The sequence below is a fragment of the Camellia sinensis genome, chromosome 2 (genome assembly GCF_055761805.1).
Source record: "Camellia sinensis isolate YWXY chromosome 2, ASM5576180v1, whole genome shotgun sequence".
NCBI lineage: Eukaryota > Viridiplantae > Streptophyta > Magnoliopsida > Ericales > Theaceae > Camellia > Camellia sinensis.
Window position 1 is genome coordinate 144049189 of NC_138962.1, and position 72089 is coordinate 144121277.

Consider the following 72089-nt stretch of genomic DNA (forward strand, 5'->3'; position numbering starts at 1 on the left):
ATCTCAAAATATTGGTTTTATCTATTTGTGGAGTCCAAATAAATTAAACATGTAGAAAATATGTAGACTATTGGGCCACACTAGAAAAATAAATCCAACACTTGTTTGTTTCCATTTATTGTATGTTTCCATTCATTGTAGTCTGATATATTTTCCTTTTACTTGAGCTTGGGTTTAATGGTTTGATTTGTATGTTTATGAATTTGCTACTTGATAACGAAATTTTGGTTGTTTGATCTGTTTGTCTATGAATTTTCACTTCCTGTTCTTCTTCATCTTTTCCTCTTCTATCTCTAGTTCTCGATATGTCTGCCATTTTCAATTTTTTTTAACAGATAAGAAAAATTCAACAGATAAATTTTTTTTTTAACAGATAAGAAAATATTTGAACAGATAATAAAAAAATTAAATAAATAAAATATTTAAACATATAGTCAAAAAAATTAAGCAGATAAAAAAATTTAAACAAATAGTCAAACAAATTAAACAGATAAAAAAATTTAACATATAGATTAAGGGATAAAATTAAAACTAAAATGTCCTCTAAAATAATAACATATGCTTCTCACTATAATATTTCTCACTAAGAAAAAAAAATTATCATGTAACTAATGCCTTATACTCTCTTTTAGATTGAATTTGTCAAAAAATTTTTTCTAAATAATATAAACAACAATAATAATAAATTATTGAACCGAGTCAAGCTTCAACCTAGTTAGTTATTAAGTTGAGTTTAAACTCAATAGACAAGCTCGAACCTAGCAAAATTTGACTTAATTTAGTTCCTTTGCAGCCCTAGCTGCAATGAATTAGGCCAGACAAGCTAACTGAGTTGAGACCTGGACTAAGGCCAACTGGTCATGGTTCGGACTTAGTTTTTTGTTTTTTTGGTTTTTCACTTCTCTTTTTTTTTGTTTTTTCTATTTCTGTTAGTTTTGCATGCTTGGGCATGGCGTTGGCCGACAGGCTGCCTTTCACAGATTGAATTTTAATACTTAAATTTAGATCCAATCGAAATCTTGAAAAATGGCTATTTGAATTATTTTTTTTGACTTTTTAATAAAAACATATAAAAAAATAAATTTTTTGACTTTTTAATAAAAACATATAAAAAAATAAAAAATAATTTAATTGAATATTTTAACTTTTTACTATTTTAACAAATTAGTCAAAAGACTTTAAACAAGGCCTTGTTCATGGCTGCATCAATCATCAACATTTGGGTACATGCTTAAGTCGGGTCAGTCGGGTAAAAATTCAACGAGTTTTTTAAAATTATTTAATATTCTAAAAAAAAAACAATTTAAAGAATTGATTCATTTTTCAAATTATTTGAGAAATTAACTTAATTCTTGAAATCGCATTTTAAAAATGCGATTTTGAAATTGAAATTGCATTTTTAACATGTAATTTCACATTGAAATCGCATGTTAAAAATGTAATTTCAAAAAGTGAAGTCCATGCCATCATAAATTGTATTTTTAATATGCGATTTCAAGTAAAATTGTTGAAAATGCAATTTCAATTTTAAAATCGCATTTTCAAAATATAATTTCAAAAATTAAGTTAATTTTTTAAATAATTTAAAAAGTGAGTCAATTCTCTAATTATTTTTTTTTTTGTAGAATACTTAAAAAAAAAAAAACTCAAAATTCAACAGGCTGGGTCAAACTTGGACATTAGGGCCGAACTTTAATTAGAAGGATGATTATTGAGAATTCTAGGTTCATATTCATATTTATTCGTCTCCAAGAGGTACCGTTGTAGACCACAACCAACAAAACACGGAGTCGGGTTCTGTTGTGCCTTAAAGTAGGCTATTGTGTGGCTTATTGGAGGGTGTCTCGAGTCTTTTTTTGATAATTTGAATCGTTGATATTGTAAAATTTATTGAATAGATCATTCATACAAAAAATCAAGTAAATTGGAGAGTTGTAGCCTCACAATAAGAGTACATTTGTTTTTCAAAAAATAAACAATTAACATGATTTTAATAGTTTTTTTAAAATAATTAAGACTTGATCATGGGGTTACAAGTGTCCGATTAACTTGACTTTTAATATGAACGATATACTCGATAAACCTTACAATATCAACGGTTTAAATGATCAAAATACAATAAAAAAATACCTTTACTGAACCTCACAGTAAGACTACTATGCCATAAGACACAATAATCACCCTTAGGCCAAGTTTGGAAAGACTAAAAAAATGTACTTTTTGTCTTTTTAGACTAAAAATTGAGGTTGAAAATATGGATGTTTGGGTTAACTTTTTGACTTTTTATTGAAAAATGTGTAATAAAAAATTGTAAAAATTGATTTGTAGGGAAAAATTTGAATTGGGAGTTGTGCAGCCGTAATTGTTGACTTTGATGAATAGTGCTAACTTTTTAACTTTTTGAGTAACTTTTTGATTTTTTGACTTTTTTGAAAGTACCCAAACTTGACCTTAGTCTACAAAACACACGCACACGCTTCATTATGGGTGTTTTAATAGATTAAATTTTTTATATTTAAGCAGATGATTAAATATTTTTGTAGTTATATGTGATATTTATTAAAAAAAAATAAAATAATTAATGAAATATTTTATTTTATTAATTATTTTAATTTATTTTATCTTTTAATAAATTTTAGAGAAAGAGAAAGAGAGGGAGAAGGAAAAAAAAAAAAACACGAAGCAGCCCAAACCCAACTTGCCAAACAGCCCCCATCACTCTCCTAAAACCAAAATCCAAACAGAAACACCCGAATTCACCCTCACCAACCACAAACTGCTACGCACAAACGCCAACAGAGAGAGAGAGAGGGGGCCGCCGCCATCGCCGCCAGCAAATCAAACATGTACAGAGACGTGTCGGCATGCAACACATACAATTACGGCGACGCCCTCTACTGGGACGCTCGTTACATTCAGGAAGGCGGTTCCTTCGACTGGTACCAGCGTTACTCTGCCCTAGGCCCCTTCGTCCGCAAGTACTTCCCCACCTCTTCTCGCGTCCTCATGGTCGGTTGTGGCAATGCCGGTAATCTCAATCCCCCCCTCTCTCTCTCTTGTGCTTTGAAATTTCGATCTAATTCTTCCCTTGAATCTGCAAATTTAGGGGTTTTTCTATGTAGTTTGTGTAGACCTTGTTTTCTGTAAAGGCTGTTTAATTAAGTTTTGTAAGAGAGAAAATAAAATTGAAGTTTTTTGGCAGCTGTGCTATTTAATTTCTATGAACTTGGATGCTTGATCATGCCAGATAACTGAATACCACTGTTTGAGTGGATTGTTTTCTGGAAATTAGAATGTCAATTTCCCAATTTTCTGTCCCGGTTGTCGTCCCTCGTTCCCGTTTTCTTAGTAACCAAACGGATTTTCCCTTGTCCTTTTTAATTGTATTGAGGAAGACTGTATTTTTAATGGTTTCATTCAATAAGCAATGAATTTCAAAATTGTAAGTTAGCATATTAAGCATTGACGAGTCATGCCGGAACATAAAAATTTATTTGCTTTTATTTTTTAAGACAATCAGTAGCCATCCTCTTGAGAATAAAGAGTAAGCCTTGTACAGTGGCTGCACCAGACATATTTGACTATTGATTTCAAACAATTCTATGCCAATTTGATTTTGGGGCTGATTGAGAAAGCTCTAAAAATGCTATGATGCATCTGTGGTGTTACCAAAACTATACAAGAACCTTTACACTTTGGAGCTCGTGTCATGAATTTTGAGGGAAAAAAAGGATTCTTATATCCATGAACAAGGACTTTGCTGACATGTATATGTATATATACATGTGTGTGTATGTATATATATACTAAAATACATGTACAACCCAAATACCAAGGGGGGCTGGGCACTTAAATGGATGATGCCTTGCTCGGTTTTTATGTCCACAGATTCTGACAGAAGAATTGAAGCCTTTAATTTTTTTTTTTGGTATGTAAAATATTTAAGCCTGCAATTCTTATTTGTCTTGAATATTGTGGGTGTTTGAGAAGTTGCTATTTTAGTAGTCTATTTTAAGTGGTGTTTTGGAAGTCTTGAACTTGTGTTTTTTTTGATTTTTTTTAACAAAAAGACAAACTTTTTGCAAAATTAAAAAAAACACATCCAAACAAAATATCACATCCAACTCCATAATCATTTCACTTTTTTTCTCACAAACACCACCTCCAACCACAAAAAACCCAACTATCTTCCCAAACGCAAAATTTTTTTTCTCCAATAATATCCTACAATTAAAAAAACCTACATAAAAACTCACTTCCCAAAAACCCACTTAGTAGGCTAAAATTTTTGTGTTTGGGAAGATGATTGGATTTTTTTTTGTAGTTGGATGTGATGTTTGTGAGAAAAAAAGTAAAATGATTATGGGTTTGATGTTACATTTGATCGTATTAGCTATTTTAGCCTATTTTGTTTTTTTTTATAGATTTTAGCCTAAAAAAGGCTAAAAACTTTCTTGCCAAACACCCCCATCATGTCATTAGAGAAGGTAAGTAAATATTGAAGCCTCTAATTCATTTTTGGGACATTCTAACATACACACCCTTGTAAAGGGTGTACGGTATGCACCCTTAGTTATGCCATTTTCTTGTTTAGCTATGACTAATTTTCTTCTTTAGTTATGAATCAAAAGTTCTTTAGTTATGCCTCATGCTGTGTTTAGTTGTGACTTTTTTTTTAGTTATGACTTAGAAAATATGAAGTTATGCCATTTTCTTATTTAGTTATTGAGAGGGTGATTTTTTGGGAAAAATTGGGCCGAGCTGGGAGTTGGGCTATGCGGCCCAAAGTATGAAAGAATTGGTAAGAAGTCGTAGTGTTATTTCGACCCCAGTAGAGGTATAGATACTCCGGCCCAGGAGAAGTGAAGTTATTCCGGCCCAGGAAAGGTGCGGTTACTTCGGTTCAAGAATATGCAAAGCTACTCCGGTCTGGAGTTAACTAGAGTTGGACCGGTCTTGGAGTTATACCGGTCTTACAATTATACCGGTTGCATACCGGTAGTTCGGTCCAGACATACCACGGGCTGAACAGGGACAGCCGAGATAGGGAGTTCTAGGAGAGGACCGAACTAAGGATAGTTCGGTCTTCTGTGGCTCTACATAGGCAAGCTTATTTCGGCCATGTGGTAGTTCGGCCGTGGTAAAAACCATCCCACTTGGTTTAAGCAGTGGGGGAGGGTGTAAAAGGATAAACATTATCCTTAGGAGTATGAATCCTAGGAGGACTCTGCATGGAGAAGTAAGAGTCCCACTAGGATTGTGCCACTCGAAATCTATAAAAGCTCACGAACATCACCTTGGAGGAGGTAATTGAACACAATCTTTCTAAGAATTTAGAGTTTTGTCTATTTGTCAAGTTTTCTGACTTAGGCATCGGAGAGGTTTCCGGCACACACCCGCCGGCTAGCTCACGTTTGTGTTTTCAGGTGACAAAGCGACGTCGTACGGAGGAGCGTGGACTTGGTCAACAGGATTATACGAGGAGAATTATTTCCTCCCCGTACAATTGGCGCCGTTTGTGGGAAGAACAGACAAGAACGAAACCTCTTGACTAAGCTTCTCCTTTTCTCATCCAATGGCACACATTGAAGACTTGCCGCAGTCCGCCGTCGACGGACTAACTCCTGAAGGGGGTGCAAGGCGTGAAGGATTACCTTCTGTCCCTCCCATGGCGGACTTGGAACCCCAAAGACATACCTCCAGGAGGGATACTAGGGGAAGACGGACTCACAGCCCCCGTCAGTCCCATTCTCAAAGTCCCGACAGACAAAGACGGAGGATTGACTCTCAAGCTCTGGAAGAACGCGTGAAAGAACAAGATGAATTAATAAAGAGGATGGCGGCGGACATGGAAGCATTAAAACGCCAGATGAAGACTAAAGATGTGGCGACAGGAGAGGGGCGCAAGCACAAGACGCCCCCTCGCCACTCAGAGAATCGTAGTAGGAATACTACACCCTCCCAAGGAGAGAGCAGAAGCCTCAGGACAGGCGACACTCATTCCTTATCTTCCAGGACTCGTCACTCCAGGTCTGAGAGGACGAGATCCGAAAGATCATATACTGAAGGAAGCACGTATTGGCCTTCACATTCACACCGAACCAGATCTAGACAAACAGAATTGCCCAGGTCATCCGACTTACGAACCGTGCTTGAAGAAAAAGCACGATGCAAGGAGGATGCCAGGGCAAGGGATCCACACCGAGTCTCGGCCTTACAACGGTTGGCTCCTCGGACGCATGGAAGCGTCGAGGTTGGAATGCCAATACCGCAATCGGCCTACGAACCAATGGACAAAGCATTGGCAAGACTACAGACTTCGCCGTTTGTTCCGGCAATCGAAAACGCGCCCCTACCATCAGGCTTCCTTCAGCCGAAATTCACTACCTATGAGGGGAAGACGGACCCGTATTCACACTTAAGCCACTTTCGCCAAGTCATGGCTGTGTACAGGCGAAACGAGGCCTTAATGTGTATACTCTTCCCGTCAAGCCTTGGCGACCTTGGCTTGACTTGGTTCGAAAAGCTCCCAGAGGGCAGCATAGCCTCCTGGGCCCAATTGGCAGAAGCGTTCGTAACAAGGTTTCGAACAAACACAAAAACCCCGGTGGAGATCGACCAGCTACTCTCCATCGACATGGGTGAAAAAGAGACCCTCAGATCTTACAACAGTCGCTACTGGGAGACATTCAACCAGATTGGAGACTGCCCCACCAATCTAGCCATTGCACAATATAAAAAAGGCCTTCCAGTCGGGAATAGACTGAGGGACTCGATCACCATGACACCACCCCTTACCATGGAAGCCCTGATGGAGAGAGTGCATCAGCACATCAGGGTAGAAGAGGAAGGCGCACGTGCCAAAGCAAAATCTAGTGCAGCCACAATACCAGAAAAGAAGACCTCAGCAAAGGTCAATACAGTAGATCGACAGAATAAAAACGGGCGTGGCAAACGAGATAACGGGGAAGACCCAGATAAAAGATGGTTAAGAATCCGCACTGCCATAACAACGGTGTTCAAGAAACCAATATATCGGATTCTGAGCGAGATAAAAGACGAGCCTTTCGTCAAGTGGCCAGCCAAGCTAGGGGAAGCTCAGAAAGATTACGACGACAGATCACGGTGCACCTTCCACAAAGAAAAGGGGCACCGAACTGAGAATTGCACACCGTTAAGACAACACTTGGAAGAGTTGGTGGCAGCAGGCCACTTGGACAAATATATTGAAGGAGGGACGCAACCAGCCCTCTAAGACCATAATAACCATCCCAATGGAACGCCGCTCGACGCACCACCTCAAGGCATTATTAATGTAATTCATGGAGTTTTTGAACCTGAGCGCGTATGCGAGCTCAGAGGTTCAATCAAGAAGGCTGAGCACTTTAGGGAAGTGTTAAGTGCCCAACCTGCCATCAAGAAGGGGAAGAAGGAGGCAACAAATGTTATGTCCTTTTCGGATAAGGACTTGGATCGAATATACTGTCCTCATAACGATGCCCTGGTCGTCACTCTCCGAGTCAAAGATTTTGACGTCAAGCGGATTCTGATTGACCAAGGTAGTTCATGTGAGATCATGTACTACGAAACATTCAAGCAACTGAAGCTGCAAGACAAAGACTTGGCGCCTGCAGTTTCTCCCCTAATTGGATTCAACTCCATGCCAGAGTGGCCTGTCGGCAAAATAATCCTTCCAGTCAGAGCAGGAAGTGTAACAAAACAAGTAGAGTTCTGGGTGTTAAAAGTCCCCTCCACCTACAACATCATCCTAGGCAGAACATGGTTGCATGCCATGCGATCGGTGGCATCATCTTACCACCAAGTAATGAGATTCCCCAACGACGCTAGTATAATTGAAGAAGTCTATGGGGACCAGATCATGTCAAAACAATGCTTTGCCACGGTGAATGGCAGCCGTGCTGCCAAAGGATACGTTCATTCGGTGAAGGAGCCAGAAAGTAATGAGCTATTCGCCGAAGTTGGCAAAACGGCAGATCAGAAAGCAGTGGAGGACTTGGTGGAGGTAAAAATAGATGAGAAGAACCCGGATAAGTTCTTCTTGCTTGGCTCATCGTTGTCCAGCACTGAGAGAGTAGAGGTCTTGGAATTCTTGACTTCTAATATCGAAGTGTTTGCCTGGACGCCTTACGACATGCCAGGTATTGATCCAAACTTCATCAGTCACCAACTCAATGTCCACCCATCCGCTAGACCAGTCATACAACGCACACGCAGATCGGCACTCCACCACGCCGAAATAGTGGCGGAAGAGGTAGGCAACCTACTGGAGGCAGGAGCAATTAGAGAAGTGCACTACCCAAGATGGATCTCCAACACAGTTGTAGTGCCAAAAAAGAATGGTAAATGGCGTGTCTGCGTCGACTACAAAACGGTCAACAAGGCCTGCCCAAAAGATAGCTTTCTTCTACCAAGGATAGATCAACTGGTGGACCTAACAGCAGGACATAACCGACTTAGCTTTCTGGATGCATACAGAGGCTACCACCAGATCGCCATGCATGAACCAGACCAAGAGGTCACGTCCTTCACAACACCAAGGGGGTTATATTGTTACAAGGTCATGCCCTTTGGCCTAAAGAACGCAGGGGCGACATTCCAACGGATGGTCACCAAGATGTTTGAACCATTGTTAGGCAGAACAATGGAGGCTTACATCGACAACATGGTGGTCAAAAGCAAGGATGAGAATGACCATCTTAAAGATCTAGGCGAGATGTTCCAGATCCTAAAGAAACACAAGTTGCGCCTCAATGCGTCCAAATGCGCATTCGGAGTTGGATCTGGCAAATTCTTGGGCTTCCTGGTGACCAACCGAGGTATTGAAGCAGACCCCTCTCAAATCAAAGCAATCCAGGAGTTGGAGAGACCAAACTCAGTCAAAGAAGTGCAGCATCTCACTGGTATGGCAGCTGCGCTTAACCGGTTCATAAGCAGGTCATCAGACAGACTACGACCGTTCTTCCAAGCTTTAAAGGCCAAGTTTGAGTGGGATGAAGAATGCGACCAAGCTCTGGAAAGCTTGAAGGAATACATGTCTTCCCCACCACTACTTGTTACTCCAGTACCTGGTGAAGAACTCTTTTTGTACCTAGCAGTCTCTCAGCACGCAGTTAGCGCAGTGTTGGTTCGTGCAGAAGGAATACAACACTTGCCCATCTTTTATGTCAGCAAGACATTGTTAGGAGCCGAAACAAGGTACTTACCCTTGGAGAAACTAGCATTGGCATTAATGATGGCCTCCAGAAAATTGGCACACTACTTTCATGCCCACACCATAGTCGTCCTCACAGCTTTTCCACTAAAAGCTTTGTTTGAGAGGGCAAACTTTTCTGGGCGCGTCTTGAAGTGGGCAGTAGAATTGGGACAATACGATATCAAGTTCCAACCCAGAACCGCAATAAAGGCCCAGTCATTGGCGGACTTCGTCGCAGAGTTTACTCCTGGTAGTCATCACATCTGCCCAGTCGACCTAACTGATACAACCGAACTAGGGACGGAAGTTGACGCCGGAATAGCGCAACCCCTAGCAGTTAGCACTCAGTCAGACTCCAAGGCAGACCAAACTAAAGAGAGCAAGGAAGAAATAAACAGAGGCTCACCAACAGTTCAAACAGAGGACGAAGGACAGACAGCCAACATGGACCTTGAAGAAAACACCATCCTTGACCCCACGACATCATCTGACCCCTCCACTTGCTGGAAGTTATTTGTTGGAGAGATGTGGAAACTCTTTGTGGATGGAGCATCCAACCGACATGGTGCAGGACTGGGCATAGTCCTCATCTCTCCAGACGGCCTGGTGATAGAACAAGCAATCAACCTTGGCTTTCCAGCATCCAACAATGAAGCGGAGTATGAGGCGCTTCTCGCAGGACTCAAATCAGCATACCACATGAAGGCCACCGAACTAATGGTGTACAGTGACTCTCTACTGGTAGTAAACCAAATCTCTGGCGAATACGAAGCAAAGGATGACAGAATGTCCAAGTACCAAAAGTTAGTCAGAACAGAGATTAAGAAGTTTGATGTAGTAAGGATAGAACAAATTGGCAGGGAGGAAAACAGCCGAGCGGACGAACTAGCAGGCCTTGCCTCAATGGCAGATACATCAATCCCTCTTCCATTACTCATCGACTTTTTACCAAGACCAAGCATAGAAGACCCCGAAGCGGAAGAAGTATGTTGCACAGAATTAGGCCCTTCATGGATGGATCCCATCATCCTATTCCTAAAAGACGGCATCCTACCAGAAGAGAAAAAAGAAGCCAACAGAATAAGGGCGAAGTCACAGCGGTTTTGGCTATCTCCATCTTTGGCATTATACAAGAAGTCATTCTCTGGACCTTACCTCAAGTGCGTTCATCCCAGCAAAGTAGAAGCATTCTTGTTCGAAATACACGAAGGGGTGTGTGGAAGTCATCAAGGGGGAAGGTCGCTCGCTTACAGGGCTATTTCGCAAGGATATTGGTGGCCATATATGCAAGCAGACTCAGAAAAATATGTGAAGAAGTGTGAGAAATGCCAAAAATTCGCACACCAAATACATCAACCAGCCAGAGAACTCCTACCATTGACTAGCCCATGGCCTTTCGCAATGTGGGGGTTGGACATTGTAGGACCGCTTCCAACAGCGCCCGGCGGTAGGAAGTTCTTTCTCGCGGCAACAGACTACTTCACAAAGTGGGTTGAAGCAGAAGCATTGGCGTCAATCAAGGAAAAAGATGTGAAGAAGTTCGTCTGGCAAAACATCATCACTCGATTCGGCATACCAAAGGCCCTAATCTCAGACAATGGCACCCAATTCGACGGCAGAATTTTCAGAAGCTTTTGTGAAGAGTACAAGATAGAGTTCTACAATTCTACACCAGCATATCCTCAAGCAAATGGGCAAGCAGAAGCATCAAATAAAGTCGTCTTGGATGGACTAAAGAAAAGGCTAGAAAGGGCAAAAGGCAAGTGGGCGGATGAACTACCTCATGTTTTATGGGCTTACCGCACCACACCTCGGCGATCAACAGGAGAAACACCATTCTCCTTAGCCTACGGAATGGAAGCAGTAATCCCATTAGAAGTTGGCCTCCCCACAATTCGAAGCGAGAACTTTGATCTTGACTTAAATGGAGAAGCCATAACATTAGAACTAGACCTTACAGAAGAAAGAAGAGAAAGAGCACTGGTTCACATTGCCGGCTACCAACAAGAGTTAATCAGAAAATACAACAAAAAGGTGCATCCAAGACAATTCAAGCTAGGCGATTGGGTACTGCGCAAAGTAATGGGAAACACCTCAAACCCAGGAGATGGCAAGTTAGGCCCAAATTGGGAAGGTCCTTACAAGGTGGTTGGGTTAGCAGGCAAAGGGGCATACCACCTAGAAGACAAGGATGGCAAGGCAATCCCTAGGCCATGGAATACGGCCAATCTCAAGTTATTTTACTTTTAGCCTTTCTTTTTCAAACATATGTAATTTTTTCTTCATTCAATAAAACAAACAATTCTTTTCAGAGCAAGTTGTTATGTGTAAGAGTTAGCCTTAGTATAGATTAGGTGTACGGCAAGCATTCTATTCTAAGTTAGCCGGAAAAACTAACTTAGAGGTTGGCTGGAATAAACCAACACTCTTCCTAAGCCCTGGATGAGGACCCAGGTTGCAGGACGTTTGGTCGGAATAACCAAAAATTATTCTAAGTTAGCTGGAAAAACTAACTTAGAGGTTGGCTGGAATAAACCAACACTTGTTACTCTTCAGCCGAAGTAAGTGCATGGCTGAAGAGTGGTTGGCTGGAATAAACCAACACTTGTTACTCTTCAGCCGAAGTAAGTGCAAGGCTGAAGAGTGGTTGGCTGGAATAAACCAACACTTGTTACTCTTCAGCCGAAGTAAGTGCAAGGCTGAAGAGTGGTTGGCTGGAATAAACCAACACTTGTTGCTCTCCAGCCGAAGTAAGTGCATGGCTGCAACTGGATTGGCTGGATTAAACACTTCCTACTCCTCAGCCGAAGTGATTATATCGGCCAAGGAGTGGTTGGCTAGTAAACATATTTTAACCAGCCAAAACCGTAATAACAGTAAAGGCATTACAAACTGTAAGCATACACATCAAAACCGGAATAAGAGCAGATAGAAGGCATCACAAAGTCTGAGCATACATTTCAAAACCGGAGTAAGAGCTAAGCAAATTCCCAATTCATTAAAAGTTCAAAGTAAATACTAAGAAGGGGCGTAGCCCGGTTACAACGGCAAAGAACAACAAAGAAAAATCAAGAAAAAAGATCTTCGATTTCGGCGTCGAAGACAGCATCGGCGTCGACCTGAAGACCGGTTCCAGGCGCAAGGACGCTTTCAGTAGGAAGAGTGGTTTCGGCTGGAGCCACGGTTTCACTTGGTTGATCAATAGCTAAATCTTCCACCATGGGCTCCGACCGAACTACTTGATCCGCATTAACAACCGGAGTATCCTCAGGGGCAGAGTCTTCGTCAGAGTCTTCATCGACTGAGCCCTCAAGAAACTGCTGTTGCATGGCATGGGCGTATTCCATCAGTGAGTTCGGTATAAAGTAGGCTGGAGGGTCGAAAACCTCGGTCTGAGGATCATGACCGAGCTTCTCAACGGCTCCCCTCCAGTCGCACTTAAAGAAAAGCGACTTGGCAGCATTGCATTGTTGGGCATAAGCATCCTCTGCTCTCTTGAAGCCTTGTTTGTCAGCTTCCTTTGCCTTCGCTTTTATTTCGGCATCTTTCTTTCTTTTGAGCTTCACCAGCTCGCGCAGGTATTTGTCCTTCAGAGCTATGGCAGTCTTCTGCCTCTCTGCCTCAGCCGAACTAACCAGTCCGGTCAGTCTGCTGTTCTCAGCCTGAAGCTCGGCCATCTGCTTCTTGATTTCTTCTACTTCGGCTGACTTCACTTCGGCTTCTGCAACAGCATCCCTTGCCGTCCTTCTGAGTTCCAGCACCTTCTTGTGAGCATTGTAGTTTTTTTGAATTGCCTGGCAAAAAAACGAGGACTCACCATGAGCCGAAATAAAAGATAACAAAATTAGACAGAAAAATAGACAGAACGGCGTACCAGGATCATGGACTTCGTTGCAGACCGAATAGACTTTAATTCGGTGTTTAGCTGCTTTTTGTGGTGCTCCATATCCTTGGGGAGGCACACACTCTTGGCCAAACTAAAGGCCAACTCGTGATCTTTTTCGGCGACAACCGAATCAGCATCCACGACATCTCGGTTTTTAAAAGTCAATTTTGGTACCCAACTGGTGGAAGTTCGGTCGGTGGGTTCCGGTTGGGGGCTCGGTGGCAAGATTGGTGGAATAGAAGTCTCATCTTCATCAACCAAGCTTGGTTCAGACTCACTGGTTCGGACGCGCTTAGTTCGGCGCGATGAAGACGGTTGTTGAGAGGGAAGGGCCACAACGGCAGGCTGCGTTTGACTGGGTGCCGGTACTTCGGGCCTGCTTGTTTCGGTCAGAAGCGCCCTTAGCCTGTTCTTTTTGGCCATTTCCTCTTCAGCGGTTAGAGGAATTAATCTTATTTGGGGCAAGTTTGGGTCCGGTGCTGGTGCTTCCTCAAGAAGGAAATCGGTTACTTTTGCTTTTCGGCGACCGCTATACCGGTAGGTCGGCTCAAAGTTTAGAAGCTTTGCCCAACTCCTTTCCTTCACCCGTAGTGCGGCTCGCAAAATCGCAAGGTTGGGGTAGCTATATAAAGAACGGAGGTGGGCGAAATCTGCAAGAGAAGAACTGTTAGTTCGGTTAATGGAAAAAAAACCGAAATAAAATACAAGGAAGAAGACCGAAGTCAAATTACCGGGCTCTCCCTTTTTCCAATTTATAGGCCGGCCAGGAATTTGGGCTTGGAAATCCTCAAAGTTCCCAGAGACCCAGAAAAAGTCATCGTCATTAAGGTCTTTGTCCGGTGTATGTTTAACTATCTTCTCTCGGCGGCGGCGAATCCTAAGGTAATAGACCCACCCAGCATCTTTTGAACCGATGGAGTATTGATGCAAAATTTCAGCCAGACCGAGGTTTAGTCCGGTTTGGTGGTTCAGTGCGGCTACTCCCATTATAATGCGGTATGTATTGGTGGACAGTTGGGTGGGGCATAGTCTAGTCTGCTTAAGGAATTCACAGATCAACGGTTGGACAGGGAACCGTAGTCCGGTTTCTATTATGGATTGAAGGGTAAAGGGGACGAAGCCTTCGTTTTCCCAAGGAATGACATCTTTTTTGGCTAACTCCAGATGGACGTCTTCAGGAATATGGTAATCTTTCCTAAATTCGGCCATGCCACCAGGGGTCTTAACTAGATACCTATACTTACCCAGCTGGTGTATAATTTACTAATAACTTATACCGGTGCAAAAATCGTGCTCAGAAGCTCGGTTGAGCGCACGCAGGAGTGCCTGGGTAACCTAAGTCTGCAAAGTAGAAAACAGAGGGGGTTAAAGCACTGATCGTTGGACCGTGCCACAATTTAAAAGCAAGGTATTAGAGCCCTACTTCGGCCTCAAAGACTAGTTCTATCTCGGTTCAACAAAAAGGTTGATAGCCCGGTTTGAGTGGTTTGCTCGGTAGACCGGCTTAACGTCTAGGGGCAGCTTTCTGAGTTCGGTCTAAAAAACTAAGAAAGCTGGTTTAGCCCCAAGGCCTAAATCGGTTGCAGTAAGAATAAAGTTACTTCGGTTGAACCTCCAGGGGCGGCTTTTCTGAGTTCGGTTTAGGAACCAAGAAAGCCGGCCTGACCCCTAAAAAGCTTAGTTCGGTTGAAAACCGAGGTGCCTAGTTTGGCATGTTCAGATTTCGTTTTCATTTCGGTTTAAGTAAAACAGAAGGTTATTTTTTGAAGCCACTGTTGTCTCTACAAGTTCTAGTTCGGCTATTGACTGAAGTGATCTACCTATTTGGGGCAAACATGAACCTAGTTCGGTTGCTATGTGATTTTGGATCTAAGATTGGTTTTCTACATATTGTTCATACACACATGGAGTTCTACTGGTTTTTTCATAAAAATACAGAGGCAAAAGCAACAAATGAAAGAAAGTGTTTGCACAAAGCACACAAAACAAGTTATACAGTTGCATAAAACGAATGTGGAAGCAAAAACAAGAAGGGAAAGTGGATTTGCTCACCTGGTTAAAAGAAGGAAGCTGGGAAATGAAGGCAGTAGCAGCGATGGAGGCACGAACACAGCAAGAACACAGAGAGAGAAGATGAAGAAATGGCAAAGGTAAAGGGACCTAGCCTCAGGAATGGTTTTTGCCCAAAATTTGGGCGGGACTGTTCAAAATGCACGAAGCACGAAGACGGCGTGACAGCCGTCCTTAACCAACCAAAACGTGCCACGTGTATACGGAAAGGGAAGCGTTACAGTCGTGATTGAAGAGACGTTTTGACCGGACAGAGTGAAGCCCTACGTACAATTAGCTCGGCTGGAGAGGCTAAAGGGTTTTTAGCTCAGCTGGAGAGACTTAATAAACTTCAGCTCGGTTGGTAGACTGGTAATCCCAATCACGCTGTGCGGATGGAATTAAGGGGCAATTGAGAGGGTGATTTTTTGGGAAAAATTGGGCCGAGCTGGGAGTTGGGCTATGCGGCCCAAAGTATGAAAGAATTGGTAAGAAGTCGTAGTGTTATTTCGACCCCAGTAGAGGTATAGATACTCCGGCCCAGGAGAAGTGAAGTTATTCCGGCCCAGGAAAGGTGCGGTTACTTCGGTTCAAGAATATGCAAAGCTACTCCGGTCTGGAGTTAACTAGAGTTGGACCGGTCTTGGAGTTATACCGGTCTTACAATTATACCGGTTGCATACCGGTAGTTCGGTCCAGACATACCACGGGCTGAACAGGGACAGCCAAGATAGGGAGTTCTAGGAGAGGACCGAACTAAGGATAGTTCGGCCTTCTGTGGCTCTACATAGGCAAGCTTATTTCGGCCATGTGGTAGTTCGGCCGTGGTAAAAACCATCCCACTTGGTTTAAGCAGTGGGGGAGGGTGTAAAAGGATAAACATTATCCTTAGGAGTATGAATCCTAGGAGGACTCTGCATGGAGAAGTAAGAGTCTCACTAGGATTGTGCCACTCGAAATCTATAAAAGCTCACGAACATCACCTTGGAGGAGGTAATTGAACACAATCTTTCTAAGAATTTAGAGTTTTGTCTATTTGTCAAGTTTTCTGACTTAGGCATCGGAGAGGTTTCCGGCACACACCCGCCGGCTAGCTCACGTTTGTGTTTTCAGGTGACAAAGTGACGTCGTACGGAGGAGCGTGGACTTGGTCAACAGGATTATACGAGGAGAATTATTTCCTCCCCGTACAGTTATAAAGTACAGATAGTACACACCCTGGTTCGCTTTTATTTTTTGGTACCTTTTCTTGTGGAGCCAAAGCTAGTTTATGCTTCTAATGGGTTAACTTTTTTGTTTTGTTGCTTTGAATCTACCATGAAAAAAGTTGATTCATGCAAATGGCTGTCTATAATTTTAAGGGAAGAAGTAATATATGCTTCTCAAGGAAGTACGGGTGTGGGTGCGAGTACGGTATAAGTACGAGTGCAGGTACGCCGGTTCGGCAAAACTCAAAAAAAGTATGATACGGGTACGGCTACGGTACGCCGATATATATATATATATATATATTTGATATAATTATGGTTAAATGATCCAACCTACAAATTAAAATTAAAATTAAATATCAAAACTAAGAAGAGAACTACTCATTTTCCTATAATTTAAAATCATTAAGAGTTAAAAATGTGAAATCTCTCACTTTGACATGTTATGCACTGTGAATTTGTTATCATAATTTATTTTTAAAATCTTTCTTTTTGCTCTCATCAATTTGCTATTTTTATAGGGTGAGACCAAAGAAATAACAGGAGACCAAAGAAGATTTAAAGTTAATTGCCAACAGTAAAGGAAAAAAAATTCTCAATTGAGGCAGGTTGTCAATTGCAATTTGCATAATACATAAAATTGCATCATTTCCAACCATTACTAATCAACTAATACCGTATCAATTTTTAATATTTTGTGTATAAACTTTAAAAGTTTGTTATGATTAAAGATTTTATAAAGAAATTTTAGGAGGATCTGAAGCAAAAGCATAATGCATAGTCATACGTAGAACTGCCATTTATGGGCCTTGTTATTTTTTTTGTTCAAATTGCTTTTTAAAAATATCAAAATCATTTGCTGATATGCTTATATAATTCATACAAATAGACAGGACAGTAGAGAAACATCAAAATTGCTGATCTGCAAGGGCACTAAAAAAAAAAATAAAAAATTGCTGATCTGCAAAAAAAAAAAAAAAAGAGGCCGCGGCGTACCCACGCCGTACACGAATGAACCAAACGTACCGGACCCCTTTTTTCCGTACCCGGTACGCGTACCCATGGCGTACCCACGCCGTACCCAAATGAACCAAACGTACCGGACCCCCTTTTGCCGTACCCGGTACGCGTGCAGTCGTACTGGTACACGTACCTATACCCGGTAAGTACCCGGTACTTGTACGGCACTATTTTTGGAGTACCTGTACTTCATAGCTTGGGTCACTTGTAACCGTTGGGAAAGATTGGAAGAATGTATCAAACTTGTGGAAAACTTATTGAACTTGTCCATGTATCGATAGAAGGACAATATTTAGTCTTCTGTTGACTGATTAATGGTAATTGTATTCAAAGCTAGTAGTTTACTAGGGGATATAAGGCTCTAGGATACCCAATTTGTATGAAGAGAAAGATATTACCCTCTAATCTCTGAATGAGACAGCTTTGATCATTACAGCGTAATAAGTCATGGTTAATGTAGTTGACCAAGTTAAACTGTATAGGTAAATTCATGAACTTGACCATTCTTCTCTCTCTCTTTCTCTCTTAAGCGAAACTTTAAAATTAGGAGAAGGGGACTCGAGCCCTGCCCCATGAATTGAAGCACACGGCAAGAATCACAAAGGCACACGATTAGATGATCCTTTTCTTAACCAGCAGAGTGTACAAAAAGCAATCACTAACATGGCCATTTTTGGGTAAGTAGAGAAAAAAAAAAAGGTAAAAAAACTTCTTTTACATCTGAATTGCTAGAACAATATGTTCTAAATTGAAGATGCTTTTGAACTGGTATAATACTATGTTACCAAAAACATTAATACCCTGGTGAATTATGTATTGGTACGAATGTTCCGAAACATGGTACACTTCCAATCCGAAATGGTAAATCTAGTGATCTAAAGCGATCTCAAAATTTTTTTCTAATATATTTCCTTTAATTTTTTCTTAGGAGAAAAAAACTAAATATCTGAATTAAAATCTAAGATGAGTTTAGTTTTGATAAGACAAAACATGAAAAATGAGTCATAATGCTCATAAAAATATTTTGCTACATGAAAAAAAAAAAAAATTACATTTTCTTGGATGCCTAATAGTTAAAAAAAAAATAACTCTAGAAGTACCTTAAATTCTTAAGTGTAATATATACAAGTCTACCCCTATCGTATCATATTTGAGAGCATGTGGCGTACCACGTTCTCGTTCCCCTTCCCTTTCCCGTTCTCGTTCCCATTCCACATATTGGAACGGTCCACGTTCCATGTAACATAGGTATAATATCTATTGTAACAACCATGTGATGGGTATTGCGCTTCTTTTCTATCATATTAGTCCCTCCAACCATGTGATGGGTATTATGCTTCTTTTCTATCATATTAGTCCCTCCCTTGTCTTGAATTATGAGTTCATCTTGTTACAAACAAGAAGCTCTTCGTTACATTCTAATAAAAAGTGGAAAAATGTTTGAGACCCCTAAAAAGTTACCCCAATTTGACCCATAATGATGTGGCATGATAGGTGTCAACTTTTGATTCGTCACATGCTCAACCATATTGGATCCAACTCCCTTGCCACATCACTTCGCGTCTAAAGTTGTGGATCTCTAGCATTTCTCTAAAGAGTGATTGAACTTTTGTAGATTAAAAATGTATGTGTAAATGTGAAATTGCTTTGTTGATTGTCTAGTTCTGTACTTGATGGATCTTTTATGGCTTGCATATTAAAGTATCCGATAACTATTTTAATTTGTAGAAAAAGAAGTAAAAATAACAACTAGTTTGAGTACCCAATGGATATATAATAGACTTTCAAATAGACTCAAATATGAGAGATTCTAAAAGTTTTGTGAAAAGGTTAGGTCAGCTAGATGACATTGTGCCAATGAACTTTGAGGACACAACAACATTCTCCACTAGATCCTATGAAGCACTGACACGCCAAAATGGGTGTTGTAGCGGTGTCGAACATGTGGCAAGGTGGGGACACGAGGACACGTTGAAGACATGGCCTGTCCCTTTATTTAATTAATTGTTCTTAGGGGACATACTGGAGACATATTGAACTAAAGACGAGGCAACTTGTTTTTTTCCCATTTTTTATAGTTTTTTTTGGTGGATGCTAGATGTTGAACGTTTATTACTCTTTGTTTCGATTTAAATAATTAATAAACGATAAGTGTTAACTTCAAAGTGTTTATATATATTGAATTAGTGTTAGTTTTTGTTAATTTTAAATGTTTGTAGATGTAATATTGATCTACATAATAACAAATAAAAATATATAAAAAATAATAATTTATTATTGTGTCCCGCTGTGTTTGTATCTTCATTTTTTTTTAAAATTATCGTGTCTGTATCCGTTAGAATCAGCATGAGCTTTCAGGGGCCTAAGTGAACCCTTAATATGGGACATCTACATTTCTACATACTTGAGGATAGAATCAGCTTAAAAAAAAAATTATTACAATAACTGTAAATTATAAAATTTAGTCTTGTTTTATATTTTAATCGTTAAAACAATAAAAATAAATTACAAAAACATAAAAAATAAAATGGAGTTACAATATCAAAAAATTAAACTAGCTGCACTATCAATTAAACATTACTGTTCTCTTCTAATTGTAAAATTGAATCAAGAGTTCCTGCTTAATATTGAATTAATTCTTTTACTTTATAGGAAATGTGATTAGATAAACAATCCAATCCATAATCCAAGAAGCAACAATTCATTCAAATTCTAGAGATTTCAATTTTCAAGCAAAGTTGACAAAGAATTGAACTAGAACCTTCTAGAGAGAATATCAAGACCTAGAAAAATTCTATCTCAGAATGGTAAATTGGGTTATGAAGAAGTTTGGTAAAGTCAAAATCAATTACGGCGAAGTTTGGTTAAGTCAAAATCAATTACTTTGGGCCCTCCACTAATAAAAAGTCTATTTTGGGTTTGGTATTTAGGGTTGGTTTGGCAATGCACTATAATAGTCAAAAAGCAAAAAAATTACTGAAAAAGTCAAAAAGTTAAAGAACTATACAAAAGGTCAAAGATTCTATTTTTCTCTATTTTTTACACATTTTTTCATAAAAAGTCAAAAAATATCCCAAACATGCTAGTTTTTTTCACCTCATATTTTAGCCAAAAAGTCAAAAAGTTACTAAAATAGCCTATTCCCAAACCAATACTGCACTTAGTTGGGTTTTGTTAAGTTAAAATCAAAATAATTGAGTGTCCACTAAAAAAATTAGTTTTGCTTTTGGATTTGGTGTTGAGGGCTGGACTTGGGTGGCTTTTGGCATGATAAAATCAAAATAATTGGGGCCTTCCATTTAATCGAGACCTAACGAAAACAATTGTGTTTAGCCTTAGTATAAGGATTGTTTCTAAATGGGGGCCCTACTTTTTAGCCAAAAGCAGCTGCTTTGCCGGCTTGCTGCCAAGGCCAGTCCTAGTGTCCGCATCCGCATCCACATTTGTGTCAGCGTTAGTGTCTGTGCTTCTTAGGTGACATCAGATCTATTTTCTCAGTCAGAGTTTTAAACATGTTTCTTAGAAACATTGACACATTTGTGTTGTCACAAAACATGGTCGTAGTGCCCTTAACAATGGCATAACCCTTGAGCATCTATTTCATCCAAAGTGATTTAATACAAAAGCTCCCAATAGCTTTGTACAGAAGAGTTTTGGAGGACAAGAAGTCCACCAAGAAAAGTAAAATGATGACGAAATTGGGTCTCACACAAAACTCTCCAATCTGTATAAATAAATAAGTAAATAAATTTATCCTACAAGTTCTCTATACTTCAAACTTCCCTAAAAAGATTCTTGCATTCCTTTGCAACTAATAATTTAAAGAACCGCATAAAATACACAATTGACATAGTTTGAGCTCTTGTATCAAGGTCAAACTCCCTAAAATCAATTAATAGAATTTGAACACGAGGAAGGTCACATCTAATCCACCTCCTCCATCAAACAATCTTCATTATAGAACCAAATCCATGGGTAATGCAAAAGTAACTGATCAATATTCTCTTCATCCTTCCTATGCTTAACACACCACTGTGGATATGAACCATTTTATCATTTTTTTTTTTACTATAAGTAGCACATTTGCGCCGACCCCATTTGATGGGACTTAAGGCTTGGTTTGGTTTGGTTTGGTAAGTAGCACATTTGCATTCCAAATCACTTCATGAAATTAAGAGGATTTGAGAATGGTGCATTTGGATAATCAATAATCTGATCAAAGTTGGATATGCAAGAAAATACTCTAGATGAGTGAATGGTCCACATTCTTTCTTTATCTTTATGTAATAATTTTTTTGTTGTTGTTGATAAAAAGAGCGTCAAACAGTTATGTACTCTACCTCAGCAATGTGTAGTAAAAAATTTGCTTTTTGGAACCAAGCTACCAAGTTGTTCCACACATAGAAGCATCCATAAGGTGTGCTCTTTATGTAGCCAGCCCAATCAACATCTGAATAGGCATCAAGATTGGTGTTGGGGATACCATAAGCCAAAACCAAGAGTCCCTTTCACATAATGTATGATTCTGTAAACTGCTTACATGTGGGATTCCTTGGGACAGGATTGGTAATGAGCACACAATCCAACACTAAAGGCTATGTCAAGTTGACTAACAATAAGATACAACAAGCCATGAGGCATACTCCTAAAGAAATTAGAATCAACATATTTCCCGTTAGTGTCCTTGCTAAGCTTCAAAACCGTACTCATAGGAGTTCTAGCAACTTTAGCATCAGCAAAATCAAATTTCTTAATGAGCTTCTTTGCATGAGTGGATTGAGATAGAAAAATCCCATTCTTCATTTGTCTAAAATTGAGACCCAAGAAGTAGCTCAGTTCACCAATTTGTTTTGGAATGAATGACAACCAACACACACTATGCTCATAGCAAATTCATGTCTCGTTTGCTCTTTGAAGTAGTGAGCAAACTGGTCTGTAGTGGAGCCAACAATAATGTCTTCCACATGGATTTGAGCAAAACTTGTCATCCTCATCTCTATAAATGAATAAAGTTCTTTCCACTCTCCATCAGACAAAACACATATCCAAGAGGTAGTCAACCAGTCTCCCATACTAAGCTCTTCGTTCCTGCTCGAGGCAGTAAAGAACATTCTATAATTTATAGTCTGGGAAGGAATGTTTTGATCACTGGATATGAATCCTAGCTCCTCACTCACTTCTTCTCTAGACTTTTCACTAGATGTGGGTAGACACTCCAAAGTTATTGGACTAGGATCCTCACTCTCAAAAGTTTCACCAACATCATCTTCCTCACCATATGTGTAGCATTTAGTATTGATGGCCTTGGCCCACAAGTTTCGAGGACGACTCTCATAGAGTGTAACATGGCTCTAGCCATCTCTTGGAGTATCCTGTTCTTCCTCTCAACCACTTTAATAAATCGTGGAGTCTGTAGCTGTTTACACCTATAGGGGTGAATAGGCCGAACTTAAAAATATGATAAATCACCAACCCATTATCAATTTCAATTTGAGCAATGCTGATGATAATATACCAACCACAAAATAAATACAAGAATAACGACACAATGATTTTACATGGAAAACCCTAGGGAAACTGTCAGGACAAAAACCACGATCTCAACAACCCAAACAAATCTACAAAAATCAAACAATGACTGGACTTAGAAGAAAGAAATTGCAACATTACCTAGTTCACCTGACTCTGAGATCCTCCCTCAAAGCTCCATGAGCTTGATCTTCACTCTTATGTGGCTCTGAGCCAGACAATTTCCTTTGATTCATTAGTCCACCATGAAGATCCTTGTCTTGATCTCTGTTCAGAAACAGTTCCATTTACCCAATGGCCACAGGTTGTCAGAATGATGCAGGGCAGAGTGAGGTGTTTTTATGTAAACGGCTCAATCTGATCATGTAATGCAAACTCACTCAATTATATGACACTAGATTGAAGAAAACAAGAGAGGTTCTTGAACTATGGATGCAAAGATCAAAAATACTCAAGGTGCTCTGTTATGGCTGCTAATGTTCAGGGCTTTGCGCTAATCACACTGACAGCTCTTTATATATGATGAAGTAACGGTAACATGAAACAAAGCTAAATGGGGATTTTCCTGGCTCTGAAGTGGATTGTGAGCACCTAAAGCATAGGCGGTTTGAGTGCATATCAAGTGACAGACCCTGGAAAATTTATGACCAAAATTAATGATGCCATGGTTGGAGCTCAGGGACCGTGCATGGGCACTAGAGCACTCGAGCCCACAATGAGCACCAATCAAGTTCGAAGTTTTAGAGAGAGAGAGAGAGAGAGAGAGAGAGAGATAACCATTTGAATCAGGTTTGAAGTTTAAATTACATTTTATGCATTTTTTCTAATGGTTGGACACATGTAAGCGGTAGTCAGGGACTTTCAGTCATTTTGTTTATCAGTGAACTGTTAGCTTACAGGAAGGTAAACAGGTTTCCCATATAGAAGAAAATAATTTTGTATTTTTTTGTATGTTTTATTATGCTAAGCATCATTCTGTTTATTTAGAGGATCTCTAAATTTATAAATGAATTAGAGTACATTAAACTTGTTAAGGTTCTAGTTATATTTTAAGTAATCTTGCAGAATTCTCAGTTTTGGATATGTTAGTGTGTTTTGGTGGGCCATTAGATGGAGATCTAAGGTGACTAATCTTGTAAAACAAATCAATCTATTAAGAATAATCATTCTTTACTCAAATTGGCATCTTGTCTTTGACAATAATCACACATTCACAAGATGATGTTTATTTCTGAATGATATTAAAAACACATGTAGCATTTGTGGTGTCATTGTTGTACTTTTTCCATGAGCTTCGTGCTATGCTTTGCAGTTATGTCAGAGGATATGGTTACGGATGGGTATGAAGACATAATGAATATTGACATTTCGTCGGTGGCCATTGAAATGATGAGAAGGAAGTATGAGCACATTCCACAGCTGAAATGTATCCTATGAAGGTTTATTCATTTTAGGATATCGTGTATTGTGTTTTGTTGAGCAAACACATTTATTAGTGTGTTTTCCTTATAAGAGTCAACAGACATGCAAATGGATGCCAGGGATATGAGCTTTTTCCCAGATGAATCATTTGATGGTGTCATTGATAAAGGTATGCAGGAGTCTCTCTATTACATGTTTTGTCAAATTTTGCAATTTTTTTTAAACTACATTGGGTTGATGATACTTTTCACTCTTTGCATGCTTGGTCCACTGGAATCCATTGTAGGAACTCTTGATTCATTGATGGTAAGTTGTGTTTTCCAATTGTTTATTTTAGTTATCTTCGGACTATTGTTTGCACGTTCTAATCTTTTACATATGCTTTTGACTTTTAAGTGCGGTACCGATGCTCCAATTAGTGCTGCTCAAATGCTGGGGGAAGTGAGCAGGTTGTGTGATTGATGAGCTTCTAAAGTTATTTGTTGATTGCAATTCGTTGTAGAAGCTAAATGGTCACATAGCTCCATAATAAAAAAACTGCCATGAATTACACACACAAGTAGTGGCTTGGGTAGAGGAAGAAGCCGGAGCCTATGTATTACTGAAGAATGGATCTGATATAATCAATCAATTGCATATTTTTATAAATTACAATATATCTTTTTATTTTTATTTTTTATAATGGTATTCTTATTCATTAAAAACAATTACTTTCTGCTTGTAGGCTTCTTAAACCTGGAGGAATCTATATGCTGGTAATCATATACTCGAACACCAAGCGTTTTACCTGCCGTAATTTTCTCCCTTTGTTCTGCAAGCCATCGATAGATGTGTTGCCAAATTGTGATTTACAGATAACTTATGGTGATCCTACAGTGAGGACTCCTCATTTGAGTCGACCAGTATACAATTGGAAAATTGAATTGTACATTATACGTGAGTTTTCTTTCTTTCCTGTTTCCTTTTCTTTCTTTACTTTCAGGTACCTCTCTCTTCCTGTCTGTTCTGTTCAGTCTTGCAGATTCATTTATGCTTTGGTATTATTTTCTATTTCTGCTTGGTATTGTCATTGGATATAAATTAAAGAATTTATTGGTTCGTGATGGTTGGTTTCTTGTGTTGATTCCCTTCTCTCCTCTTCTATGGTTGGTTGGATTGCATCTTTCATAATGAATTTGTGTAGTATGTTACTCGGACTCCACTAAATGTGTGAAGCACTTATGCCAGACACTAGACACTTGGGCAAGGGTATGAGATGTGTCCAAGGAGTCTAATTAGACATGCATGCCCACACCCAACATGATTTACATTAATTTGTAAATATCATTTCACCCTAAAAAATAAAAGAAATATTTAGAAAAATATTAAATTGATACAGGTCCTGTTGTCCTTGTATGTCAGAATTAGATGAATCCAACACTTGGACACATGCCACACCAGACACCAGTAGTCAAATGTATGTAGCATAGTCTAAAGATAGCCCATTTTGTGCTTAGAAGGGGGTGAATAGGCCAAAATCTAAGTATTATTTATGTATCTAGTTCAATTTAAACTATGGCCACTAAATTTATTAAGTCAATTATGATTGTAGTTAGTCACAATAATGGCTACCACACAAATTAAAGTAAAATAGGAGACCATGATTTGTATGGAAAACACTTGTTAGGAAAAATCATGAACACACCCAATCAAACAAAATCGATGATCAATCTAGGGTTTACTAGACTCAATATGCAGAACTTGCAATCCAACCCTTGCTAACCTCAATCTTACAACTTCAGCAAAGCTCCTCACTTGCTATGCACTCCTTGTGGTTCTAAACACCTCAGAACTCTTGATTTGACAGCTCCACGGAATTCTTTGCTCCAATCTCTGCACCTCGCGACCTCAATTACGCAAACAACCAAAATTTGCTAAACAAAGATGTATTGGTTTTTATGAAATCACTTAATCTGGAACTCTCTAAGGTGATGCATACAACATGAAAATCAAGTTCATAGAATGAAGAACATGGGTTTCAAAAACTTTTGAAAACTTGCGAATAAACAAGGTTTTCTCTCATCAAAAAAAAGTTTGAAGTCATGGTCTTACCAAATAGAAACCCTAGGATAACTTTATATTGGTTTTCCAGAATCTAAGACCTAATTCGACAAAAGTTTGTATGAGTGCTCGAGTGGGCTTCAAGCACACACAAGGTCAATTTTTTGTCTGCAAGTTGCAGTGCACTTCGGTCAGATCTCTCAGTAGTTCTGCAGGAAGTCCTCCACTTGAGAGAGCTTCAGGCACGAGATCTTTGCAGAACCCTCTTGACATCTACTTCAGCGGCTTTTAGGGTGCACTTCAGTGTACTTCATTTGAGTTGGTTATTTTTGTTTGTTTTCAATATGTTTCAGCACATAAAAATCAAAGGAAAAATCTAGGGTCAATGTTGGGCAAATTTTGCAATTCGAGAACCAAGTGTCTTAAAGCTAAATGCAATATGCTTATGCAAAATACTTGTGAGATGCTGGCATTCCTTTGCCAGTTGATGTAGGACAATTAGGGACAGTGCTGTGAGAACTGTAAGGCTGGATTTGTGGGTTTTTATTGTGATTTCAAGCTGAAAAGTAATGGGAAGGTTAGGGCTTTTACTAGTATATGAAGAATTAAGGTAAGAGCTTAATGTAATAAGCAGGAATATTGAATTTTGGCACTGTTTTGGGTGCTGCGAACAGTACCCATGAAAAATATTTTTGGCTGATAAAAGTGCAGAAAATAAAAGAGGGAAAGGAGAATATAGGTCTAGGAAACAGATGTAGGACTAGTAGGGATTTCTTTCCTCCAAGAAGTGAGCCCGGGATAAGTATATTGGTAGCAACAACAATAGATTTATAGGGCTGGATTTAATGAGATTTTGTGGCCGCGAAAGTATTAAAAATATGAGTTAAGGGTTTGTAAAAGGGTAGGGTTTTGGGAATGAAAACATAAGTTTTAGGGGCTGTATGATGGCTGTTCTAAGCACTATGAACCTTGCCAGATAGAAGAAGGAGAGAGAGAGAGAGAGAGAGAGAGAGAGAGAGAGAGAGAGAGAGAGAGAGAGGCGCTTCACCCTCACAAGGGATATACTGTCATACAAACACAATCTCAATTTTTCATAATATTAACTCTTCTATTGAATCATTGAGATTACATATATATTTATAGGCTATGAAGCACCGACACTCCAAAACAAGTGCCTTATCCGTGTCGGACATGTGGACACTTCAGGGACATGCATGTGATACACCACATGGCGTGTCGCTTTATTTAATTAATTTATTTTCAAGGGACTCGCCGGGAACACTTCAGGGACACACTAAGGACATGCCAAGTTGTCTTTCCCTCCATTTTATTTAGTGCTTTTGATGAATATTGAATGTTTATTATTTTTTTCTTAGATTTAAATACTTAATAAATCATCTATAAAAAAATGATATAAACTATAAGTGTTAATTTAAATGTGCTTTAAAAAAAAAAAAATTAAAGTTAGTTTTTGTTAATATTAATCGTTTGCGGATGTAATATTAATCTAGATAGTAAATAAAAAATATGGAAATATATATTATTGCCATGTTCCCGATGTGTCTGTTTCCTTATTTTTTTGAAATCGCCGTGTCCCGTGTCCACATCCATGTCCGTGTCCACATCCACATCCACATCCACATCCACATCCACATCCACATCCACATCCACATCCACATCCGTATTCGTATCCGTGCTTCTTAGTTTATAGGTTAAAGACCCTCTTAATTCTATAAGGACTATAACTCAAATTTAGAAACTAAAAATATTTAGCAACTACTAATATTCTCCAATTCTATTTAATCATAATAGGAAACTTTAATAACTTCTAATTCTATTTCAATATCAAAATTGAAAACTTGGACTTTAAACCATTAAGATTATTTTAGACATAACAAAACCCATGTGTAATGGCCCATTTAATAACTTGATCTAAAATAAAATCCATGGGCGACCCCTACAACCTATGTCCAAAAATTATTGGAATTACCATTATACCCGTAATTACTAAAACCTGCTATAATGACATGAAGACTCAATATTATTCCAAATCTTTAATTCTTAATGCCTTAAATGTGTTTCATATGAAATTTCAGATTTGTTTTTTTTCTTCTTTCCATGATTTTCATTAGAATCACTCCTAGAATTCATTAGGGATTACACCTAGGGTTTCATTGTATCACAAAATCTATAAAAAAACTTCAAAAGCTCAAAAAATTCTTCAAAATATTAGTTCTATTAAAGTATAAGCATTACGTGGCTTTATATAGGTTTAAGAAATTTTCTAAACAAACTAGAACTAAAAAAGGGAACTACTAAAATATCTTTTGACTTTCAAAATCAATTTAAGACCAAATAATAAACATATATAAAACCCAATTAAATAACTTGACCCACAAGATGACCCATGGGCGACTCTTTCAGCTCATGTTAGCAAATATAAAAATTACCAAAATACCCTTGATCTAAAAATCCTAGAAAATATAAACTAATCATAAAATAAGATTCTAATAATAGTAGAAACATGATTATGAATGGTTCCTATTGGTTTTTCTTTGAAATCATGCTAATTTTCAAATATCGCCATTTCTTTGAATTTATTCTTCCTTGAGCTTTTTATATTTTGCATCACCAGTCTTCACACGACAACACTTCGGGCATTCATTTCTAACTTAGCTACCCTTGTCATCAAGCTCAAACTCTTACAACCAAATTCTAAGTTTTGTCTTACTGAAATTGCCAATTTACTCTAAATATTGTAACGATTAAAGCTTTTAGTTGGTTGATTTTTACATCCCCTATATTTGTCCTTTGTCTTTATGTTGTCTTCCAAATATTTACTTAATGGACTTTTGGCAGCCATGTAATATGCCACTGCCAATTTTGGATCAATAATCTAGTTGAAATAGGGATGACTATTTTTATATTTTACTTTGTATATCCAACTCCAGATTATAATAATTTGGGGATAAAATTCAAAGCTCGGTTTTATTGTTGTTCTGTACAATCCTATAAAATATTGATGAACTTGTATTTCACTGTGTCATTTTCCTAAAGTTGGTTTAGCTAATGTTTAAAATATATTGTAATTCGTAGCCGAATTCAATGTACCCCTTCAAAAAAAATGAACCAATAGATAAGATAAATATAAATGAAGTTCCTCTATTTGTCGTCAAGTTGTTGATTTGATCAAGTACTTAACTTTCTTTTCTTATGTGTCTATTAGGTGAAATTGTTTGTATTATTAAATAGTAACAAAACCCTTTTGATTTTGGATCTTATCAGTTATGTTCGTAAAAAGTGGTAAAAGGATAAAAATGAAGAAAATTTTAAGAGAGAGAAGTTTGCTAATAAGGAGGTTAAAAAACAATTAGAGATGCTAAGTTAAAAGCCTACGATGTTTTTATTTTTTATTTTTAGATTTGAGGATTACAGAAACTACATTGACTATAGAAAACCCATGCTGCTAAAATATACCCATTACACCCCTAAAAACAAGAAAAAGAAAAAGTAAGGCCATAATCCTATATGGTTCTACATTTAATTAAATAAAATCAAGATCTAATCAGCCCCTTTATATCCTCTTTTTTTTTTGAAATGGAGCATCCATTTTTCCTAATTTGAAATTGGTATGTAATTTCAATTGCATCAATTCCACTCAGTAGGGAAGAATTTGGGTCCTACAAATTGGATTGAGCATCTTGATGTGAATGTCGCTGAGGAGTCTTCTTATGTCGTGGTTTGGGGTAATTCTATTTGCAGACCACACTTTCTCTCAGTACACCATTTGTGTTGTTTAGATATCAACTTTCGAGCAAAGAAAAAATGTTTGAATATCAACTTTTGAACGAAAATTAATTGTTCGAATATCAACTATTGAACAAGTTTTTTGTTCGAACAATTGGATTTTGTTCAGAAATTGATATTTGAACAGTTCATCTACGTTCAGAAGTTGATATCCAAATGGGCACAAATGATGTGTACTGAGATAAAGTGTGGTGTGCAAATAAGAAAGTAGTATGCCGATATAGCAATCGGCGTCTAGGTGAACTCTATAGGTAATGCAAGATACAACAAACAACTCAAAATGAGGGCAACAAGGAGTGTGCATATATTGGCTAACCACACTAACAATATGAGTAATCTTTGGGCAAGTAACAATGATAAATCAATTTTCCAACCAATCGTCGGTGGCAACCTACATCAGTAAACATTTCCCCTTGCTCACCATCAAACTTACCAATTTAGTTTTCAGTTACGTAATCTTAAATAGGACTTGCATGTGTCCTGCCATCCTTGATGTTATCTTCTATCTCTGTTCTATTGTAACTCTTGTAGGCCTCATATCAAGTTTCTTTTCATTAATGTAGTGCATAAGAAATAATGCTAGTTTAGTAGGATTGTAGACAAATTTGAAGGATTGTAGACAAATTTGGAGCCTTGTATGAAAACATGGTGGGGCTGAGCATGAATAGGGTCCATTGGAGATCAAGCCCAAGATTGCAAGACAAGTGATGTGATTAATATTGACTCTCTAATTGATTTAGATTTGACGTTATGACTCAAATGGAATTGAAATAAAGTCCATAAAGACTAGTGATGTGATTAATATTGACTCTCTAATTGATCTAGATTTAATTTTATGGCTCAAATTGAATTGAAATAAAGTCCATAATCATGCTATGCCCATTAATGAGATTAAGTTTTTCTAATTTATTTATTTGATTTGAATGACTCATGTTAGGAAGTATACCATAAAACCAATGCATTTCTAATTTTTTCGTAGAAATGAAATATTATTTATTTGTTTATTTGAAATGTTTGTATTCATAAATGGGCATGATTCATGAGATGAATAGTTTAGCGACTTCAGTCCTACGCTACATTAAATATGGTTTATGTTTGTGAATGAGATTCACTTATAGAAGATATAAGTCATAAGCTATGTTACATGTAAACATGGACTTGGGTATGGGTGTCGGGTGTCGGGTGCGGGTACGGGTGCGGGTACGTATCTAGAGGTCGGACCCATCAAACCTCAAATTTAAGGGTATGAGGACTCAGCAAAAAACTATCATATTTTTATATTTTTAATTTGTTATGTGAGATAAAGTGGTGTCGCATATAACATACAATAAAATGTATTTTATTCTTTCTATAGCACTTATTAAACCATGTATACATGTCGTGATAGTGTTAATACAAATATATAAGTGTCCATGATAAAAATGGGCTATCTCACACCCTTGTATAAGTGTCTCCAGTGTCTGACATGGGTATTTAATCTATTTTGAAGAGTTCATGATAAAAGTGGGCCATCTATCACGGGATAACTGCGCTATGATTAACCCTACATGATAGGCTGATATATCTCAACTATTGAAGGAGAAGACTTAATATGTTATTATGTTTGGAATACATCGATGTAGAATCATATCATATTAAAATTATTGTCAACATTGTGTGAATCTTATACTGCCTAATGCAAGGATTTTTTAATCCTGTGATTACAATAGACTCAAATCTTGGGTCATTTTAACTTACCAATGAGTAAAGCTTTAGTTAACCAACAGCTCAATATCTTAGGTCGTCTATGGTAGGGTGTTGGAAGCTTTTTTTGTCAAGATGGAATATATTTGTGCAACAGCAAAGTCTAATCTTCCCTTGAGTGTTAGTATGCTAGATCACTTACTGAAATCTACTATTGGTCATTCTTATGAAGAGTTTACTCAAGGGATTGTTAAGAGTATTCATTGGTTGGACAATAGATATGGGACACAAAAAACCCATGTACAAAATCCAACAACTAGTAAAACAAATCTCGACATATTAAAATTTCAGATGTTTCAAGCTAACCACCCACTATCTAGCTAACCAAAAGTACAAGAATGACTCAACATCCTAATAGTGATCATAATAGAAATAGAAGTTCTTGTCCACTCCATAGTTGTCTAGCCCTTAGTTGCTCACGTGAAAAATGTTAATAATGGAATTAGTTTTATTACGATAGCCAGTAATACGATAAACCAAGACTATAGGTTCTATCGTAGGATTAGGAATTTTGAAGTGGAGATTGTACTTAAGAAGATGAAATCCAATAAGGCTTTAGGACTCGATGATATCCCTATTGAAGATTGGAAGTGTTTGGGTAAAAAGGGAGTTGCTTGGTTGACTAGGTTGTTTAGCAAAATTTTGTTGACTAGGAACATGCCAGATGCGTGGAGGAAAAGTATTTTAGTGCCAATCTATAAGAATAAAGGTGATGTCTAGAATTGCAACAACTATAGAGGAATCAAGCTAATGTGTCATATAATGAAAGTGTGGGAGAGAGTGATGGAACGCCGATTGCGAGAAATAACAGAGGTGTCAGAGAATCAATTTGGGTTTATGCCTGGTAGGTCAACAATGGAAGCGATCTATCTTTTGAGGAGAGTAATAGAAAAGTATAAAGAAAAGAAAAAAGACATTCATATGGTGTTTATTGACCTTGAGAAAGCATATGATAGAGTGTCCCGGGATATAATATGGTAGGTGTTAGAGAAGAAAATGGTGATAAAAGGTTACATTGACGTGATTAGGGACATGTATGAAGGGGTGGTGACCATTATTAGATCGCCAGCTGGAGAGACAAATGAATTTCCTATCACTGTAGGGTTACACCAAGGATCTACTTTAAGTCCTTATCTTTTTGCTTGGTTATGGACGAGTTGATGAGAAATATTCAGACGAGTTGACGAGAAATATTCAGGATGACGTGCCATGGTGCATGCTTTTTGCAGACAACATTGTGCTAGTGGATGAAACTAGAGAAAGAGTTAACACAAAGTTGGAGATTTGGAGAAGAACTCTTGAATTTAAAGGATTCCGGATAAGCAGAACTAAGACATAGTACATTAAATTTAGTAACAGTAACAATGAAAGCAGATGAGAAGTGAAGATTGAGAACCAAGAACTGCCTAAGAGTGAACATTTTCGTTATTTAGGGTCGATTATCACAACAACGGGAGAGATTGATGCAGATGTGGCCCATAGGATTAAGGCGAGATGGTGTAATTGGAGAAGTGCGTCTGGAGTGTTGTGCGATAAACGAATACCCATTAAACTAAAAGGTAAGTTCTATAGAACGTCTATTAGACCAGCTATGTTGTATGAGACAGAGTGTTGGGCAACCAAGAAACAACATGTAGATAAGATGAGTGTGGCTGAGATGAGAATGCTAAGGTAGATGTGTGGTAAGACTAGACAAGATAGAATTAGGAATGAGTGTATTCGGGAATGGGTAGAAGTAGCACCGATAGAAGGTAAGTTGAGAGAAAATCGATTGAGATGGTTTGGTCATATTCAACGGAGACCAACAGAGGCAGTAGTGAAGAGATGCGATGCTGTAACGGTAGATGGAAGTGTTAGAGGATGGGGTAGGCCTAGATTAACATTGGCTAGCGTTATAAATAGAGATATGAATCTACTTAATTTGACTAATGAAATGGCCATTGATAGGGCTGCGTGGAGAAGAAGGATTCATGTAGCGGACCCCATTTGATGGGACTTAAGGTTTTGTTTGGTTTGGTTTATTGTTATTATTGTTATTTCCCCAATAAGTGATATAATGGAATGAGCTCATAACCCAGTGAATATACCAATTTGACATCAAGGAATAAGAATAAATATCTACTGTGTATATCTTCAAAATAAAGGAGTACACTATATTATTGTGTAAACCATGTTTCGTGTAACTTCATAAATCATGTCTCAAAACAGTGTATGGTAAAGCATGTGCCAATGCAAAATATCATGTATCTCAAAAATCTCATGTGTCATTTAGCCGTGTATCATCTCTCAATGGTGATAGTTATCAACAATAATATAAATAAAGGTTTTGCTAGACCATGTGTAACTCGTGGCTTCTACAACTCATGGATCCACACATATTGAATTTAGAGGCATCATCGAGGTAGTGCCCCTATTTATTCCCTAAGCCGATATGGTTGACATACCCCACTAGATAATCATTCAACCGTTGAGATGAGATACTAGGAGCAATCCCATAGCGATCAAAGTCACCCATTGGAATATCTCTTGGACTTTTATCCATGCATATATGAGTCATGAAATATCACCACGAGATAAGGAAAACAATTATATTACATGTGAGGTACTCTTGAAAACAATTTGTGGGAAAATGAGAAATTTAAATGAAAAATACATGAAATGTAAAATTGCTTAGTTGGTGTCCAAAAGTACATAAGCACGAGCAGCAAGAAAGCGATGTGTAGCTAACCTAAACCAAATAATCATGAAACACTATTACTAAGCAATTTTACTATGAATCCTTGTTTAATTAGGTTATTAGGTGATGAGCCATAAGTTTAGATTTGCACTATTGCATCCCAACTCATCTACCGACAAGGCTCCTAGCAATCCTGTCAACATGTAAACAATGGTTTTAGGTCTCATGCATCAAGGGTCATGTCCTAAGTCCATCCAATTCACAAATTTTCACAACTTATCTTACAGGATAGATTCATGCTGTGCAGAATCCTGGCTTTGAAAAATCATAACTCCTAATCCAAGAGTCTAAAAATTATGAAACATTCTAGAAATAATTGTTTAATAGTCTAGTTTCTAACCGAATTCGTTTTAAGCAAAAATGTTATTGGATGAGAGAGTTCCAATTAAATAAGTATTGAAATGTTAGTTTCTGCTAAAAATTCAGTTTCTCCTTATCTGAGAAGCCAATTTCAGTAAAACCAATTGTGAATTAATACTAGCATAGACCTGTTAGTTTAAATGCAATTCTAAAACAAAGAAATCCAATAAAAATTTGACTGTATTCAATTCTACATATATTCATACATTTTGGGGGGAGTGTATATACTATTTTGTGTTTTGGGTTTTCTTTTTGTTTATTTTCTATTGCCTGTGTATAGTGTGACACCGTTGTAGCATCCTTCCCTTTTATTTTAATAATAATAATTCTTGTATATTAGTGGGGTCTATTTAAATGGTATTGTTGAATATATAAATTATAAATTACTCCTCTCTCTATCAGTAACAAGTTAAGCTTGTAGATGAGCTAGTGGTCAACAATTTATTATTGTATCTGAGTATGTAATAGATCCTATATTCTAATTTACCCGCCTACCTGATAATTGTAATATGAAACTAACACTCTATACCCTCTTAAGATTTCTATTATGGTATCAATTTGAATTTTTTTCCTCTGAAATTCAGATTTTAACATCTTTTTTTGACAAATTATAATTTAAATAGTATTATGTAGTATCCTATGGCCATGGGTTCAAACTCTGATCTTGGCATACAATTACATGTTCACATTCAAATTTGGGTCCTCCCTGTTTCACAGTGATTCTGACCTCCTACGGTTTTCTAATAAGTGAAGTGACTTATATTAAGCAGCTGTAAAGGGGTCCATCCATGCATACAGGGCGTGGAAAAAGGAAACTATGCCCCTCCACATCTATAGATATCTTGAAATTCTACTCTGTAAATTCCAAAAAAGCTGTCCATTGAAGGGTGCACTCTTCTGTTGAGCTGCAAACAACCTCAAAAAATGATCCTTTGAGGCTTGAACGCATGTGCAGGAGTTCAAGATTCTCATAGGAATGTGTGTTTTTTTATTTTTTATTTTTACTTTTTTTATTGTTATCCCACAAGTACTGCATCATGCAATGATGCTGCCAACTAAAGCTCTCCTCTTACATTGATAGTCCTAGGTTTTAGTAGGCCTATATGGTTTTTACTGCCGAAAATTTCTAAGCTTTTTGAACTCTCTTCGTTGGATATATTGATATACTTTGTAGGCCTCTTTTCTAACAACTTAAGCTTTTGAGAAAATTGATGATCTAAGATGGTATTAGAGCAGCTTATGCTTCTAGGACAATTGATGATCTAACATGGCCCCAAAATAAAAAAGGAGAAAAGCTAAGGGCTCATTCATCTTTTACCCAAAAATTGTCAAGCTTTTTTTGTTTTATTCCTTTATTAGTTTTTTAAATCAAAATTGGTTTTCCTAGTAATTAAGTTCTTGGATTGGGAGAAACCTGCACAGAAACTAACCGTTCATTTTTCTTTTTTGAGCGGCAACATGAAAATCTATCTATTATATATAGAGTGTACAACTGATTTGGTATGAATGTTTTATGAAGCTTCATTACGGATTTATTTTTTTTCCTCAATCAAGAATGTCCAAAAAATTGCTAACTTCTCACTTTTTTTCCAAAACTATAATTCCGTTAATTTAAACTCCACATCCAGTAAATAACTACTAAACGGTTTTCAAATTCAACCCATCTTCCTCGTTCATTAAACTGCCCATAAGTTTGGATGTAAAATTGCGAACTCATCAACACTAGTTTTACTAAAAATGGAAAAAGAAAAGGATACAAAGTGCTCAAATGAGGAGAAGATGTTCTCCGAGAGTGGGGAAAGAAATTTACAAATGACAAACAACCATTCAATGTCTAGAAATTAAAACAAATACACCACTTTGAAAGAGTTGCAATTGAGAACCCAGAGATGACAAATAAGAAAAATATTCCCATAAATCTTCAACATTTTTCCGACTAAACCGAAAGCACAACATGAGGAAGACTCTTCCAAAAGAGCTCGGGCCCTCTTAGTGGAACCAATCCTATATAGTCAATAATTAGCATGGAAACAAGAGGTCGGGATTACCAAATCAGCCTCTGCTTGACAAAACCACAATGCCAAGGTTACAACATAAACCTGTCTAGTAGGATAAATTGTGAAAATCTGTGAATTGGATAACTTAGGACTTGACCCTTGATGCATGATAGCTAAAACCATTTTGAATATGTTGGCAGGATTGCTAAAGGCCTTGTGGGTAGACGAGTTGGGACATGAGAGTTTAGATCTGAACTTAGGGTTTTGTCACCTAATAACCTAATTAAATAACGTGATTCTTGCTAGAATTACTTAGTAATATTTTTTTGCATGATTATTTGGTTCAAGGTAGTTATCACATTGCTTTCTTGTTTCTTGTATTGATTTGGACACCAGCTGAGTGATTCTATATGCTATGTATCTTTCATTAATTGTTTTGGAAACATGTGTATGATATATATAGTTTCTTGGATTCATGTTTCATAACTGTTGGGAGTATTTCATATTTTTATAATTGTTTTATTTATCTTTTGGTAATATTTCATGACTCATATATGCATGGATAAAAATCCAAGGGATATTTTAGTGGGTGACTTTGGTTGCTAGGCTAGTTGTAGACACTCCATTTTTGACCAGTCTTAAGATTTGGGCACTCTATGAAAAACTCTCGATGAAGAAATCAGAGATCGTTTCAAGCAACAAGTCAACGATGCAGAGTGACAAACCTTCCCTACGCTCGTTTTGGCCAAAAAGATTTTATGGACTGTAAGACCTATTTTTGAAATATTTTAAGGCAATTGGCACTTTTCATTCATTTTGGCCATTCTTAGCAGTATGTTTTCCAAAAATGTTTAATCCTCTTTTCAAAAGAGTCGGCTTAGAAAACTAGAATGAATGAGAAAGATAGGGGAAACCTTCTAAGAAAAGTAGTCGGATAAGATCAGGTTGGCCGGATAACTCTTTAGGGAACACGCCAAACAACTTCAGTCCCGGGATGCTCGTCCGGACCATTTCTGCTTTACCGGACAACTTTTCGGGGGAATACGCTGGACTACTCTACACCGGCCGCATGAGTCTTATCAAGCGCGACCTGTTTTGATGTCAACCAAACAGCTTTCTTGTGAGGTGTCCAAAGATCTTGGAACATGCCATCCGGTTCCTAAGTGATCTAGAGGCATATTCCAAGCCTCCCAAGCCTATAAACCCCCCTTTCTTTGGAGGATTAAGGGTTCCAAAAAATTTTAATCCCTAAGAGATTCAAACTTTGAGATAATGACTTAGTTAATTAGGTAATTAACTAATTTGAGTGAGATTTGAACATTGGAATTGATACACTCGGACTATCCTCTTCATCCCTTAGCGTGGAGACTTGGAGCAAGAAATCTCTATTGGCCAGAGGGAGCTTGGATTAGAGTTTGCGATCAGCTTGGGCCCTATCTCTACGAGCTTAGAGGTAATCCCTACTTCCATTTTTAAATTTCTTGCAATTTCCATCCCTATTCTTTTCTTTTGGGAGCTTTCTTGAGATCTTAAGATTATTGTTGGGTTGTTGTTGATCATATAGTTGGATTCTCTCTTCTTTTCCCATTTTCTGTAGTTAGTAGAGGCCTATATAGTGACCTTGGCCTAGTCTGAATTACTTTTTTTTTTCTTGATTTATTATGGATTAGAAACCCTGGCATGGTTTCCTCTACGAGAAGAGATTGGTTCTCTCCTCCCGAATCCATTTTACATGGATTTGAGTAGCTCATACTCATTTCCTTAAGTAGGAGGAGGAGAACCCTTCTCATTAGAGGCTCCATTTTTATGTTATTTTAATTGATTTTTGTTGATATTGAAGCCTAGCCAGGGTTTCCTTCGCAAGTATAGATTGAATCTCCCCTCTCATCACTATTTCATGCATCCGGGTAGTTCATACCCATTTTCATGCATTAGAGGGCGAGAGTCTTTCTATCCTCATTAGAGCCTTCTTTTATTGCTTTATAGATTATTGTTGATGTAGAAGCCCAGGCACGACTTCCTCCTCTAGGATAGATTGAATCTCCTCTCTCGCCGCCATATTTCATGTACCTAGGTAGTTTGTACCCATTTTCATGCATTAGAGGGTGAGAATCTCCTTACCCTCATCGGAGTTCTCTTCATTCCATTTGATTGCATTTTTCTAACTCTCATTTATTATACCTGTGTGTGCATTGGAACGTGTCTCTTTTCTTCCTCCCTATACTCTCTATCTCTCCTTCCCTTTATCTTGTTTTAGCTTTATTCATGACATTGACATGCTTAGTCTAGAATCATGCATTTGAGCTCTTAGAGCATTATATTTTGATAGGTAAGTGGTGTGTAGCTTTGGTGATTAACATGCCAACTTATTAGTATCCGAGCTCCTAGGACCCATTTTGTGCGACTCTTGCATTAGCTATCACATCTAGGATCATGCATATTTTTAATTAGTTATTTTCTGTTGTGCTTGGCTGGAGTACCCGGTGAGTTTGTTTTTATCTTTCTTTGCATATCATTTAGTTTGGCATCTAGGATCATGCATTGATTTCTAACCCTTTACGCTCATGGCATAGTGTAGAGAAGTACCGGGTGAGCTTCTTTCATCTTTGCATCATGAGTGTGTGATTGTTTCTTATTATGTCTAGCATACTACCATGAGGCTCATGTGATATATCTCTATGTTTGCCTATTGTATGGATGCCTTATTGCCTAAGTTGGAATGACTTCGATCTCTTCGCGTGTTGGTTATCTCGATTTTTCATGAGATTTCTGCTTTCAAACCCTTTCAAAATGGCAGAGAGATTAGAGCATTCCAAAGAAGGTGATTTGGTCTATACTTGTTTGTTTCACATAGTAAAGATAACATTAATAATCAGGTTGTATGATCCTATTGTGTTAATAGTTCTCATATCAAGAATTAGTAGAGACCGATCTTTGATCGAGTGAGGGGGGTGTTCAATTCGACCTTCTCCCCTTATACCTAAACTCTCGAGCCGAGACACTTTGATTACGATGGACCATGGCCTTTGGCACGAGTCAGGGTTTCTTAGTTTCTCCCAAAAAATTAGGTGGTGATGCAGTCCATTTGTGATTAGTAGATTTTCTATGGATTTGCCAGATTTGGACTCTCATTCTGCTTTACGTTGCACTCATGAAGCCATACCAAGGATTTAAACTGTTGGGCCGGGCCCTAATACCCTTCAGGAGATCCCACTCCAGTGCTGCTAGTGTCTCAACGGTTGTACACTTACATAATGGGCTATCTCAATAGGATTGGCTTAGGGAATAATCACGTGGCACCATCCCGATGTTGTGCAATATGTGTGGATCCACGAATTGTAGAAGTCCTAACTTATTCATGAGATGTTTGAGACAAATGATATTGTGCATTGGTTAATGACACATGAAATTTTTTAGATATGATGCATGACTAATGACACATGAGATTTTTTAGATACATGATATTGAGCATTGGCAGCTTTCTATACATTGTTTTGGGACATGATTTATGAAGCTATGAGAAATATGTTTTATACCATGATATTGTGTTATTTATTTTGAAGAAACATGTATGCAGTTGGTGCTTATTGCCTTGATTTCAAAATTGTATATTACTATGCAACTTTTATTTTTCACTGGTCTATGATGTGAGCTCAATCTGTTATTAACATTTTTCAGGTGAGCACACCGAGGGTCAGTGGACTCTGCCGTGGATGGGGACTCCTATTTTTATTATGATCTCTGTTAGGATGTTGAGTCAATTTGTACTTCTAGTTAGTTATTAGGTAGTTAGCTTGAGAAATTTAAGAGTTCAGCATATGGAAGTTGGTTGTGTCCCATAATCTATTCTTGGCTTAACTTGGTGGAGATTTATTTGTGGGGTTTTATTGTGTTGTTATGCCATGACTTTGTTGTGCTTGCATGCTTTGTAGGCAGTGGCTTGTGATTCATGGCTGGTCATGACCTAGATTAGAGGTCTTACATTAGTTGGTAGAAGGGTTTACATTGTGGTATTGTGGGATAGGGCAATTGTATATTCCTTGAATTCTGGAGCACGATTGCAAATATTTAGAGTTGATTGCAACCCATTTTCCTCGAATGAGATGTGTGAAGGACGCCACTAGGAACTAGAATGAAGTCTGTCTAGAGGTCCCAATCCAAGCCTAGCAAGGAGTAGATTATCCGTGTGGATATATAGTACTAGTGGTTGGCCATATATAGAGGTATTCTTCCGAAGTTAGTTCTATATTATGTGTAACTAGGAGAATCTTAAGAAGCACAAAAGGAAGGAGTGTTCAAACTAGCTTGCTTGATTTGTACTTCTAGAGGACACTGGATTGGAGACTTAAAGTTCTATTTCATCAAGATTCAACAAGAGTTGAAGTCTACTTCTTGAATGTGAAGATCCAAGAACAAGATTTTTCAAAGAAGATATCCAAGATTTTGATTCTTGAGTTCAGATTGAGATTTTATCATTTATTAGCTATTAAATAAAGCCATGAAGAACAATCTGATTGTCACGACCACAACCTGTCCCAAACAGGATGGTGTAGTGATCGGCCAATAGTCCTTGACTACCAAAGGCCTAACAAAGCAAAAACAAAACGGACTCTTAAAATAATTGGGGCAAAATTTCTTTTTTATGTGTGTAAGCCATTATCTGTTATATTGAGTTCATTTATAACATCCATTTGGGGCAAAATACATTTTTCTTGGATTATTATCTTACAACACTGCATAGCTCCAATAAGGAAATAAAACACAGCACTCAAGGTACAACTTTACAAATCAGTACAAGCACACAAGACCGGCTTCTAGCAAACTTCTTTCTATACTTCAACTCTATGTCACCTACATATATATACACAAGGGAGAGGGGTGAGCCATTGCCTAGTGAATAGTAATAAAGTAAGGCGATAAATGAATGAACATTGGAGAGCACTAGAAGCATAACTTCAAAATATGTCTTTAGCTTGTACAAGGCAAAACATGACTTGACTTTGCAAACATTATATAATGATGAGCATTTCATAGATTACAAGGTGCTTAACCGGCCTGGGTACCGGCTAAACGGATCAAGTGTGAGCTTGGCCATAATACATGATTGGATATTCCCCCAATTGTGGGACATGATCCAAGAATGCCATCTAGGTACATGATAAAAGAGTATAGAATGTTCATTCATAATAAAAATATCAAAGCTTTGTAAACATAATCAAGTTTTGCATTGAAAACATAATCTGAAAAAGATAGAGTTACTGAATTACTACTCACAAATGGCTTTGAGAACGAGGATGTATCTTCTTCAAAGTTTAACCTACACAAAGCATAAACAATACATTGAAAACATATAGACTAGCAAGCTTATAAATTCATTTCAAGTGCTCTAACTTAGCTTAGTGTTTCTTAATCTTTCTTTAGATTATCTAAGACCTTTCTGAGCCTAATTCAAGTCTAAATTAAATGTCAAACATGTATCGAATGCATGCCTAGAAGTATTCTAAGTGATTAAGGCTTGAAGAATGACGAAGTGTGCCAAAAACTTACGTTGAAAAGGCCTAAGTATTCTATAACAATTTCATATGCTATGCATTGAAAATATCATGTTTAGATATATAAGGTTTAAGAAGATAGGAAGAAATGAAAAAAAACTAAGGAAAAGAATTAGTATGAAATGGTTAAGAAGAAAGTGAGCAGCCTTTACTAATTTAGACATATCTCTTTGTATACTTAGAATTTGGATGTGAGACCACCACCATTAGAAATTAGGCTTTCGGGACTTGAATTTAAACTCAAGAATCGCTTGAAACCGAGTCCGGATGAGAGATATGCCTATTTGAAATTGGGTTGAAACACGGGAATTCCGCACGTGCGGGTTGGCCCGCACATGCCTTTTATGCAGTCTGAAACTCGATTTCTGGAGGAGCAATCCGCACGTGCGGAAATCCAAACTGCATGTGCAGTTCTGGGTTCAATAAGAGGTCCGAAAATCTTCAAGCTCTAACTCTCTTTTCTTGCATGTACTTGAGCTAGGGTCTCTAAAAACTCACATAAACTTTGCAAAATCAATGAGAAACATGGGAAAAAGATTGTTTTCCAAATCAGAACTTCAAAACTCGGTTTAAATTCAAGAATCAAGGATCAAACTTGTGAAATTTAACAAGAATTGAGAAAAACCTATCTTGCCATGAACCTTTCTTTTCCTTCCTTTCAATACATGATTCTTAGCTACAAATCTTATGAAAATCAAAGGAACACATGATGATGAAGGTCTACATGCATCAAGAACATCAAGAACAAGATCAAATCAACAAAACCTAGAAGTCTTGTACTTGATTTTCTTCCTAGCTCAATCTCTTCCATTCTTTTCCTAATTTCTTCATTTCTAAACCAAATCAATCCTAGTTTCTTCTTGATTTTAGATGTTAGGGATGATTACTACAAGGTTTTGGGTAAAAATCCTACCTTGGATTTGCTAAGAGTTGAGTTTGGTAAGATCTTTAGGCTTTTCTTCTTTTTCTCTCTTCTTCTTCCTTTCTCTAGGTTGTTCTTGACTCCACCAGATTTTTCTTCCTTTCTCTTGATTTGGTTAGCTTATGTAAGGGAGGGTAAGACAAAGGTTGAGTTGACATAAAAGAGGGAGGTGTATGCATCCTCTATTTGTATGCCTTACCAATTTATCTAATCTCACTCACTTAGCTTAGTTGATTAATCTTAATTATAATTAATCAAGGTTAGTTTCTAATTAATCAAGGTTTAACTTAATCTTACTTAGCTTAATTAATCTTGATTAAGGTTCACTAATCCTACTTGATTAACACTAATCCCAATTAGCAAAATGACATATGTTACTAAAATGATGAGTACAGTAGTCTAAGGTCTTTAAGCTCTTCAATTTGTTCATAGGCACATTCTAAGGTTTACAAATTCTAAATTTTAAGATATCCCCTAACTCTTAATAATCTTTAAATATTTCTATTCTTGAGTTTGCTTCATTAAGGCATGCATTTCATTTCTAAGTTTCTTATTGATTAGGCTCATATTCAAGGTTTCCTCTTTTCCATTTCATATTTTGATTTCTAAAACATTGTAAGCTAATTAAGTCAAAGGCATTTTGTGAAATGAGATAATTGATGTAAAATTAATTTAACCTAAGGTATTCAAATACGGATAATGATGAGATATAGCACGTGGTATTCTTCGGGGTGTCACATTGATAGCATAAGTCTAAGATCCTAAAAGTTTCAAAATCCTAGTATTCCGCATTGGATTTTGAATCTAACAATTGGTATTAGAGTTGACTTATGTGTATCTACTTGTTTTGGGGTTTATTCCTTAATATTTGATGAGTGAAGAAATTATTCACGGCTGTCCATGGTTTGGCCACAAATGTATAGAGCATTTTTTTTTATGTTCTTTTCATGATTACATGTATGTGTAATAGATGTTAGATGGTCCTAGTTGTTCACACCATGGTGGTTAGAATCGTATGATTCACAATTCGATTCATACGAATCGATACGAGTTTCAACAAAAACGATTCGAATCATTGTGTTGAATCGAAAATTGAGTGAATTATTCAATTTATGATTCACTACGATTTAGTTATATTTTTATTTTTGTGTTCATAATACATGAAACAATGTCATTTTCGCCAAACTATGAAGATATATAGAAGAGATTAATTAGTTATATTGATATATGTGATTTATATGTATATAACCAAACCAAACCAAGTCTTAAGTCCTATCAATTAAGGTCGGTTACATGAATCCTTCTTCTCCACTAGACTCTACCAACGGCCATTTGTTTAGTCAAATTAAGGAGATTCATATCTCTTGATTTATATGCATAGTTATCAAATTGAGATTCGTATCGTGAATCGAAATAGCCACGTACCGAATTGCGAATTGAATCGAATTGTGAATTGTAAAGATTCAACCACTTTTCTAAATTACTTAAAAATATATATTTACATATTTAAATGTTAAATATGTCTGTTGAACATGAAATATTTAGACTTAAATCAATAAAAATGTTATTTTGAATGATAATCACGTAGTTTAATAGGTAAGAAGTTAACAAAGATGCCTATATAAGATTACCGTCTTACCTTTTTTCATTTTTAGATATTTCTTATCAACCTTAGGCCTCGTTTGGGAACCCTCCCTTTTAGTCAAAAAGTCAAAAAGTTACTAAATTAGCCAAAAAGCCAACAACCCATACTAAAAAGTCAAAGATTCTCTTTTCTCTCTACTTTTTGCACATCTTTTCGTAAAAAACCAAAAAGTCATCCCAAACATATTAGTTTTTTTTAGCTCATATTTTAGCAAAATAGTCAAAAAGTTACTAAATTAGCCTGTTTTCAAACGAGGCCTTAATAAAGATTATAACTAAATAGACAACCTATCAATTTCCAAAGTAACAATAATTAACAGTGATATTGATATTTGGACAATAAGCATACATACTTTTCTAAGTAACAGTGAGCAAATAATAAGAAAGAATTATTTAGAATCTTTTATTTTAAAGCCTAAAGTATTTTAAAAGGTAGGTATAATGACCTCACACATGTAATATTCAATTATATTCAATTTAATAAAATAGTAATGGATAATTCATAGTGTAACTTTAATCTTAAACATCTTTAGAAAATATATTATGATTTTTTAAAAGGAGAAAAGATGATAAGAAAGGTTAAAAATATGTTGTGTCTGATTGAATCTGATTGGATCCTATTAAAAACTCCATGAACACTAAAATAACAACAAATCATGTATATATGTTGGTTATTTTGGTATTAAACGCTATTAGAAATTGTATAATGTCATTTTCACTAAAAAGATAGAGAAAAAAAGAATTGAAAATATGTCGGACACAGTAATTTCAAAAATTGCATGAATCGTAAAAAGTGGATCGAATCGTGAATCGATTGCGAATCGTGCGATTCACTAGAGATTTACTTTCAAAATAGATTCACTCTTAGATTCGTATCGATTTTGCAAAAATTACAAAGCGAATCATGAATCGAATTGCGAATCGTAAAATTCTGATAACATAGTTTATATGTATATACATATATATAATTTAGTCATATTGATGATTTACTTTATTTTAAATATTGTATGTATTTTACATGTATATAAATATATAGAATTATATATCATATTAAATAAAATAAATCTTACGATTCATGATTCACTATTTTAGCAAAACGATTCACGATTTGACAACAATGTTTCAGACATATCAAGAAAAAGAAACACTAGTTGAATTTGTTCAAGTTCATTTGTCATGAATGGTTTGGTTCGTACATGGAGGATCTCTAACTTTTTTATCATCAAACATAGATCCCCCTTCTTGTTGAACATGGCTGGAATTGATTGAAAACGTTTTGAATCAAATCTCTATTCTTCTATAATTCGAGTAGAGTTCTTGAATTTCCTTAAACTCAAGTTTTTGAAGTTTCACCCTTAGAGGTTCATCCATGTTGGTTTTGCACAAAATCAGTTTGTAATCTACGGTTTTGTGAAATCCTAGAATGTTTTGAATGATTTTCAAAAGATTGGAGTTTAATTTCATTTAATCCTTGAATGATGTCCACGCATGATTTCAATTGTTTTCATTCCCCTAGAGCCTCTAAGGTGGTTCAGCCAGCCCTTGGATGTGGGTTGATGATCATATTTTAAGTATCAATGTGATTGGTCAAACTCAATTGGAATCTGGAACTAATAATGGTTCCATAGATTTCTGAAAGCTGGGGTTTTCATTTGATCTTTATTTTCCGCAATTTCAGTTTTGAATGCAAAACCAATGTTCTTAACCGTGTCTAAATTGTTTGGAGTCAGTAAGGTTAATGTTTGCAGGCATTTTATGAAGGTATGTGCAGAAAATTTGAGGGTTTAGGCCTACCCTCATGGATTTGTTTCGTTTTATGTCTTAGAATTGGAGCTTGGTTCCCCCTCATAATGTCAGTTGCCTTTGATGAGAATCAATTGTGATTTTAAGTATGGGAAGAGAAAATGGCAACTAAGTGAAGCAAGCTGCATGCCTTGGTCATAATTGTGTTTAATTTTAGTCTCGATTTTGTGAATTTATAAAATAGTATGCTGATGGGTATATTTATTTATACCTCATAAGATTTTAGTAGTTAAGGATATTTTGACAATTTTAAGATTTTACGGACAAGGGCTATGCTTTTGCTCCATGTTTTGTACAGATCATGTTTTTCACTCGTATATGGGATTAGGTCTAAAGTATGCCAATTAGTCAAAATTTCTTAGTTTTCTGTACAATGATTTTATCTAAACAGACTGGATTTTCAAAATTTGTGTTGAAACTTCTTGATCATTATATGATGCTTTATTTAACCTTACTTGTGGGTTATGCTTATTTGAATTTTATTTGCAGAACACTGAGAGTATTGTTTTATTGTTCATCCCAATATCATCCTAATTTCGTCCCTAATACCGTTACCAATTAAACCTAAATCAAGCATAAAAACCCTGAAAGTGACCACTGTTTGCAAAATTTCGTCAGCTTTCCTGAAAATCCAGCAATCAGTCTCTTCTGAATTATTTTATTTTTATATATATATATATATCTGTGAACTCTAGAAACTTTCTTCTACATATAAGTAACCCTAATCCTGGAATTTTTCTTTGCCATAAACCTACTTGGAATCCAATTGTGGGCAGCTTTACCAAGTTTTCATGCTAGCATTTAAAGTAGGCATAGTAGGATAACTTTCAAAAATCTTAATTGCAATCCCTTGTCATTTTGTAATTCACGGCACTATTTGGCACCCATCTATAGCATTTCTTCATGAACTTTATTCTTCTATATACTTGTCAAGTCTAAAAACAATGCCCAATTAGTACATATTAATGTGTGTTTGGGAGGAGAAAGATTGGGTACACACCTAACCTTTGGCATAGTGCACAAAATGGCTGCCTTGAGACTTGAACCCATAACTTCAATGTTTTTTAATTTGCAAATATTTTGGTTTGAGTTAGTTGCTTATCACATATTTTTTATTATGAGAATTGTGTAATTTGGAAGTGATTTTTGGATTCTTTGTATGATATGAAATCATGGGTTTGTTATAGTTCTTTTTTATTTTTTTCCCATATTGAAACACAATTTTTTTACCCTCACCGGAAGAACTTTTTGAGTTAGTTTTGTGTTGTAGCAAACTTCATTTTGGAATGTATTTCATGTATGCCCAAGAAACAGATTAGTTTTTGTATATTACCTGATGAGAAAAACATGTGTGTTCTTTCTCACTTGTAGTCTAGCACATATGCTTGTTGACTGGGCTGTCTAAGGGAAATTCCCATGATAAATTTAGTGGTAACTAATGATAGAACTCCAAAGGGTTAAACTTTGAAAAATCAAAAGAGCATATCTTAGAAAAATGATAATAAAAAACCTATAAAATTTCATATTCTTTAACCTAGTGTTGTAGCAGTTTCATTCAGAGTCCTAGCACATTGGTACTTACCGAATGCTGAACCTTACTCATATAATGGCTTTTGTTTTGGTCTATTTCTGATACTGCTGTCTTGAAGTTTTACATTGTTATTATTATTTTGGTTCGTTTTTCCATCTTACATGAATGGATGCTATACTGGTTGAATTAGATCTTTATTCCATCATGCATGTTCAAATGATTCTCATGCATTATTTCGTTTGACTTCTGCTCCTCCTATTGGTTACCAGCAACATCAATAACATGATCTCTTGCTCTTTAAGTTAGGCACTTAAATTGTTATAGTCTATGATTTTGAATATAATATTCTGCTTCCTTAAAAGATACGTTTTCACTGGTGTTTTCTAATTGAAGTATATTTTCACTGGTGTCTCTATACGCCCTGATAGATACCCTAAATCATGTATCTGTGACAGTCTGGTTTGCATTAGTTGGATACTTCTTACTAGTTAAAATTTCATAAAACAAAAGAATGCCATCTCTCTGTCTGTGTGTGTGTGTGTTTTTTCTTTTCTTTCTTCAAAAAAGGTCGCAAATTGACTTTTATATCAAAGGCAACATCAAAGCATTTTTGTTTAGTTATTTGGCATTGAGCAAGTTGGCACCTATGTACATCCTAAGATAAAGGTCATCAATGTGCATGAACTTGACTGAGGAATGTTGATGTCATGTCATTGCCCTGTATTGTTCATGGGATCTCAATATTAATTTTCAACCACAGATTTTGGGATGCCATGATCATCCTGGCCTAAGATGTATGGACTTATCTGGGTACACCTCATGTTGAAACTTCTGGGCTTTTTTTATTTTTAATTTTTTTCATTATTTATCACAAGAAAAGTGCTTTTAACATTGTAGCATTGTATCCTTTTGTTTTGCAGCTAGGCCAGGATTTCAGAGGCCACCTGGTTCTACTTCTACAAAATCGTTCTTGGAACCTACACCTACCACTGAAAAGGGCCTACTTCCTGCCGGATTTGTTTTGGAAGATCCGGATTCTCATTATGTATATGTATGTAGAAAAATGGATCAAACAACAAATTTAAGTCTGCATCAGGTAGGGGATCAGTTAATTTGTTCTTGAGCTTCAATTTTCACTTAGTCCTTCACATGATTATTGCTGCTTGTACAATAATCATGCTTTGTCTGGATAGGTTAGCTTTTTAAAAAATATACAAGAGACGGGCAACAAACAAAATTCTGACACTACAATACCAGCTAAAATAAATGCCTTCTTTAGATCCTGTCGTCTGTATCATTAGAATTTGCATCAATTGTTTCAAAACCAAATGTTGTGACAAGTTCTATGTTAGTTACTCTTGGGAGTATTTTGACATTTATTGCAAGGTGTATGCTGTGTTGTTCTAAATTAATTGTTGAAATTGTACGTTGTATGCTTGGTATGGTGGAATGAACGTTGGAGTTGGACAATTGTGCAAATCTCGTGTTGTTTCTGTTTTTGTTTTCTGTTTGGCTAATAAATGTGCTAACATGTCTCAACCGCGACTTCAAATGAAGAGTGTTGCATCTCTCCTCCTGGAACAAGTATGATTTCAAAGCGGTATGTTGGCTCAATTTAGTTGTATCAAACTATGTAGGAAAATGGGCTCTGCATAATTCTTTACATATGAAGCACGTGAGGTGGTGAATTCACAGTGCGCTTGATCATTAATATACCGAGTATTTGTGCAATCTATAGGAAATTGCTTTGAACTTTGGTTGGTTGATTTTGTAAGGGCATGGTTTGGTTTTGCATTTAAAAATAGTCAACCTGATTTCAAGCAACAAACCCTTCAAGTTCCGTCTTTTTTCCTCTCTACGTGTATGTTTTCTTTTTCCCTATAAATTCAAGCGTCTCTCTCTCTCTCTCTCTCTCTCTCTCTCTCTTTCTCCAAAGCTTCACCCAATCATGCCAGTGTCTACAAAATTTTGAAGCTTTTTGGTCCGAATTTGATATCTTATGCATTTATACCTATGATACCAAAAAAACGTTAATCCCTTACCGAATTAAATATTGGTACACACGTTTCAAAATATAGTTCATTTTCATTCCAAAACGTAGTTCATTTTCGTTCCAAAACAATAAATTTAGTGATCCGAAATGATCCTAAAAGTTTTTTTTCAACACATTTCTTTAAATGTTATCTGAGGAGAGGAAAAAAAAAATCAAATATATGAATTAAAATCTAAGGGGAGTTAAGTTTTGATACGACAAAAATATAAAAAACAAGTCATAATTTTCATAAAAATGATTTGCTATATAAATATATACATATATATATATATATATTGGATATTTAATAGTTAAAAGAATTTTTTTTTAGAAATAGTTTAAGTTCTTAAGTGAAATATATATAAATCTACTCCTATCGTACCATATTTTAGAACATGTATCACGTTTTTATTTTTGTTTCATGTACTGAAGCGATTCATGTTCTACCTAAACATAGATTTACACAGTACTTAGTAACTTTATGTCTTATTTAGCTTAGTTAAGAACCCACAGTCTACAACCTAATCAAGTGGTTTGATTCGGTTTTATTCCATTGTAGTTTGCCTTATTTTAAGGCAGAATAAAAAAAAATGTTTAGGGGGCCAATGAGTTAGTTTTGGTACAACTAATTGAAAATAAAGTTAATGGTTGAAAAGTTAAATTTAAAGAGGGTACAAAATATTAGGTTTAGTATTTTTTGTTGGTGGGAGGTTCACTATTTGTGAAATAGTTTCATAAGAAGTCTTTTTGTTAGTTTTGGAAGACATTTTGTTTTTAATTTTATTCCTTAAAAAATCTGTTGACTTTTTGTTGATTATCTATTCAAATTTATATGTATCTGTTCAAATTTATATCTATTTGTTCAAATTTTTGACTATTTGTTTAATTTTTTCCCAAGATTTTTATCTATCGGTACAAGTTTTAACTTAAGTTCTATCTATCAGTTCAATTTTTTTTTTTTTTTTTTCAAATTTGAAACAAATATGTAAATTTGTTCATCAACAATAGTTTTTTTTATCTGTTCACTTTCAATTTTTTATTTATTTATTCACTTTTAAAAATTTTGACAGATTGCTATCTATTGAACCAAACAAACCCTATCTGTTCAAATTTTGCATATATCTTTTCCATGCTATTACATATCTGCTCAGATCTAAGCCAACATTCATCATCATCATCATCATCATCATCATCATCATCATCATCATCATCATCATCATCAAGGTAAATCCGGCCTACTGCAATGAGTCTGTCCAAAGCACTGTCCGTTGTAGAGCTCCTTCATGCATATGGTTTTTAGAGACGAAGCGACAATGCTGGGGACGACAGGCTCGGCAGTGACGCCTCAGCCGCTGTTGATGCCACGGAGGCGCTTGAAACAGCATCGCTTTGGATCGTTGTGCAAATACAAAAAAGATCCCCAAATCACCATACCTGTAGCAACAACAACATAAATACAACAGATCCAAACCATCTAGCAAGAAAAAGATAGAAACCATTTACACATAAATATATAATACCTCGAGGTCTTCACGTAGCAAATCCATGGCATATATGCAAAAAAAATACCACAATACTTAAATCTTAACCACCATCATGAATCGGTGTGAAACAAGAGCCGAATTCTCGAATCAAATCCAAACCTTGCGTTAGATCACACCATACAGATTGGTGATTCGAAAAAGATCGCAGAAAATAGAATCATCGAACGAAATCTGCTTTGAACCATCAACACCACCATCGATGTGTAGATCGTTGGCACTGGTGGCGGTGATGGAAGGAGGTACTGATGGATGTCGTGAAATAGATCGGAAGAGAGAGAGAGAGAGAGAGAGAGAGAGAGAGAGAGAGAGAGGAGGCCATTTCGTCTCTTCTGGGCTCAGATCTGAAGCGAATTGTCTCTTCTGGAAGATGGCTTCGTCGGCGGAAGGATGTGATGCAAACTCTAGGTCCTCTTAGTGACAAGCCATATATATGTTCGTGTATGTGTGTATACACATGATAAAAACAGAGAAAGAGAGCAACCGAGTTCAGATCTCATCTAGGACAACCAAACCTTGCTCACCAAGTTCAGATCGCAGGAGTTGCCTCCACAACCACCGCCTCCGACGTAGTTCCGCAGAGACGGAGGTGGTGTCGGCATCGGCGATGGAGAGGAGAGAGAGAGAGAGGGTGAGTGAGTGGTGGCGGCGGCGGTAGCAATGGTGGTCGCGTTGTAGAGACTCTAATTTTTTATAATTACACTTAAAATTCTAAGCCTTAGGTTAATTGTATTTTAGCTCCTAATTTCATAAAATTTAACAAAATGATCCAATAAAGAATAATTTTTTTTGTATTTTATTTTATATTATAATTAAATCCTAGAACGCCTTTTATATTTGAAAATACCCGTAACACTTAGTTTTTAATTTATTTTAATCCCTAGTCTCTAAATTAATTCATACATTTTATTCTTTTCTTTTATTCATTATTTATTGGAAAATGAGTATTTACATAGGTATTTATAAATATTATTTTTGGGAAAAACTTGGTTGTGGAACCACCTAGAAAATTTGAGAATAATATCAAGATAATTATTAATTTTCTATTTTCCTTAGTCATTAAGATAATTTTCTTAGCCATTAAGGAACAATAATTGATTAAGGGTAAAATTGTTTTTTAAATCCCTTGCCTACAAATCGAGAACATTTCTCCCATTCCCTACACATATTTTCAAGCAGCCAAGGAGAGGGTGAGAGGAAGAGATTGTGAACTACAAGGAAGTGAAGAAGAAGAAGGAAGAAAAGTTGTTTTCTTAAGTTAATGTAAGAATCACACCTCTCTTTTGTCTTCTCCAATTCTTTCACCCATATCATCCTATTATCTAGTATGCTCTCTTGTGTTGATATTAATGGTAAATAGGGTTTTGGGTGTGTATGCAAGTGTGTGTATGAATTGGTGACTTTGTCTTGCAATTTTGTTCAAACTATGCACTGCTGCAACTTCCTTATCTTAAAAGAAATATTAAATTTATTTATTTATTAAATTTGAATGTAATATGGGATATTTGGTGTGTTTAGAGCTTATGATAATTTTATTAGCTCCTCATTTTTTTTAAGGCATAAATGTTTTGTTTTTAAAAAAAATATGGTCCTGAGTCTCCAAAAACAGTTCATTTCTTGCATTTTTATAAAATTTTAGAAAAATCATCTCATGTTGGTTCTTCTATCGAAATTTAGAATTCTGAGTCCTCTTTCCAACAGAATTTATTTGGGTGAAAATCATCAGGTAGATTTAGAGGAAAGCTAGTTTTCCCAAAAGATGACAAATCTGGACAGGTTTTCGAACATAGCTTATAGATAAATTTCTGGATGTGCTATGAAAATTCTGAAAATTGGAACTGAAAATAGACATGTTGCTTATTGTTTCTGTGCAATTTCAGCCCCTAATATGACCTAGAAGTATTGTTACGAAAGCATTCTTTTTAACTCTGCAGTTCTGAAAAGTGCTGAAAATTGTGCCTTATTGGGTTATTTGTTTCCAAGTATTTCAAAGCATGCCTGATGTTGTTTGCTTGCCTTGCCATACTTATGTTTGATTATCATGAGCTATATTTTCTCTTTTATGTTTGCTTCATGCTCGTTTATATTACCGAATGTGACTAACTCGTTTATCAAAATAACTAATAAACAAGAAATGAAAAAGGGTTGGTAATAGGTGATGTTCAGACTAGTGTTTTAGAATGATTTATGTATTATGTTGTAGACACCCCATTTTTGACCGCCCGCCCGCAAGACTTAGACGTTTGGTTCAATGCACTCGATGATGAAAGTTGAATTTTGAATTTGCAGCGATTTGGATTCAATTAGGCTCCCGAAATAACCTCAAATCTTCAACATTTACTTTGTTTAAACTTGTGAGTTTCATTTTTGGACCATTTCCCACCCTGAGCTGAGTTTGAACCAAAAAAATAGGGGAGACCATCAAGGCCCGGCCATGCATCAGTGATGGCTGGCTGTGGCTATGAATGGCCAGCCGGCCCTCGATGGCGATAAACACTGTTTTGGGCGGGAGGCTGCCAACTGTCCATTTTTGAAGATATTTATCACCTTTTGAGCTCGAATTCTATAAAAACGAAGCTCTAGGATTGTTTAGAGGGTTGAACAAAAATCTAGAAGTCATATATACACCTTGAGAGCTCTTGTCTCCTCCTTCTTCGATTGCAAGTCATCTTTGAGCTAACGTAGCTTGTTTGTACCACCTCTATACGACATACACAACCCTAGAGCCTTGGTTGATCTTGGAGAGGTATAATTCAAGCTTGAGAGTGCATTGAAACCAAGTTTGAAGCATCAACAACAAGCTTACCCCTTGAAAGGTATAAGCTTGTATTCTTTTCTCTTGTCTTCATTTCTATCACTTACTTCATAGTTCTTGCTATTTTGGATTGTTTTGAACTTATTTGAAGTGTTTGGAGTTGGGTTTGAAGAGTTACCAAAATGGTAGAGAGAGCTTGCTCTTTCTGTACCTTTACTTATAACTCAAACCTTATCTTTTTCACTCTTTTCCTTTGGTATTTACACTGATTTTCAAAGGTTTAGAGAGACTAAAAACCATGTTTTGAAGCTTCAAAAGTGGAGGGGTTAGCCACCCCTCCTTATCCTTACTAGCCTTAATTCTCTTCCTTATTGTCAAGCTTTTCAAGCTCTTTTCATGCATGACCAACCTCTATTTTCCATGTATTAAGGGCTATTTTGAGGTTGTCTAGGCCTTTTCAATTGGTTCATGCCTTGTTTAATACACTTGTGGTCTCATAAGTTGGCATACTTGTTACTTGTTATGCTTTCTTTGTTCATTTTCATGTTTGGAGTCTAAGTTTACTAATCAATCAACCATCCATATCTTTCATTCTTGAGAATGGTTTCAACCAATTGAGGTTGTTGAATACATGTAAAGGAGACCTACACTTAATGGCTTAATCTCTTCGGAGATTCATCGTCAACGGTGTAGTCTCTCTCTCATGTCTTAGAAGAACCTTTTGTTTGACATTATTTCTTGTTTGGAGGACTTTAACATCACATTTGGATAAATGGACTAATGAATGGCAATGACTAAAACAATTGGCTTAAAACTTAGATTAACACACTTAAAGAAAATGGCTTAATAGCTTGAACTTGGCCAAACGTTATGCCAAGTTTTTTGTTTCAAGAGTCATCAAGCATCAATTCATGGTATTTTTGATGTCCTTGAAGCATCTCAACTTCCTTTTTTGAGTTCATTCCATGACAAAAGGGAGGGATGATCATTTGCATTGTATTCATTGATTTTTTTTGTCCAAAATGATATCCGAGATTATCAAGCAATCATATTGCTCATTGATGGTTTTGGAATCAATTCCAACCTTCTCTTGAGGCTTTCCCATGACAGAGAAGGAAGAAAGGACAAATAGAGCTTGAAAATGCTCTATTTGCACTGATTACACCTCAGAGCACAGAAATAGAGCTTTGCACCAAATTGATGCATGGCCGGCCATCTGTATGCACGGCCGGCCATCTGTATACTCGGCCGGCCATCAGTGATGCACGACTGACCCTTGGTGTGTGGCCAGCAGTGCAATTTTGTTGAAACAGAGGCAGTGTCTGAAGGTGAAATAGATATGGCCTGGGCAGACAAAGTAGCTTTCAAGTGATGCGCATGCAACCTTCATCCCTTATCAAACACAATTAATTGTTTCATTAGCATAATAAATTATATTGTAATATTTAATTAGTCTAATTAGTTGTAGCTAATTAGTTGTTATTGTAATATTTAATTAGTTTAGCCTAGTTAAATTCTTAATTAATTAGCTAAGATAGTTAGTTAATTATTCATTTCAAGTGTTGGAATAAATTAGTTAATTAGTTTAGCTATTTATTCAAATTTTGTAATAATTAGCTTAATTAGCTTACCTTAGCTTGGTTAGTTAGTTTATTCATTCGGACTCTCCTTCGTAAGAGCGTGATGTAATAATGTGTATGTCTTCCAATCCCACGTCTTTCTCCCTTTTACTTAACCACTTTTGATGGTTAGTTTAGGAGCATCACATTTCAATTAGCATACCTTATGCTTGCATCTATTCATTTTGTATTGCATGCATCGAGGCTCAGCGTATCATTCAAACTGCATTGTTGTTTCAATACTTCGATGAAAATGTGCTTAGACCGCATGTCTTAAATTGATTCACACGCCATATTAGTAGCTGAGCCTATTAATTGCATTCTTCACATGTGTTGTATCAAACATCTTGTATCGTTAGGAATCATGCATATTTTTCTAACTCATATCTTCTTAGCTTGAAGTACTAGGTGAGTTTTTAGTGCTTTAGCATACTTGTATGAGTGTAAGTGATTGCCATGACTAGCACGCTTGCCATGAGGCTAAATGCTTAAGTGATGAACTGTTTGAATGTCTGTGGATGAAGACTTGTTGCTTGAATTGGAACAATTCAACGAATGTATGTTTAAGCCCATTATGTCTAGTGACAAAATCACAGTTTTAAGCCCACTATGTTTGGTGGCAAAGTTGCAAACTTTAACCCCACCTGAGGTAGCAAATTCAAACCCTTTTCACAAATAAACATGAAATTGAATTGTTCTAATTTGAACAAACTAATCTATACTTACTTGTGCGGATCACATAGTAAAGCTAGCCTAATGACCGGAACAAGTGCACATAATGTTGATAAAAATCATATCATGATTAGTAGAGGCCAATCTTTGATCGGGCAAGCGGGGTTGCTCAATTCATGACATTCTCCTCTCGTACCTAAGTTCCCAAGCCGAGGCAACTTTGGTGATGACGGACATGTGGCCTTTAGCACGAGTCATGGGTTTTCTAAATTTTTTCAAAATAAATATTTAGGTGGCGACTTTATATCTGGCAAAGCAGTCCAATTTTGGCATTTTTGATTCAAAATCGATTTTCCAAAAGATTTTTTGGATTTGGACTCTTTGGTGTTTATCAATTTCACATTGCACTTGTGAGATTAGATTCAGAACCGCAGGAGTCCGAACTGTAGGGCTTCTTTTCAAACCTCTGTAAGGGAGCGCGAAAAAGCCAAGCTACATATACATATGAGTGAGATGAATTGTGATGGAATTAATACTAAACGAACCCCTAGGATGACACAGATGTATTTAGACTCTATGTGGTGGTTTTAGGGTGTAAGCGAGCCCTTTGGTATGGTATGTGCAAGGTGTGAGCGAGCCCTAGGCATGATTTGGTATGGTATGTGCAGGATGTAAGCGAGTCCTAGGCACGATTTGGGTGTAAGCGAGTCCATTTGTTTAGCCGTCCCTTTTGAGATCCATCAGTGTCGCTGCCCGGTAAATAATCAAAGTGAGCATTGGTGGTAAGGTCTGCAAAGCAGCAAAAGGGGGAGTTCTGAATAGTTCGGTATCCAATCCTTGTGGTTGGGAGGAAGGATCTCTTTGGGGGATTCTAGATGTCTAGTCTAACTACTAATTCAGAGAACCTTACTATAGTATTGTATTATATGTTACCCGATTTGTTTTGTAAATGGTTGATTGGTTGATAGAAGGTATGCAGGTGTGTGCGTTTTTGTTGGGCATTCCAAGCTCATAGAGTGTCATGCCATGTGATAAAGCAGTTTACAATGGTGAAGGTTATTTCGAAAGCAAACAAGATGAAGCGTTGGAGCCGTGGTTCATTTGAAGACTCAGACTAGTTGGTTTTCTTTTTTTTTTTCTTTTGACTTCTGGTTTGGCAATGTTTTGTAATCTTGTAATTAAACACAAACGAATTATCTGTGATATTAACTTTGGTTGTATATGTATATTAAGATGTTTTGGTTATCTATCCTGCTTGTGTTGTATTATTGTACTTATTTGACGGTCTTGAATTTTGGGGCATCACAGACAGTCATGATGGTGGTGGCAGTGGCAGTGGCAGTGGCTGAGGAAGCAATGACATCTGCATGCGAGGTAGATGAGAGAGAGAGTAGAGGTAAGAGAGAAGGGGAAGTGTAAATGTTAGGGTTTGAGTGTAAATTGTACCGTGTATATGATATATATATATATATATAAGGAATGGTATTTTGATCATTTTGTTTGAACTTATTCTTTTAAACAAAATATTTAATGCCTGAACCTTTGGCTAAACAAAATTTAAATTTAAATTTATGAACTGAGTGCCCTTACAAATAATATGTAACACAAGTGTTTGTGAAAGAAGTATTTATTGAGGAGAAAAATAAATAAATCTAATCGTTCATTTTTTATTAAAAAAATTTAAACAATTAATTAGATCTCAATATATAACTAATTATATCATTATTTAAGTCATTTTATTGGTTGACATAATCTTGGAAACAAAAATATACATACTATCTTTCATTTTTAAATAAAAACACAAGTCACTGCATCTCTTCCAAATCTCTATATCTAGGGGACTTGAGATATTTTTTAAGATTTGAATTTAGGGATTCAAGTGAAAATTTTCAAATTCTCACATTCCTCTTTTCTCACCTTGGCAACCTATTACTCTCAATCTCCCTTAAATCATTTGTTTCCATTTTGGAGGCTACACTAATTGGGTAATTCTTATACTATGTATGTGCTAAGTAGGCTTATAAGAAGATGGTGAGATTGGGTGGCTAACATTAAATGGGGTTTGTCTTGGTTGTTTGTGAGCCTTGGATTAAAGTTAATTAGAGTGGTTGATTAGGGTTTGTTTGGAAGACTTTTATGTAAGCTTGGTTATCTTTTTAAAGAGAGAAAGAAAGGCATTTCTTCCCTCTCCCAAAACCAGCCCAGCTTTTGGGTCTTTATCACCTCTTTTTCTTTGATTTCTTCTCCCTGTCTCCATTATTGTGTGCTTAAAGTCTTGCCTTGGTTTTAGTTCATAAGTTCTAAGGCTTACTTTTTTTTAGTGACCTTAGTGAGCTCCAATAGTTAGATCAGAAGGTTTGGTTGAGTGATTTGAGTGTGGTCTTGGTGTAATTATTGAAGATCTTGGAGCTTGGTTGAAGCTTGGACCTTTTAACATTCTCTCATCATTTCTTGCTTGAATCAGGATTTCTACTGCTTATTTGTACATATAGATGTTGAGAGGGTAATTTGTGCCATTTAGCCGTGCAAATAGGCCGAGCTAACTTTGCATGGGCCTTGGGTTTGGGCCTAGCTAAGCGACATTAACCCTAGGATATGGGCCGAGGTTGGGCTAGCTTGGTTATTCTCCAGTGGTACTTTGAAGTGAGGTAGACTGAATCGAGCTATCATTAGCAGACCGATCAAGCGCAGTTGGGCAGGTGGCGTTGACTGAGCTATATGGAGTATCATGCAATGTTAGCACAGTAGCGTATCGCATGAGGTTTGAACGACGCTACATGTTGATTGGTTAGTTCTAGAACCAACAAGAGGAAGGTAATATGGTTGCTCGGTTAGGTGTCGTGCAAAGAGTTGTGCTATCTTGCTTGACTTACAGTGAGAAGGGTATGAAAGGATAAGCATTATTCTTTAGGAATGTGTGTCACGACCCAAACCCGCCCCTAAAAGTTTGGATCATAACCGGTAAGTAATCACTTGATTACCTACGGCCTCAAACAAAAATACATAATAAATACAACATGGGGCCATAAACGGAAGCATATCACATGCAAAGAAGTCTATTGAGTTATGCCAACATGATCAAAATATATAAATTGCTTATACTATAGCACATCACACATATTTACATGTCCATATCAAAAATTGAACTTTGCCATGCATACAGATTACATAACCCAAGACCATTACAGCAAAGTTAACACAAAAGTCATATCCAAAAGTGAGTCAAAAGACAAAGACAGAGGCTCCATCTTGGAGACTTGACCAATCAGGTTCACAAATTAACTCCTGGTGCAGACCCTACGGTTGGGCTCTATGCTGATGGTCACCTACATATACATATATATATACGGAGTGAGCAAAGCTCAATGAGTAATAATAAGGTAAAGAGGTTTAAATGAGTTTTACAAGACTATAGTAAATAAGGCAGAACTTTCCAAGATATAACTTTCATACAACATCCATATTCACATTGTGGAATAGCCTCGGGCCCAACATAGTACAGAACGGCCTTAGGCCCATTACATTATCAGCTGATCAAAATGACCTTAGGTCTAGGCAAATCATATCAAAACAGAATGGCCTCGGGCCCAAACATATCATAGTATAGCAGAATGACCTTGGGTCCGCATTGCATATGTCATATCACATTCATGAAACTCATTCATTTTGAACAAAAATACGAGTTACAAATGGCATATCCTTTAAGAAGGAAAATAGGTACTTTAAAACACATCTTTACAATACTATTACTCACAGTGATATTGCCCTTGCAGTGGTTTTTCCGACAGGTGACCTACTATGAAGCCCCTGAAAAATGTATTTTATTTAAAAACCCTTACATTTGAATTATTTCCTTAAAGCCCCTTAGTTTCTTAAATTATTTTGAATCTTGCCGGTTAGTATTTTTAATTTTTATCGAAACAAGAATATCCTAGCCGAATTAGGTTCCTTAGTCCAATTTAATTTAATTCTACATAAATAAGGTTCCAATACATGAGTTTAATTCCAAGCCCTCACTTCTTTTATTAATTTCAAGATATGCCCCAAACTAGAACATGTACTTTTATACTATAGTACCACCAAATCAATTTGTGGATATATATATATATATATATATTGGGAATATCTCCATAGTACACATATATTAAATAGAATATTCTCCATTTCCCTTCCCCATGGCTAGCCAACTTAGGGGAGTGTGAGGGATCAATTTTCAAGGCATGTAATCATGGCATTCTAGAAGCAAAAGTACCAAGTACCCCTAAATCAAGGGATTGTGTTCCTAACCTAGTTCCATTCCAATTAGAGGCTAACTAAATCTTGTCTAATCACATAATTAAGTCCCCTAATCACTCCCTATTCCTTCAGACTCCAAGTAAATCCAAACTTCTCAATCCAATTCCAACTAATGGGCCTTTGTGTCTTTTCACACCAAATTTGCCTATATATATAACCACCCTCTTAGCATAGCATACACAAACAACACACACACACACACCTACATTCGGCCTAGAGGAGGGAAAGGAGAGCAAGAGAAAAGTCTTGAGAGGTGAGAGAGAGAGAGGAAGGAAGAGGAGAGCAATCTTGTTCAACTTGGCCTAGCCTAGCAAGTAAGCCACAACACAACCCTCTCTTTTATTCTCCTTTTTCAAATACATGCTCTTAAGGGTTCTAAACATTGTTTTTAGATGTGTTTTAGTGATTTTCTTGTGTTAAAAATGAAAAGAGTTGAGCCATGATTCTACTCTTCTTGTAGTTCCCCTTATTCGGTAAAAAACTATCTTTTTCATACCGATCTCTTAAACTTTCCAAAGGCACACCTTTAAGATAAATTTCTGAGTTTAATATATATTATTTAGCATATTTTCATCACATAAAAGAAATGAAAAATTTCCCTTAGTGGATCTCTTCCTCACAAATCTTCTTGTTTTGAGTATTGTGCATTAAAAATCTATTTTTTACAGCCAACTTTCAAAAATTCTAGAAAAACGTAGAAAAATCTTATGGATCTCAATTTTTTGCCAAAATCTTCCTTAAGAAGTTATTTTTCAAGGAAAATTGGTTTCATTGAAAAAGAGTGAGAAGTTTGTAAGAAAATCCAATTTTCGTAACGATCGACGAATCTGGATAGCGCTGGAGTGTTTCTTAATTAACTAAAAATCTAGAAAAGCTATCCTATTTCCGAAATATGTTCTGGAAACTAGATTAAATTCTCTTTGAACCATAGGAAGGCCAAGTTCAGGAAAAAGCTAAAACAACCCTTTCGATTTTAATCTTTAACGGGTACTAAATCTGAAATTTCTGTTTGGCATTGGTATTTCATGTTATTGTGTTCATGAATATGCTTGTTAATATCTATGAATGTGACTTAATATGATATCACACTTGCCATGGTTGTATATCTTATATTTTAGCCCTTCAATGATACTTACACTTATGCAAGTTTATTCTTGTTACTTACTTGTACTAACTAACTTAAAACATTAATCTAAACGGAAACTTAATGGGGTGGTTAATGGGGTCTCGATCACATGAAGTATTATTATGAGATAAATTTCTGTCCCAATTGAATTGTTTGGCGGGGCGTGTTCCCTTTTGAAAGTTACTGTCTTGCACAAGTAGTTGTTCGGAACCTTTGAACGGAGCGGTTGTATTCGGACCCTAGGTGGTTTGGTGTAAGGAGGGAATGGGCAAGGCCCTATTTTATCGTCTCTTTTGAGGCCCTGCGGTTGGTGCTGCGCGGTACATAACCGTTGGTAGGCATCCGAGGTAAGGTCTGCAACAAAGCAGTAAAAGATGGGGCATACCGAATAATCCGCACCCGATTCTTGTGGTTAGGAGGACAAAGTCTCTTTGGAGGATTTCTAGTTTAATAACATCTAACTTTGTAACCCTTGTTTGTTTAGTTAAATATCATGCTTCATTACTTGTTGTCATATTTGTGATTGTGTATTGGACTGGGAAAAAAAGGACGGGGTGTATGTGCGTTTACTGGGCATTCAAAGCTCACGGTGTATCATGCCAGGTGCCGAAGAGGAGCTGATAGCTGGAGACGATAAGCCAGAAACCTTCGAAGAAATTTGACTATCTTAGAAAAGTTAGAAATTTCCCTTTTGATATTTTGCAAGGCTCATATGAAGATTTAAATTTTCTTTGGGATGTAATGTAATGGAACGAGCTTTTGTAATTAAGGGATATTCATGGTTATTATGTACTTATATTTTAACACCAATATAACCCCTAACGTGGCTTATGAGACCTTGTGTTAATACCTCTTAAGATCTGTCAAAAAGGTAGTGCGCTACCTAAGAAAGCTGGACTTAGAAGGGAGGCTAATTTGACTCCTCCGGCGATCTGGGATCTTACTTGGTTATTGACCATAGGACTCATTAGTGACTTTCCCTTGACTACAACCAATAATGTAGATTTGGGGCGCCACACCTACATATCATAACATAGATACAAATTCGATTAACAATTCATTCATTTCCTAGTCTTTTCCTTTATTTAATTGTTTATGATTTGTTCATTTCCTGTTCATCTTTAAACATTCTAGAGGGTCTAAACATGCTCGTACACAATTTCAGAGGGTCAGAGACATTATCAGAAATTGACAGTTTTTCATCCTGATTTCTGCACGTGCAGAAGTCCTTCACCACACATGCATTTAGTGCAGAAGCGATGCTTTGATTTGCCCTGTTTTCCACACGTGTGGCTGTGAGCCCCGCACGTGCAGTTCTGGGCTTATCTGGGCAGTCCAAAAATTATCTCAACCTCAAGCTTCTAAACTTATATTCAAGCCCCAATTCATACAAATCCACTTCAAAAACATGGCATATATACATTATCAAAGTGCATTTCTAACTCGATTGAATCAAAACTTACTTAAATTTCAATATTAAGTCCCTAGCTTCCATGAATTGCTGAATTTCTTCATTTTCTTTCAAATTCACTCACATGATCATTTTGTATATAATGCTTGAGTTAGACTCTTACAAAGGCCAAAGATTAGGGTTCAAGTTTTCACAAGTAACCTTAAAACAAGCAAGGATGAAGATATACACTCTTAAATCAAACAAATCCAAAGGATTCAAGTTCACTTACAAGACCATAGTTCAATTAAGCTCTTAATTCCAAAACCCTAACTCCTTTGGGTGTGAAATCTCCATTTCAAGTCTTGATTTTAAACAAGTGAAGAGATATTCCAAGAGTTTGAGTTAATTTTTACATACCTTGAGCTAATTCTTGATTTCTTCAATCTTCCAAGCTCTCATGCCTCACTTGATCTTCTCCCTTTTCTTCTTTTTCTCCCTCTTTAGAACTCTCTACAAAATATTTTGAACTTAAACCTAAGTTCTCTAAGGCTCTCTATATATCTATCTTATGTTAAGTTACAAGCATAGGTTAATTAGTCTAAGCTAACTCCCTAGCTTAATTAAACACAATTAATTTATTACAAATCAATTTTTTACAAAACTTCATATCAGGCTTCAAAAATCATACTAATCACAAATATCAAGTCAGTTTCGATTTTTGACATCTCTATGACCTTCAATTTTTAGCTCAAAGATCTAATTTCAACAGATTTTCCTACACTCAACAGATATAAATTCAAAATCATATCATTCACACAACTAAGCATGCAATTTCAGGTAAAACACATAATCACATAGATAATTAAAGAATAAAAGCATAATATGGAGTCAGGTTATCACAATGTGATTCCTAGTAGGGCTCTACGAAGGGGAATTAGAATCCTATTAGAATTCTGCTATACAAAACTTATAAAAGCTCAAAGTTAACCTAATTTAGTTATCGTAATCATTATTCTCATATTCAAAGAGCTTTTCCTTCTTATTAATCTTAATTGCTGACTTAGGCATCTGTCACGATCCAAACCCGCCCCTATAGGTTTAATGTCATGAACGGCCAGAAATCTTAGATTACCTACGGCCTCTGTTAACAAAACATGCTTAGATTAATTTGTGGGGCTTAGCGGAAGCAATATAAGACTTGAAAATAATCCATTGAGCCATGCTTATATGAAAAGACTTCACATAATAGCTGTGCAACCATTCTTTTAGTACATGTATCACAAGCCTTTAAAACATCTAATCCATACAAAATGAAATTCCACAATTTATAATTTAACAAAAACCCCCTATACAAAAACCAACGAAATAAAATTTCAAAACAAAATTTCATAACATAAGGGGTTTGGACTTCGCTTGGCTCCGCTTGAGCCCAAGCTAGCTCCTTCTTGGAAGCTTTACAAATGGCTGACAATGGGGTAGACTTCGAGGCATTCCTTATCCTTGATGCTCAACTTGCTCACCTACATATACATATAAATAGTGGGCTAAGGCCCATTGAGTAATAACATAATAAAGAGGTTATATGAATGAAGTTTGATAACATTTCAATATCAATTTCCCATTTCTATTCAAATCTTGATATCAATAACCATTTCAATCCATTTACGTGGCACATCCAATAGAGTAACAATGCATCAATGACAGTAGGACCACAAGGGTCATTCAATGGGACCACGATAGGTCATTTAATATTCCATATTCAAGTGACCATATGGGTCTAACATCAGAGATCTCTGTGTTTTAATTATCCAATGGGCCACGGTATTGTTTTCCCAGGCGAGGGCCAATAGGCCATGGTATTAACTTCCCCCAGGCAAGGGCCTCACTAAAGGATGCCACGAGTTTAATTTCAAAGTAGAACTTCATTCATTCATATAAAACAGCATGTCAATAAACCATTCCATCAATCATCATATGATTTCGAAAACAATAACAATTTCAAAAATAAATATAACTTGAACATATATTTATAAAGTTACGACTCACAGTGGGTTATGTTGTCACTAAGCCTTGAACATCCACCTAAACAGAACACATAACAAATACACAATTGAAGCCCCATTCAATAACTATTTCACTTTAATTTAACTCTTCTTATGTGTTTCTAACTCATTCCACGATTATACGTGTCCAATTGGTGCCTAAGAGTATTTGAATTGATATGAGGATGCAAGTATGCTTTTAAGAGAGTTAGCCAAAATTTACTAAAAATCGAGTCTACGCTCGAGCGCAACTTTGGACTCCCAAGCGATCTGCAAACTCTGCAAAAGTACTGGTTGCTTGATTTTTAGACTCGAGCCAACTTTCTGTCACCCGAGCCATGAGTAATGCAAAATAGGATTCGATTGAGCACAAGTTTTGCCGCTCGAGCCACTGTGTAATTGTCTGCAAAACTTTTGGAAGCTTGAATTTTATGCTCGAGAAGCACTTTATTCGCTTGAGTGAACTGGTCAAATTTTGGAATTTCTAGAATTGTGTTTAAAGTTTAAAACATGAATTCAAAGGTCCAAAACTTGCAAGTTTGGTACAAAAATATGGAAAAACATTGTATAACATAAAAACTTACTCAATTTGAAACCAATCTCAAAATCACGAGCCAAATTCTGAAAATCAAATTTAATTCAAGCTCAAACCATGAAATTGAAACCATGCAAGAGATGAACTCTTTAATCTCTTTGTAAAACTTAACCAAATGATATGAAAAGTGTAAAAACATGAAGAACTCTTCAAATAAATGTGTGAGGGTCCCATGCATGTAGAGAATTTCATGGAATTCAAGCTCAAAGTTAAGACTTCATGCATGCATGTACATGATCATGCTCAAACCTTCCACAACTATGATGATCCTAGCATATACTTACGAAATTCATGCAAATGGACTCAAAGCTTGGTGAATTCATTTCTTATATGGATTATTCACAAGAATTGAGTGTGGTTTCCATACCTAGAGTTGAATTCAAGTGAAATCCTAGCTCCAATCTTCAAATTTTCCACAAATTCTCTACAATTCTCCTTGTTCTCTCTTTAAGTGTTGAGTTTACCCTTGTGGGGAAGTGGTTTTTGGAAATACTCCTCTGATCCTGGGGGACGCTCGTTCTCCATCGATAGCCACCTGAAATGAATTAAACACTCCGGTCGGGGGTGCCGGAATTAGTACTCTGACGGACAAGTCAGTCTCTCGTTCTAGATTACTTGTATTGTAAGTTAAACTCTATCATTATCACATACCTTTCTCAGTCTGCTATTCCTTTATTTATATTTGTTCCCTGGGCCTCGAGGCCTGCTCCACTTTTCACTCATTATGCCCATATTTACTCGGCTCCATAACTCGGTGCTTATTCGGCCCATCTACCCTTTATATTCGGCATCCTTTGGATTCTGAATAGAGATGGGCAATACCTGTGTTAAAGTATGCCTCCTTTAAAATTCGGCTCCCACAATTGCCCTTCAAACACCCTTCTAGCATCAGTTAGTCAGCGTGTTTGGTTCTTGGTTTGGGAAAATAGAAATTCGGTGATTAATCCTCTTCCCGATGCATGTCAGAACGCGTACATGCTTTTCGGTCGCTGTAATGCCTTCCCGCCTCATTCGTTCTTCTCTCGCATTTATTATGATTTGAAGTTCAAGTTCCTTCGAACACACTTTTTCGAATATTTGAACCTTCTGGACCACCTATCGATATTTCTTCTCCGATGTATTTTCTGAAACTCCTCTCCGTCCTCTTTTCGTTCTCTTTGCCTCTTGTAAGTCTTCTTCTCTTTTCTTTGCAATCCTACTTTCCATATTTATTTATTTATTTATTTTTTGCTTTAGAATATCCTTGAGTTCTCTCTAGAATGGCTAAGCATTTGAAAGACCTCCTCTCTGAGGGTCGAAGTTCTAGGTTCCGAAAACATTTTTCTATTCCTAATGATGTTCATCTATCTCTAGTAACGGAGAGTTCCCTGGATATGGAGAGGGATGACCAAAATACAATCGTGTTCACTCTCCTGTCCATTGCGGAGGGCATCGTTCACTTTCCCCCACATCCATTTCTTACGGTCGTCCTCCGCCACTGGGATCTGATTTCCTCGCAACTTAATGTAAATTTCTTTCGAATCGTAATGGGAATTGTTGAATAGAACCGGTGCCTCAGGATTAACCTGGGCGTTATTGCGATTCGACATTGCTACGCTTTAGCCAAATCCTCCGGTCGGCTCGGGAAATACTTTCTCAGGGCCAGGGATACCGATCATCACTTGGTAACCATGCTTGCCAATTCTGGCAAACGTGTTGATGATGTAATGGTCAATGTTCGGGGCAACTAGGAATTCGGCGAAGGTGAAGATCGCCTGGACCCTATTCCCAGACGGATGGGCGAACCAGGTTGCCGTGTGATTTCTTGTTTGTTTAATTTTCTTTTATTCGGGTTCTTCTTCAAATATAACCCTCCGTTTTTCGCAGGCAATAAGTTGAAGAAGGTTCTGACCTCGACTGACGACGCAGTACTTTCGGACATTAAGACTGCGCGAAAGTATTTTGGCCGTCCAAACGTACAGAAACAAGGCAGGGCCGCCCATATTCTTCTGAGGTATGAGCCTGCCTATACTACGTTCTCGGCTGCAGACAACATTCCGGTTCCAACCGGCGAACAACACCATTCGGCTCTTATCTTCCCCAGCTTTAAGTCCCTGAGACAGATTAGTCTCGAGACTTCCAATTTAGAGCGAGACTTAGAGCCGAAAGTCGAGGTGGTCGCCGAATCAACCAGGGAGTTTATTACCGAGGCCGAAGAGGTCGACGAAGCTCTGAAATCAGCATTTGAAACTACCGGTCTTAACCAGCCTAACTCATCGTCCATTTCGGGTTGGGTAGAGTTTTCTTTCGGAGACATTTTTATGGATTTGGGGGACCTGCCCCCCGATTTTTTTGAAGGCATGGCTAGGGAAAATCTCACGCAGATGGCAAGAAAGAGAAATACCGAGCGAATGGCCGCTCGAAAGAAGGCAGAGGCCGCTCGTTCTGAGCAAGCCCCGGTTGAAACTTTACAACTCGTTACTGCGAAAGAAACGGCTCAAATCGTTTTGGATGAGACAGAGAGGGAGACCGAACAGCAGGTCACGGAAGAACAACTGGTTCATAAAGAACGGGGCGAAAAACGTGATGTCGAGGGAGACGCAAGCTCGGAGGATAGTCTTGTTGGCAAAAGGCCTCGTTTAGAGGAATCTGATGTGGTTGTTCCTTTTGTTGTTCAACTAAGGATCAAAATATGCCAATCTATAATGATGCATCCGTCATAAAGGATCCGGTTGCAGTGTTGTGCTTGGCTGCCTCAGTTTCATTGTCGACTGATATGGCCACCTTTCAAGAAAAGCCAGATTTGGAGCTTATAGCGCTCGCTGCCCAGTCGGCCCTTCTGGTATGTATACGATATTCTCTTTTCTACTCGTCTGATTTAGTTTGCACACTATATTGCTTGATGTGATGATCTCGATTCGTTTTGTAGATGGCTAGAAGGATAATCGAACTAGGCCGCCGGCAGCATGATGCCGCTGAAAGAATTGGCCGCTTAAAGTCTGAAGCTGAAGGTGAAAGGAGCAGGGCCGAGTTCGAGGCGATGAGGGCCGCTATGGAAAATGTGCTAGCCAAAGCAAAAATGAAAAGGGCTCAGACTGCTGACCGGCTCAGATCTGAAGCCGAGGATAGGGCGAACGCGAGCGAGGAATTGCTCGAGTTAGCCAAGGAGGCGCTTGCCAAGGCTGAGGCTGAGTTAAAAGAGTTGAAGGCGGCCAAGGAAAAAGCCGAATCCGAAGTTTCTACAGCACTTGAGGTTGGGAAGAGCGCCGCCGTTAAGGAATACGTAGACGAAGTCCCCAAATTCGAAAATCGGGGATTCAAACATGGGTGGCTCAAAGCACTTGCTACCGTTGGAGCTACATTGGCCGTGCCAATTCCATACGAGCAAGTGGACGTTGAGCCACTTGAGTCTGACCACGAGGATTGATCTGGGAGACATTCTAGTTTTATTAAGTATATTCAATGTATATTTTTTGGATTTTCATATGTAAAATGTCCGCTGCCAGCGCCCAGTTTATGAATGAAAATTTTATAAGCTCTCGAGTTATTTTTCGTTTTGTCTGTTGTATGAGGGTATAGTTAGGAGAGTCAGCAGTTAGAACAAAATGTCAAGCATGCGTGAGATGGCAGACTTAACGGCCGATTAGAATTAGGGATCTAATTTTGTCAGAAACAAAATGAATTCAAGACTCGTGCTCGGATGAATCGATTCGTGGAACGGCTGGGGCACTTGAGCCGTATAGATTGATGAATTTGCCCTTGCCCCAGCTGGTTCACGAACGTAGAATGCCGAATAAAACGTAAAAAAGTTTGCACGCAAGAATCTATTCGTGGAACGGCTGGGGCACTCGAGCCATATAGATTGATGAATCTACCCTTGCTCTAGCTGGTTCACGAACGTAGAACGCCGAATAAAACGTAAAAAATTTTGCACGCAAGAATCGATTCGTGGAACGGCTGGGGCACTCGAGCCGTATAGATTGATGAATCTGTCCTTGGCCCAGCTGGTTCACGAACGTAGAACGCCGAATAAAACGTAATAAGTTTTACACGTAAGAATCGATTCGTAGAACGACTGGGGCACTCGAGCCATATAGATTGATGAATTTGCCCTTGCCCCAGCTGGTTCACGAACGTAGAACGCCGAATAAAACGTAAAAAAGTTTGCACGCAAGAATCGATTCGTGGAACGGCTGGGGCACTCAAGCCGTATAGATTGATGAATCTGCCCTTGCCCCAGCTGGTTCATGAACGTAGAACGCCGAATAAAATGTAAAAAAGTTTGCACGCAAGAATCGATTTGTGGAACGGCTGGGGCACTTGAGCCGTATAGATTGATGAATCTGCCCTTGCCCCAGCTGGTTCGCGAACCGATTACGCCGTATATCAGCGGTTGACGGGGCGATTGGGGCTTGGTTCAGTCGGCGATGGGATGGGCTATTGACGCATCATTATTAATGAGGTAGCCTCAGAGATGCTGCCCTTGTAGGGAATAAATGGGCGTGTACTTTGTGAATGAGGGTCCTATTTACGTGCTAACTGAGCATCTCAGTCCCGCTCTTTGAGAAAGGCGAAACAAGTACGAATGTCAAATAAGCTTTTCTTCAATAGCAGAGGGGAAGCGAAGACGTTAGTTGAGGTGGGAGGTGCCATGAATCGAAGCGGTGAACCATCACGTACGGGCGGTAGGACGTCGAGGGGTTGGGAGAGACACCAATCTCTTAGGAGGGATAGTCAGCTGCAGCATAAGTCTCATCCTGGAAGGGAATTCGACGTAACTCCTCACCCATTAAGTTTTGTAGTCTTCGTGGGTAACAGACCGATGACGGAGGCAGATTCCATCATTCGAGACCCAAATGTGGCAGTCGAGTTTGCTCGATAGATTTTTCTACCCGAAGTTCAGCAGTCGATAGTAGGTCGTACGGACTTCGAAGTGTTTCGTGAAGGCGTTCACGGGGCGGTGAGGGGACTTTACACAGCTTATGAGATCGGTATACGTCTCCGCGCCGCTCGTCGAGACATAGAACAGAAAGACGAACGCATTTGGAAGTTAGAAGCTCGCGCCGAAAAGGCCGAGCACGAGCTGAGGAAAAACAAGCCTGCGTCGCCGCAATCAGTCGTCCCCCCCAACCCGGTTGTCACAGAGAGGGTTACTCAAAGGCTGATTAGTGATGCGATCGCCGATCGTAGTACGGCAAGCATGTTTGCGATCGAGACTGCGAGAAACGTGGCCTACGAAAAGGGATTTCATGACGGCCGACTGATCGAAATTCAGAAGACCAAAGAGAAGCTCACTGAAGAAGTTTGCCGATGTGAGAATCGTGACTTTAAGCACGGTTGGATCAGGGCATGTCAAGCTACAGAAGCTCTCCGGGCATCGGGAATTGATTAGGTGCTGCCACTCTACCAATGTAATCATTTTCCGTTTTTTGCTTTTGAAGTCGAGAAAAGTGAGGATGAGGACGACGCCGTATAAAAATACTATGTAATTGTGTAATTGTTGCCTGATTGAATAAAACGTCCTATTTTAAATGTTTCATTGTAATCTATAATCGGCACACACGTGTTTTGCATA

The 72089-nt window shown here is 37.3% G+C and overlaps 1 protein-coding gene across 13 annotated transcripts; it reads left to right on the top strand.

Moving 5' to 3' along the window:
• Window positions 1-2668: 2668 nt before the first annotated feature.
• Window positions 2669-49872, top strand: LOC114310629 (S-adenosyl-L-methionine-dependent methyltransferases superfamily protein). Of its 13 annotated transcripts, none has more exons than XM_082915717.1 (10): window positions 2669-3028; window positions 24219-24332; window positions 24429-24497; window positions 24615-24634; window positions 24725-24777; window positions 25053-25120; window positions 25205-25264; window positions 38373-38465; window positions 40691-40705; window positions 49385-49872. In XM_082915717.1, exons 1-10 carry the CDS (start codon window positions 2845-2847, stop codon window positions 49585-49587), a joined length of 879 nt encoding a protein of 292 aa, XP_082771843.1. In that variant the 5' UTR covers window positions 2669-2844; the 3' UTR covers window positions 49588-49872. The 13 variants fall into 13 exon arrangements, with proteins under 13 accessions (XP_082771843.1, XP_082771845.1, XP_082771842.1 ...); XM_082915719.1 differs by having other exon boundaries at window positions 25053-25083; window positions 25183-25264; XM_082915716.1 differs by having other exon boundaries at window positions 24429-24634; window positions 40691-40797.
• The last annotated feature ends 22217 nt before the right edge of the window (window positions 49873-72089 follow it).

Excerpts from the sequence above, each read along its gene's own strand:
- LOC114310629 (XM_082915709.1), top strand. The coding sequence starts at position 2,845 with ATGTACAGAGACGTGTCGGCATGCAACACATACAATTACGGCGACGCC. Across the intron at positions 24,778-25,052 it reads ATGCTGGGGGAAGTGAGCAG|GCTTCTTAAACCTGGAGGAA; the intron begins GTTGTGTGATTG and ends TTCTGCTTGTAG. Across the intron at positions 25,121-25,204 it reads CACCAAGCGTTTTACCTGCC|TGAGGACTCCTCATTTGAGT; the intron begins GTAATTTTCTCC and ends GTGATCCTACAG.